The 60,948-nt window shown below is 39.8% G+C and overlaps 1 protein-coding gene across 1 annotated transcript; it reads left to right on the top strand.

Moving 5' to 3' along the window:
• Window positions 1–246: 246 nt before the first annotated feature.
• GCH1 (GTP cyclohydrolase 1) lies at window positions 247–41,573 on the top strand. The gene is made up of 6 exons (XM_063439786.1): window positions 247–952; window positions 14,474–14,583; window positions 18,468–18,523; window positions 27,599–27,630; window positions 30,037–30,121; window positions 41,003–41,573. The coding sequence occupies exons 1-6, from the start codon at window positions 652–654 to the stop codon at window positions 41,127–41,129; spliced, it is 711 nt and encodes a 236-aa protein (XP_063295856.1). The 5' UTR covers window positions 247–651; the 3' UTR covers window positions 41,130–41,573.
• The last annotated feature ends 19,375 nt before the right edge of the window (window positions 41,574–60,948 follow it).

The raw sequence follows: 60,948 nt of genomic DNA, 5'->3' as shown, positions 1-60,948 counted from the left end.
CAGGCTCCACTGCCCCCCCTCTACCACCCCCAGCCCAGGCTCCACTGCCCTCCTCTACCACCCCCAGCCCAGGCTCCACTGCCCCCCCTCTACCACCCCCAGCCCAGGCTCCACTGCCCCCCCTCTACCACCCCCAGCCCAGGCTCCACTGCCCCCCTCTACCACCCCCAGCCCAGGCTCCACTGCCCCCCTCTACCACCCCCAGCCCAGGCTCCACTGCCCCCCTCTACCACCCCTAGCCCAGGCTCCATATTTAAGGCTGGCTGAGTAGTTGCTGTGAACTTGGATTCCCTTCCCTTATACTTTAACTCGTAACTAATCAGCCAGCTTTGCTGAGGTCATAGCTCCTGCAGGCAGAGTATATTGGAAAAGGAAAGTCCACCTGGTGAGACAAACCACTTCCTGATCTCCCTGCTCCCTCTGGGGTCTAGCTCTCTCCCCTCTGGGGTCTATCTCTCTCCTCTCTGGGGTCTATCTCTCTCCTCTCTGGGGTCTATCTCTCTCCTCTCTGGGGTCTAGCTCTCTCTGGGGTCTAGCTCTCTCCTCTCTAGCAGTTCTCTCTGGAGAGGATCAGTTAGTCAGGTTTACATTGTGGGACATTAGAAGACCTCTGGTGCAGGGTCTGAGAAGCCCCCTCCCTCCGTGCCAGCCATGGCAGAGAATGGATCTGTCAAAATAAACGGGTTCAATTCAGAAAAGAAGAACCCAGGAACTGCCCTGAGCCGGGTGGGCAGATCTACAGTCAGCACCCCACCTGTGGACAGCTGGAGAGAGAAGGGGACCCGCAGCGAGGAGGACAATGAGCTGAACCTTCCCACCCTGTCTGCCGCTTACAGCACCATCCTCAGGTCACTGGGAGAGGACCCCAGCAGGCAGGGGCTCCTGAAGACCCCCTGGAGAGCAGCCACAGCCATGCAGTACTTCACCAAAGGCTACCAAGAGACCATATCAGGTAAGTGAATCCCAGGTACTTACAGATACATTGTGCAAAAAGTAATACTGACAATTGTAAACTGCATACCTGAACTTGGGCATCTTATTTAACCAGCTACAGAGTGTGAGCTGGACCCCCCATAGTGTCACCCAATGTCCTCTGGGTTATTTCCACTCCTGGGTCTTCACGTGTGAGGCCACAATAGCTGAAAATATAATGAACTTTCGATTGATTCCAGTTTGTCTAATGTGGCTTCAAGTTTGGGATAATTCTCTCAATACTGAATTGCAATGTTTAAGCTAAAAGTGGTCATTCTCCTTATTGGTTTATAGTCCCAGTGAGGACACTTTAGCTTTTTGTTTTGCAGTTTGGATTTCAATAAAGTGCAATCATTGTTAAATTGTTTAGAATTCCTAAAATTCCCACATTTACACGTTATTTTATCTGTATGTATCCCCATTATATTGTAAAACACTGCTCCATTTGTTGGTCCTATATGCAGGACAATGAAGCCTGTTTTTTTTTTGTTTTGGTTTTTTTAAAGTCGCGGAGCCGTGACGTAGCCGTGTGAGCTTGTTAATAAAGCTGGAGGTGTCATGGAAGCACTCAATCAGTGATTGGTTTCTACATTTAATACACCATATATACCGTCCGTCTAATAAACATAGAACACACTTACTAGAACTGAGCATTCAAACAAACCACTGTTATTTAAGATAAAAACTTATTTTTTATTTATTTATTTTTTTAAAGTAACCACACATATCAGATCTACCTCTGATTTCCATGTACTCGTACAAAGTTACAAACTCCAGCTGCAGATAAGCTAGTGAACTGCAGGGCAGCGAAAAATACTGAGGACGTATTGACTCAATAAACAGAAACTATAGATGTGATAACTCTTGTCCCTGGGTCTCTTGCCCTCTAGTTCGTGGCCATTGGATTCCTTCTGCCGGCATCTACTTTAGGCTTGTAGTTCTGGGCTGGGGGGTTACACGCCACAGTACCCCGATTCCTTGGAGGATAAATAAATAATTGCACGCACAGTAGGCCAGGGTGACACCATGTGCCCAGGAAAGTTGGCAGGTGCTGTTGTTGGACAGCTCTTCTCAATAACATCTGTGAGCAGGAGGGAGGGCAGAGAGTTTATAGATTTTACTAGAATGCACTGTTCAATGAATAAACCCTACTGTTTTATTAGTGAGGGTCCTAACAAAAGTGCATTTCCTGAGAAACGAGCAGCGTTTAATCTGATAAAATGTTCCATTTATATTTAATGAGGTATCGGTGGCGTGACCGCCTTCCATCGCAGTATTTGGTTTTCTCGTTTGCTTTTGAAAACCAGACACGTTAATGAAAAGCTAAGTATTCTTACTATTTATAAAACCCTTATACTCCGCTAAGCTGTATATTCGAGGGTGCAGACTGTGCCTAAGAAAGGATCCGGGGACTCTGCTGTGAAATTAACATTTATAGCACTTTTTACCCTCTTTAATTTAGCAATTTTTATTCACATTTTAAAGATGGAATGGGCCAACAGGGTCCGTGAACCCGGCTCCTTAACCCTTCCCTAGTTGAAGTCCTATTTGGCAAAATGCTCTGACTGTCTGTCATCATTTGACTTCACCAAAACTGGTTCCCAATGGGGCGAGGCTGTCAGTAAATCCACAGAATCACATATTCACTCACGCTGGGAAGGATTGCAGATCTGTGTTTATTCACTCTAAACACATTAGAATGTGTTAAAGGACACTATAGGCACCCACACCCCTTCCTTTCAATGTTCATCTGCTTCTACTGGTTGCCCTGTGTAGTGTGTGAATTCTGGGTTCATGGTGACCGTATCCTGCGTACTGTGTGCATTCTGGGTTCATGGTGACAGTATCCTGCGCACTGTGTGAATTCTGGGTTCATGGTGATAGTATCCTGCGTACTGTGTGAATTATTGGTTCATGGTGATAGTATCCTGCGTACTGTGTGAATTCTGGGTTCATGGTGACAGTATCCTGCGCACTGTGTGAATTCTGGGTTCATGGTGATAGTATCCTGCGTACTGTGTGAATTATTGGTTCATGGTGATAGTATCCTGCGTACTGTGTGAATTCTGGGTTCATGGTGACAGTATCCTGCGCACTGTGTGAATTCTGGGTTCATGGTGATAGTATCCTGCGTACTTTTTGAATTCTGGGTACATGGTGATAGTATCCTGCGTACTGTGTGAATTCTGGGTTCATGGTGACAGTATCCTGCGCACTGTGTGAATTCTGGGTTCATGGTGATAGTATCCTGCGTACTGTGTGAATTATTGGTTCATGGTGATAGTATCCTGCGTACTGTGTGAATTCTGGGTTCATGGTGACAGTATCCTGCGCACTGTGTGAATTCTGGGTTCATGGTGATAGTATCCTGCGTACTGTGTGAATTATTGGTTCATGGTGATAGTATCCTGCGTACTGTGTGAATTCTGGGTTCAATTGGATAAATACTTGCAAAAACATAACATACAGGGATATAATTTCTAATTAGTGGGGTAATAGCTGCTTGATCCAAGGATATATCTGACTGCTATTTTGAGGTAAAGAAGGAATTTTTTCCTAGTTTGTTGTAAAATTGGAAGCGCTTCAGACTGGGTTTTTTGCCTTCTTTTGGATCAACAGCAAAAACATATGTGAGGAATGCTGAACTTGATGGACGCACGTCTCTTTTCAGCTATGTAACTATGTATCCTGCGTATTGTGTGAATTCTGGATTCATGGTTACAGTATCATGCGTACTGTGGGAATTCTGGGTTATGGTGACAGTATCCTGCGTACAGTGTGAATTCTGGGTACATGGTGACCGTATCCTGCGTACTGTGTGAATTCTGGATTCATGGTGACAGTATCCTGCGTACTGTGTGAATTCTGGGTTATGGTGACCGTATCCTGCGTATAGTGTGAATTCTGGGTACATGGTGACAGTATCATGCGTACTGTGTGAATTCTGGGATCATGGTGACCGTATCCTGCGTACTGTGTGAATTCTGGGTTCATGGTGACAGTATCATGCGTACTGTGTGAATTCTGGGTTCGTGGTGACAGTATCATGCGTACTGTGTGAATTCTGGGTTATGGTGACCGTATCCTGCGTATAGTGTGAATTCTGGGTACATGGTGACAGTATCATGCGTACTGTGTGAATTCTGGGATCATGGTGACCGTATCCTGCGTACTGTGTGAATTCTGGGTTCATGGTGACAGTATCATGCGTACTGTGTGAATTCTGGGTTCGTGGTGACAGTATCATGCGTACTGTGTGAATTCTGGGTTCGTGGTGACCGTATCCTGCGTACTGTGTGAATTCTGGGTTATGGTGACAGTATCCTGCGTACTGTGTGAATTCTGGGTACATGGTGACCGTATCCTGCGTACTGTGTGCATTCTGGGTACATGGTGACCGTATCTTGCGTACTGTGGGAATTCTGGGTACATGGTGACGGTATCCTGCGTACTGTGTAAATTCTGGGTACATGGTGATAGTATCCTGCGTAGTGTGTGAATTCTGGGTTATGGTGACCGTATCCTGCGTACTGTGTGAATTCTGGGTTCATGGTGACAGTATCCTGCGTACTGTGTGAATTCTGGGTACATGGTGATAGTATCCTGCGTAGTGTGTGAATTGTGGGTACATGGTGATAGTATCCTGCGCACTGTGTGAATTGTGGGTTCATGGTGATAGTATCCTGCGCACTGTGTGAATTCTGGGTTCATGGTGATAGTATCCTGCGTACTGTGTGAATTCTGGGTTCATGGTGATAGTATCCTGTGCACTGTGTGAATTCTGGGTTCATGGTGATAGAATCCTGCGTACTTTTTGAATTCTGGGTACATGGTGATAGTATCCTGTGCACTGTGTGAATTCTGGGTTCATGGTGATAGAATCCTGCGTACTTTTTGAATTCTGGGTTCATGGTGATAGTATCCTGCGTACTTTTTGAATTCTGGGTTCATAGAAACATAGAAACATAGAAACATAGAATGTGACGGCAGATAAGAACCATTCGGCCCATCTAGTCTGCCCAGTTTTCTAAATACTTTCATTAGTCCCTGGCCTTATCTTATAGTTAGGATAGCCTTATGCCTATCCCACGCATGCTTAAACTCCTTTACTGTGTTAACCTCTACCACTTCAGCTGGAAGGCTATGGTGATAGTATCCTGCATAGTGTGTGAATTCTGGGTTCATGGTGATAGTATCCTGCATAGTGTGTGAATTCTGGGTTCATGGTGATAGTATCCTGCATAGTGTGTGAATTCTGGGTTCATGGTGATAGTATCCTGCGTACTGTGTGAATTCTGGGTTCATGGTGATAGTATCCTGCATACTTTTTGAATTCTGGGTACATGGTGATAGTATCCTGCGTACTGTGTGAATTCTGGGTTCATGGTGATAGTATCCTGTGCACTGTGTGAATTCTGGGTTCATGGTGATAGTATCCTGCGTACTTTTTGAATTCTGGGTTCATGGTGATAGTATCCTGCGTACTTTTTGAATTCTGGGTACATGGTGATAGTATCCTGCGTACTGTGTGAATTCTGGGTTCATGGTGATAGTATCCTGCGTAGTGTGTGAATTCTGGGTTCATGGTGATAGTATCCTGCGTACTTTTTGAATTCTGGGTACATGGTGATAGTATCCTGCGTACTGTGTGAATTCTGGGTTCATGGTGATAGTATCCTGCGTAGTGTGTGAATTCTGGGTTCATGGTGATAGTATCCTGCGCACTGTGTGAATTCTGGGTTCATGGTGATAGTATCCTGCGTACTTTTTGAATTCTGGGTACATGGTGATAGTATCCTGCGTAGTGTGTGAATTCTGGGTACATGGTGATAGTATCCTGCGCACTGTGTGCATTCTGGGTTCATGGTGATCGTATCCTGCGTACTTTTTGAATTCTGGGTACATGGTGATAGTATCCTGCGCACTTTTTGAATTCTGGGTACATGGTGATAGTATCCTGCGTACTGTGTGAATTCTGGGTTCATGGTGATAGTATCCTGTGCACTGTGTGAATTCTGGGTTCATGGTGATAGTATCCTGCGTACTTTTTGAATTCTGGGTTCATGGTGATAGTATCCTGCGTACTTTTTGAATTCTGGGTACATGGTGATAGTATCCTGCGTACTGTGTGAATTCTGGGTTCATGGTGATAGTATCCTGCGTAGTGTGTGAATTCTGGGTTCATGGTGATAGTATCCTGCGTACTTTTTGAATTCTGGGTACATGGTGATAGTATCCTGCGTACTGTGTGAATTCTGGGTTCATGGTGATAGTATCCTGCGTAGTGTGTGAATTCTGGGTTCATGGTGATAGTATCCTGCGCACTGTGTGAATTCTGGGTTCATGGTGATAGTATCCTGCGTACTTTTTGAATTCTGGGTACATGGTGATAGTATCCTGCGTAGTGTGTGAATTCTGGGTACATGGTGATAGTATCCTGCGCACTGTGTGCATTCTGGGTTCATGGTGATCGTATCCTGCGTACTTTTTGAATTCTGGGTACATGGTGATAGTATCCTGCGCACTGTGTGAATTCTGGGTTCATGGTGATAGTATCCTGCGTACTTTTTGAATTCTGGGTTCATGGTGATAGTATCCTGCGTACTTTTTGAATTCTGAGTTCATGGTGATAGTATCCTGCGTACTTTTTGAATTCTGGGTACATGGTGATAGTATCCTGTGCACTGTGTGAATTCTGGGTTCATGGTGATAGTATCCTGCGTACCTTTTGAATTCTGGGTACATGGTGATAGTATCCTGCGTACTGTGTGAATTCTGGGTTCATGGTGATAGTATCCTGTGCACTGTGTGAATTCTGGGTTCATGGTGATAGTATCCTGCGTACCTTTTGAATTCTGGGTACATGGTGATAGCATCCTGCGTACTGTGTGAATTCTGGGTTCATGGTGATAGTATCCTGTGCACTGTGTGAATTCTGGGTTCATGGTGATAGTATCCTGCGTACTTTTTGAATTCTGGGTTCATGGTGATAGCATCCTGCGTACTTTTTGAATTCTGGGTACATGGTGATAGTATCCTGCGTACTGTGTGAATTCTGGGTTCATGGTGACAGTATCCTGTGCACTGTGTGAATTCTGGGTTATGGTGACCGTATTCTGCGTATTGTGTGAATTCTGGGTTCATGGTGATAGTATCCTGCGTACTGTGTGAATTCTGGGTACACGGTGATAGTATCCTGCGTATTGTGTGAATTCTGGATACATGGTGATAGTATCCTGCGTATTGTGTGAATTCTGGGTTCATGGTGATAGTATCCTGCGTACTGTGTGAATTCTGGGTTCATGGTGATAGTATCCTGCGTACTTTTTGAATTCTGGGTTCATGGTGATAGTATCCTGCGTACTTTTTGAATTCTGGGTACATGGTGATAGTATCCTGCGCACTGTGTGAATTCTGGGTTCATGGTGATAGTATCCTGCGCACTGTGTGAATTCTGGGTTCATGGTGATAGTATCCTGCGTACAGTGTGAATTCTGGGTTCATGGTGACAGTATCCTGTGCACTGTGTGAATTCTGGGTTATGGTGACCGTATTCTGCGTATTGTGTGAATTCTGGGTTCATGGTGATAGTATCCTGCGTACTGTGTGAATTCTGGGTACATGGTGATAGTATCCTGCGTACTGTGTGAATTCTGGGTACACGGTGATAGTATCCTGCGTATTGTGTGAATTCTGGGTACATGGTGATAGTATCCTGCGTATTGTGTGAATTCTGGGTACATGGTGATAGTATCCTGCGTATTGTGTGAATTCTGGGTACATGGTGATAGTATCCTGCGTACTGTGTGAATTCTGGGTTCATGGTGATAATATCCTGCGTATTGTGTGAATTCTGGGTACATGGTGATAGTATCCTGCGTATTGTGTGAATTCTGGGTACACGGTGATAGTATCCTGCGTATTGTGTGAATTCTGGGTACATGGTGATAGTATCCTGCGTATTGTGTGAATTCTGGGTACATGGTGATAGTATCCTGCGTACTGTGTGAATTCTGGGTACATGGTGATAGTATCCTGCGTACTGTGTGAATTCTGGGTACATGGTGATAGTATCCTGCGTACTGTGTGAATTCTGGGTTCATGGTGATAGTATCCTGCGTATTGTGTGAATTCTGGGTACATGGTGATAGTATCCTGCGTACTGTGTGAATTCTGGGTTCATGGTGATAGTATCCTGCGTATTGTGTGAATTCTGGGTACACGGTGATAGTATCCTGCGTATTGTGTGAATTCTGGGTACATGGTGATAGTATCCTGCGTATTGTGTGAATTCTGGGTACATGGTGATAGTATCCTGCGTATTGTGTGAATTCTGGGTACATGGTGATAGTATCCTGCGTACTGTGTGAATTCTGGGTACATGGTGATAGTATCCTGCGTACTGTGTGAATTCTGGGTACATGGTGATAGTATCCTGCGTACTGTGTGAATTCTGGGTACATGGTGATAGTATCCTGCGCACTGTGTGAATTCTGGGTACATGGTGACCGTATCCTGCGTACTGTGTGAATTCTGGATTCATGGTGACAGTATCCTGCGTACTGTGTGAATTCTGGGTTATGGTGACCGTATCCTGCGTATAGTGTGAATTCTGGGTACATGGTGACAGTATCATGCGTACTGTGTGAATTCTGGGATCATGGTGACCGTATCCTGCGTACTGTGTGAATTCTGGGTTCATGGTGACAGTATCATGCGTACTGTGTGAATTCTGGGTTCGTGGTGACAGTATCATGCGTACTGTGTGAATTCTGGGTTCGTGGTGACCGTATCCTGCGTACTGTGTGAATTCTGGGTTATGGTGACAGTATCCTGCGTACTGTGTGAATTCTGGGTACATGGTGACCGTATCCTGCGTACTGTGTGCATTCTGGGTACATGGTGACCGTATCTTGCGTACTGTGGGAATTCTGGGTACATGGTGACGGTATCCTGCGTACTGTGTAAATTCTGGGTACATGGTGATAGTATCCTGCGTAGTGTGTGAATTCTGGGTTATGGTGACCGTATCCTGCGTACTGTGTGAATTCTGGGTACATGGTGATAGTATCCTGCGTACTGTGTGAATTCTGGGTACATGGTGATAGTATCCTGCGCACTGTGTGAATTCTGGGTACATGGTGATAGTATCCTGCGTACTGTGTGAATTCTGGGTTCATGGTGATAGTATCCTGCGTATTGTGTGAATTCTGGGTACATGGTGATAGTATCCTGCGTACTGTGTGAATTCTGGGTACATGGTGATAGTATCCTGCGCACTGTGTGAATTCTGGGTACACGGTGATAGTATCCTGCGTATTGTGTGAATTCTGGGTACATGGTGATAGTATCCTGCGCACTGTGTGAATTCTGGGTACATGGTGATAGTATCCTGTGTATTGTGTGAATTCTGGGTTATGGTGACCGTACACCACAAGCACCGCAGACTCCACAACCGCCGTAGCTTAGTTGGGATCTTGCCATCTTCCTCCCACCCGGGACCAACCTCTGCTATCCAGGACCGTGTGGGAAAGACCGCTCCTCCAGGAGAGTTTAGCTGTATAAGAGCTAGTGATATAGCAGTATAGCAGTTCCCCTCCAATCACGAGACCAAGCTACGGATTGAGGGTTAAGCAGGACTCAATTTTAATGGTGTCACAGCTGGCCTTACATGCAAGTCCACATGCAAGGGAACAGGATGAGCATTGTTACAAGCCAATGATAATGCAGTACAGTAGGTGACACTCACACATTACACACAATCCCTCCCCTTAGCCTGGGAGATAATTGAGTCAAGTCCTGTATGTAACTCAATTATCTCCAGGCAGAAAAACACACATTTTTATATATAAAGTATGAAAAGTACCCCAATATACAACATATCCCCAAACCACCCAGATCAGAGCAGGGGTTCAGGAAATTCCTGGAAGTCTTTTTGACCGATCACATGCATGGTTTCATGCCCAAGTGAGTGTATGCTTGGCCCATTGAGATTTCCATTTATTTATTACATTTAGGGGGGAGGTGGAGGGGGGGGGGGGTGGGAGTGTATGCTTGGCCCATTGAGATTTCCATTTATTTATTACATTGAGGGGGAGGGAGAGTGTATACTTGGCCCATTGAGATTTCCATTTATTTATTACATTGAGGGGGAGGGAGAGTGTATACTTGGCCCATTGAGATTTCCATTTATTTATTACATTGAGGGGGAGGGAGAGTGTATACTTGGCCCATTGAGATTTCCATTTATTTATTACATTGAGGGGGAGGGAGAGTGTATACTTGGCCCATTGAGATTTCCATTTATTTATTACATTGAGGGGGAGGGAGAGTGTATACTTGGCCCATTGAGATTTCCATTTATTTATTACATTGAGGGGGAGGGAGAGTGTATACTTGGCCCATTGAGATTTCCATTTATTTATTACATTGAGGGGGAGGGAGAGTGTATACTTGGCCCATTGAGATTTCCATTTATTTATTACATTGGGGGGGGGGGGGGGGGTGGGAGTGTATACTTGGCCCATTGACATTTCCATTTATTTCATGGGGGGCCCATTGGGAGCCCGTGCCTGGCTGATTACTGAATAAGCCTGGGTGGACTTTTCCCTGTTTTGGATTAATTCTGCATGGTAGTGATAAGAGGAGAATCTTCTTTGGTTTTACTTTAACCTCGAGCACGGTGAGTTTTAATCTTTCCAGATCTCTTCATGTCCTGTTACATTAATAACAGAAGGAGCTTTACGATCTGCCAGTTATACAGCGCAGACAGTGGCCGGTATTATTACGTCCGTGTTTGAATGTACAAATTATTGTTCAGAGCAGTGGGAGTTTAATATCCTGCCTGGGGCGGCTGAGCCAGAGTAAGGGAAACGAAAACACAAGATGCATGTAAAGATCAGCACAGTCAGAATGACCAGCGTCACCAGAATCACCCCTATTGAACTCCCCGTCCCCCTCCACCACCTACTAGACAATAAACCGCTAAAAAAAAAAAAACGCTCAACAGACCATAAACAACTCAAAATAAATTCGGGGCTCTTCTACACATATTGTGTGCGCATGGACAAACTGGAGGAAGCTCGTTTCCCATCTCACTAGCATTGCCCCTCCTGACCTCTATCCCACATTCGTATAGACGTGCTTATAGTCCAGTACTTATTAGCTCTCTAAAGCTACGCTGGGCTGTAAGGATACGCTGGGCTGTAAGGATACGCTGGGCTGTAAGGATACGCTGGGCTGTAAGGATACGCTGGGCTGTAAGGATACGCTGGGCTGTAAGGATACGCTGGGCTGTAAGGATACGCTGGGCTGTAGTGGTTATGTTGCTTACAGTGTCCATTTAAACTCAAGCTACCGTTCCTAAATCAATTAACACAGAGCACAGAATGTCCCTTTAATGTCTGTGAAGATGACAGCGTGGCGTGCGAGCGATCCATTTATCATCCATTCATTCCTGTCACTTTGCTCGTTTAATTCTCCTTCGTGAAACGTGTTGTGTGCTCGGCTCGCCAACACCTGGCGTTTATTTGGTTAGACATGAAATGCCCTCTGTTACTAAGTGTATTGTACTAACTAATAACCTCTCATTTAAACATGGTTTTATCTGCCATGTGAGGACAAACAAAACTGGCAGCTTTTATAATTAAAGGGAAACTGTCTAGACAAAATCCAGTCCCTTTTAGCCCATTGTACAGCGCTACAGCACATGTAACCGTGCCCCGAATGCCTTCTATGTGCAGTACTGCCCAAACACACATGTTGGCAAAGCTTGCTAGTAATTGGCACCCCTGCGGTAGGCTGGATGGGCCAGTTACAACCAACCAGTCTTATCCCTTTCAGTCTTTTGATGTAATTCATATTAAAACAAATTTGTGTTCGGGGGAAACTTGTGTTTTCTGTTTGTTTTGTCAGACTTTGCTAATCTGGTGTTTGACACGGGCACAGCTGAACCTTTTCCAGAACGTGTTCGTTCATTAGCTTTTATCCAGCGGGTGAAGATCTTTTCTAACAGATTAATTGTGTCTTTGTGGGAGCTGTGAAGGATGAATGGCCTGTGCTCTCGGAGGCTAGATGGAGCCTGTTACATGGATCAGAGCCTACTTGTTGTAATCAGTGTGTTTGTTCTTCGCTGCAGAATCCCTTTATGGATATTAAAGGGACACGTCACCTTGCTGCAGTGCTTTGTGTGTCAGGATATGCTCATTTTAATTGAGTTTAAAAAAGGTTCGTAATTGTCTCTCTAAGAAATAATTGCAGAAACGCCTGTGCTCCTGCCACTCACGCATGGCCGCTCAGACACCCGGGGAGCAGAGAGTGCCTGCAGTCTACCCAACTAGCCTGATGAATATAAAGCCACGCTCTGCTCAAAATTAGAGGCTTCTCGAAAGAGGCACCTGATTGGTCATTTCCCAGTACAGACTGAAAGTGTGGGCGGGGTTAGAAGAGGAGGGCTTGCAAAGACTGCAGACAAGAGAGCTGCAGCATTTTAGAAGCTGTTTTTATATATATATACCCAGTGATAAATGTCTAAATAAATGCATGAAGGTTTTTATATGGAGTATATCTGCAGTGTCCTAATGCGTTGGCCGGGGGAGTGACCTGGACTCCATGGGGACTGCCATCTGCCAGCCCTCACTGGTTGCAGTTTACACAACCAAAACCCAGTGTAACAAACTGAGCGCTAGTGTGCGTTCCCAAACCCTGGTCTCATGCTCAGACACCAGCTATCTCACCGTTCCCTGCTCCCCATCTCTCCAGCCTCAGGCTTACTGAGAGCTGCTCTGTACTGTAACTGCTGTCATGCACATCCAGTGACAGGCTGCCTGGAGGTCATAGGATTGGAGTCCAGTCGTGTCTGGCCACCATTATTATTAGAGTTTATATGGCACCAACATCTTCTGCAGGGCTGTACAATTCGAGATTGTTATATTCTGTATGTAAATTACTTGATAAGAAAGCCCTGCTCTAAAAAGCTTTATCCATTAGTTTATAATCCAACTTCATGGATCAGGCGTCTGGCAATCGAAGAGTTAAACCAGCACCATGAGGTCACAAAGCAAAAAATTAGAAATGTTTTACGTTTCTACTGACTGATGTTTGTTTTGTAATACTTCATTTTAATTCACGGTGAAATGAAACGACGAACTGCGCTGAGCACGAAGGCTATCATTACCTTAATAAAAGAGGGAATATGACGCAGATTTGCGTTTCCATGGTTACCTGTCCACAGCTGCCAGTAAACCGGAAATGAAAGCGTCTGATTTTCTGCAAGACTAGAGATAGGAGAGGCGCCCGTTATCACTGTCCAGAGGATCGATTCCATGTAACCCCTTCACTTCCAGTACCCAGTGACGAGTAATCTTTCTCTGCACGGACAGCCGTAACGTACCCTGAAATTCAACCTGCCCGATTCCTGCCGTGAAAACCATAAATAAACCTTACCATTAGAGAAATCGTGGGGCTGTCAGGCTGATAAACTACAATTCCCATTATCCACTGTAATACTAAATGGTCAGAGGAAGTGTCCTGGCAGGGTTTGCTAATCTTAGTGTGTGTGTGTATAATATATATATAATATTATATATCTATCCAGCCCAACACACACATATAGAATGAATTGTTACAGCTTGTAAAGCACTCCGGATGCGAGTGTTATGTAAAAAATGTTTAATAAGTACCATGTTCCCAATCGGAGAGAGAAATCATTTAGTACAATAGGATTTACCACCGGTACATACTGAGAACAGAATTCAAGTTTTGCCACCTCTGAGGGTCTGTGAGTCTCTCCTCCAGTGAAATCAGGAACTGGCCGAGCGCTAACGCGGAGTCTACCCTCGTTCCCATAAATGAATGAAATGCTGATGGACACAGAATTGCACAAGCATCGTGTGAACCCTTTGGTTCTAAATTTTTTCTGTATGTCTTATCACTAGGTGAGCGCAATTTAACATATGCTAAAAAAAAAAGCACCCCAACATCTTATAAAACATTTATTTTGAAGCCTAATTTTCTCTTCCTGTTGGAAGATGAAGGCAACTGGGGGTTAAGTTTTATGAAGATTTTATCTTAAACCAAAACAAAATCACAGAAAATTCATTGTGTTTACCGCCTCGATTTGCCCGCCAGGGCTGGTTGGGTTTATTACTGTTAGTTGGAAATTCCATTTGCCCATAAGGCGGCCGACGTATCTGTGTTTCATATCCTCCGGCCCTTGTGAACTGGAATTCCTAGATGAAGAATGTAATGAGAAAATCCAAGTCATGGGAGGATTCTGCAACTTTTTACCTGGGGAACAAGACGATATGTCTCCGTTAATGACCAAATCGCAGAGTTATTTGAGGTGTTCTGTGTTTAACCCCTTAAGGACCAAACTTCTGGAATAAAAGGTAATCATGACGTGTCACACACGTCATGTGTCCTTAAGGGGTTAAATGTCATTGTAATCGTTTTATGTTGTACAGCACGGTAGAATCACTAATTGAGATTTGTCTTGTTCCAGATGTGCTGAATGATGCCATATTTGACGAGGACCACGATGAGATGGTGATTGTAAAAGATATCGACATGTTCTCTATGTGCGAGCATCATTTAGTGCCCTTCATTGGGAAGGTAATATGGTGGAATGATGACGGTGATTTACTTCTAACTCTTTGTATTGGACACAGTAAGAAATGATTGGATAGTTTCATAAAAGGAATATTAAACACAAACTCTGGAAATAGGTCCCCCCCCCCCCCCACCCCCATCAAAAATAATGAACTGGCACATAAACTGCAAATAGGGGTTTATTATGATATAACCTCACAATCTTGAATGTTAAAGGACCACTATAGGGTCAGTAACTCAAACATGTATTCCATGTATGCAGAGGGTGGAGACACTGAATGTCAGTCACTCTGTGCAGCACTGCCCCAGGAAGCACCTCTAGCAGCCATCTGAGGAGTGACCAGTGAAGTTATCACTAGGCTGTAATGTAAACACTGCATTTTCTCTAAAAACACAGTGTTTACTGCAAACAGCCTGAAGGGACTGATTCTACTCACCAGAACAAATACAATAAGCTGTATACTGTGAAATAAGCCGTGAACTATACATTAAGCTGTAGTTGTTCTGTTGTCTATTGTGTCCCTTTAAACATAATCCGTTGGGCAGTAGAGGATATTTTTCTGTGTTGGTGCACCAATGCCAGTTTGTGGTGGTAATTATGTTTACACCCAACCCTCCCTTTTCTTAGGGCATTCTTCCCAATTTTTCCTCGATTTCATTTTTGTTAGATGAGAGCCACAAAAGTTGTAGGACATTTGACACTCAGACAGCGCCCTGGAATGTCTTTTTATCAGTATGAAAGCGTGTAGCGCAGACCGGCACAGTGACAAATTAATAACCTGGAAACCATGCCACGGCCTCTTCAGCGTCTCCTTATTTTAGCCTGAGCCACAACAGGATTTTCAAACAATGTATTTTATTCAGTACGTGTCTTTATATATACGTTAACATTTTAATTGGCCAACCGATTCTGTTATGGGGCAGGATGTTCCTTTGGTAATATTCTGAACAGGTTAAACCTGATTTGTTTTGATAGTGACAAAAAATATATCAAATCACCCACAATTAATTTTATTTCTAATCTGGAGATTGTGGAGAAATTGCAATTGCACATTTCCTGAAGGGTCAGTTTGCTGATTGGCGTGTTTTGCACAATGTTAGGGTTATTTATCTGCGAAAAATGAACGTTAATGTAGAATTTAAGGCCAGAGTAGTTGAATGGAAAGCACAGCTGGCTTAGAGAATTTTTCCAGTTTGTCAGGACGAACCAATGGCCCAACACGCAGAACTAAATCACACACGAACAAAAGCACAAATAGTAACGACATATTACCGGCCTTAGAATGGCTCGATTTAACGTATAAGAATAACCAGTAACCAGCCGAGGTCAGGAATACAGAAAGGAACAAATATGGTAAGAACAAAGCCAAAGGGTCACGGATACCAGAAATACGAAAAGCCAAGATCAATAACCAAACAACCGTAACAGGAACTCGCTCTCGGATAACCAACAGGATGGAAACTACGACAGGTGCAGGTTTGGGTTTAAATAACCTGTAAACCCAGCTATTTGCTAAATTGGGTCCCATGACCCCAGAACGTACGTGCACAGTGAAAAAGCGACACCGCACGTACGTTCACGCCACTAGCAGCAGCCGGCGTCCTTCCCACTGCTGGACCCGACCACTGTACTAAGAGCTGTGCAGAGAGCGAGGCGCTGGAGGCAAGATGAGTAAACCTGTCCCTCCTTCATTGTGACCGCTCCAATCAGACGCGGTCACATTGCGGGGCCGATCGGGTACTGTGACAGTGTGACCTCACTGATCATGTGCGGTCACACTGAGGTTCCGATCGGGTACTGTGACAGTATGACTGCACTGATCAGATGCGGTCACATTGCGGTGCCGATTGGGTACTGTGACAGTATGACTGCACTGATCAGATGCAGTCACATCGCGGTGCTGGTCGGGTACTGTGATGGCGTGACCTCACTGATCAGATGCGGTCACATCACGCTGCCGATCGGGTACTGTGACAGTATGACTGCACTGATCAGATGCAGTCACATCGCGCTGCCGATCGGGTACTGTGATGGCGTGACCTCACTGATCAGATGCGGTCACATCGCGGTGCTGATCGGGTACTGTGATGGCGTGACCTCATTGATCAGATGCGGTCACATCGCGGTGCTGATCGGGTACTGTGATGGCGTGACCTCATTGATCAGATGCGGTTACATCGCGCTGCCGATCGGGTACTGCGAGTGCGTGAGTTCACTGATCAGATGCAGTCACATCGCGGTGCTGGTCGAGTACTGTGATGGCATGACCTCACTGATCAGATGCAGTCACATGGAGGTGCCAATCGGGTACTGTGATGGCGTGACCTCACTGTTCAGATGCGGTCACACTGAGTTGCCAATCAGGTACTGGGACAGTGTGACCTCACTGATCAGGTGCGGTCACATCGCGCTGCTGAACGGGTGCTGTGACAGTATGACTGCACTGATCAGATGCGGTCACATCGCGCTGCCGATCGGGTACTATGATGGCGTGACCTCAGTGATCAGATGTGGTCACATCGCGCTGCCGATCGGGTACTGTGATGGCGTGACCTCACTGATCAGATGCGGTCACATCGCGGTGCTGATCGGGTACTGTGATGGCGTGACCTCATTGATCAGATGCGGTTACATCGCGCTGCCGATCGGGTACTGCGAGTGCGTGAGCTCAGTGATCAGATGTGGTCACATCGCGCTGCCGATCGGGTACTGTGATGGCGTGACCTCACTGATCAGATGGGGTCACATCGCGCTGCTGAACGGGTGCTGTGACAGTATGACTGCACTGATCAGATGCAGTCACATCGCGCTGCCGATCGGGTACTGTGATGGCGTGACCTCAGTGATCAGATGTGGTCACATCGCGCTGCCGATCGGGTACTGTGATGGCGTGACCTCAGTGATCAGATGTGGTCACATCGCGCTGCCGATCGGGTACTGTGATGGCGTGACCTCACTGATCAGATGGGGTCACATCGCGCTGCTGAACGGGTGCTGTGACAGTATGACTGCACTGATCAGATGCGGTCACATCGCGCTGCCGATCGGGTACTATGATGGCGTGACCTCAGTGATCAGATGTGGTCACATCGCGCTGCCGATCGGGTACTGTGATGGCGTGACCTCAGTGATCAGATGTGGTCACATCGCGCTGCCGATCGGGTACTGTGATGGCGTGACCTCACTGATCAGATGTGGTCACATCGCGCTGCCGATCGGGTACTGTGATGGCGTGACCTCAGTGATCAGATGTGGTCACATCGCGCTGCCGATCGGGTACTGTGATGGCGTGACCTCACTGATCAGATGGGGTCACATCGCGCTGCTGAACGGGTGCTGTGACAGTATGACTGCACTGATCAGATGCAGTCACATCGCGCTGCCGATCGGGTACTGTGATGGCGTGACCTCAGTGATCAGATGTGGTCACATCGCGCTGCCGATCGGGTACTGTGATGGCGTGACCTCACTGATCAGATGCGGTCACATCGCGCTGCTGAACGGGTGCTGTGACAGTATGACTGCACTGATCAGATGTGGTCACATCGCGCTGCCGATCGGGTGCTGTGACAGTATGACTGCACTGATCAGATGTGGTCACATCGCGCTGCCGATCGGGTGCTGTGATGGCGTGACCTCACTGATCAGATGCGGTCACATCGCGCTGCCGATCGGGTGCTGTGACGCAGTTCAGTTATTTTACCCTTAAATTTGAACAAATAATCCGCTTTATCCCATCCCCCACACAAGCAAGTTTCAGCTAGTTCTAGCTATTAGTCCAGTCAAGCAGAGTTGGATTAATTTTCCTTTCACTATTAAGGATTGTTTTTAATTACAAGATTTGTAAATCTGCTGAATCTGAAAGATGAATTCTCCTATATTTCAGGTGCACATCGGATATCTGCCAAACAAACAGGTTCTTGGTCTCAGCAAACTTGCGAGGTAAGCGATTTGCATATCAGACTCTTATTTACAGCATCCGCTCATTCGCCATCTGTTTATCAATGGGAGCATTGACACGCGCTAACAGACTGTCTTTTTATATAAAGGTCTGCTTGCTATCGTCCTGCTTCCACTAACACAATCGGAAACACCTTATAAGCCGTCTCCCATACTTAATATTTCATTATCAAAGGGTTTGATTGCATTTACCACCTTCACTGTCTATTACGCTGCAGCTGTGTTATCTGAGAATCCAATAGCAATTATCGCCATTCTGAGATTGTTGGAGCAGTAATTTATATTAATGGTGTTGCATATTGTTAGAGATCAAGGAGAGCTGTAGAATGTTTACAGTTTTGCTATTTAAGTCTAAAATAATCAATTTTCAGAGAAAATGCAGTGTTTACATTACAGCCTAGTGATAACGTCACTGGCCACTCCTCAGATGGCTGTTAGAGATCCTTCCTGGGTCATGGCTGCCTAAAATACATCCAGACATTCAGTGTCTCCTCCCTCTGCATGCAGACACTGAACTTTCCTCATAGAGATTCATTGATTCAATTCATCTCTATGAGGAGATGCTGATTGCTGTGTTTGAATCATGCTGGCTTTGCCCCTGATCTGCCTCCTTGTCAGTCTCAGGCAATCATATGGGGAAGCATTGTGATTGGATCAGGCTACCACTTCTGCTGATGTCAGCAGGCAGTGGGCAAGTCTAAATGAAAAGGGACAAAGCCTGCAGCTCCAGACTTGAATACAAGTAAGATTTTACACTTATTATTGAGGCATGAGGGGCCCAGAGGGTCTAGATGGTGGTTTTACCACTATAGGGTCAGGAATACATGTTTGTGTTCCTGACCCTATAGTGCTCCTCTAATTCTTCTTAAAGGAACACTATAGTCACCAAAACAACTTTAGCTGGATGAAGCAGTTTTGGTGTATATATCATGTCTCTGCAGTCTCACTGTTAAATAGTCTGAAATGTAGGAGTTAAATCACTTTTGTTTCTGTTTATGCATCCCTAGCCACACCTCATCTGGCTGTGACTGACACAGTCTGCATAAAACCAGTGGTTTCATTTTCAATCAGATGTAACTTATTTTAAAAGTTTTTATCTCCTGCTCTGTAAATTGAGCTTTAATTACATACAGGAGGCTCCTGCAGGTTATAGAAAGCTATTAACATAGCAGAAGATAATGAAATTCTAAATTAAACAGAATTTGCAATAAAGGAAGTACAAACATTAGATGACTCTTTACAGGATGTGTTTAGGAAGGCTGTGCAAGTCACATGCAGGGAGGTGTGACAAGGGCTGCATAAACAAAGTGATTTTACTCCTAAATGGCAGAGAATTGAGCAGTGAGACTGCAGGAGCATGATCTATACACCAAAACTACTTAATTCAACTAATTTCTTTGGTAACTAGTGTCCCTTTTAAATCTCAGTTTCAAGATCACGCAAGTGAGAGGTGATATCAAGTTACCTGTATTCAGATGAACATGCAGAGAATCATCGTTCCTCTCTTCTGGGTTTAAGCCACCACCTTGTCCCAGGGCCCTACCAGAAGGATTGTCTACAAACTGGTTTTCTGCAAAGCCATCTAGGGCTGGGCAAATTGTTGATAAACATACCACAGAGGAAATAGCAAGTTGCAGTGTAAATCATCTGGGTGTCCACCATTTTCCCAGCCCTACTCGACAAACAGGTAAACTGTCCTGTGCTATGTCCATGTGAATCCTTCAGCTCTTCATAGCCTTATATGTACAGCCGGAGTCATTTCTCGTGTAATGAGATACCAGGATGGAGCCTGTTGGAGCTGGAATATAAGGTCAGGTCATCCAGTGCAGTAATAAATGCACATTATGGGGGGGGCGGGGCCTGGCAGCCAAAATGGCCAGGCGCAGTTCACACGAGCACCCACAAAGATGAGCAAAATTAAGCGAGTACCGTGCAACCTACCAGAGCTGGCAGCACACAGGGGTCGGGGACCGACTCAGCAGATCGTGAGCAACAATCGACACCGGTCCGGCACCTGTGCACGGCGGAAAACTCATTGCCGGCCTAAAATAGAGTGAGGCCCGAGGGCAGAAGGAAGCGTCCAACTGGAACCGGAGGCGAAATGCAGCACAGCTGGAAAAAGAACCGCGCTTCGCAGAAGCCAGAATTTACGCTCCCACACTGCAAAGCACTGTTAAACCACCCGACCCAAGGGGGTACACCATGAGAAAGGCCTGGCGGGAGGACGTAGACGGGAGGAAGCAATCGAGCCATCACGCCAGCTACACCCTCAGAGCATCAGGAGTAGGGTGAATGACCCGGACTGGACACTAAGAACCGTGAGCGCCATGTTGAGCAGTATATGGTCTCACGTAATGTAATGCTAAACACACACCTTACTGTTAAGCCTATACCGTTTCATCTACTCATACAGCCATTTACATGTAAAGCATAACCGTGTTAAAGCAACCTTATCCATAGTTAGCCAGAAACGCAGGCTGCATAACTAAATGTGCACAGCTTCTGACCCAACCGATAGATACTAAGCAGCAGCTGGTTACTAGCATAATGTTTAGCATGTGCTGGAGGCTAACGTGACACTCTGTCTAACATTGTCTGGCATATAGTAGCGTACTGACCTGCTGCCTACATAGACTAGACGAATCTGTTAAGCCAAAACTAGCTAACCTTACTCTAGCACCTACATTGTTTAGCCAAGCTTGTTATAACTATATATTGTTGATAGGTTTAACTGTCACTAGACATAACTTTTAAAACCTGTTAATTTAATTTACTTTTCTGTTGACTAATGCCACATCATAACCTAGACACCGGCAACGCTAAAGAGGCCACCCCTAATAATGCTACTTACCATACCACTACCCTACAACAGTCAGGCACACTCTTCATCAGGGTATTTTATGTCTACTACTCGCCTTAATCGGCACCACCTGTACATTGAATATAACAATTGTACACGATCCTGCAGCCACAATACTATTTGACTTGGCATTCGCTTTTTGTATTTGTCATATTGCCTGTGACCTTTTATTTAACTTTTTTGCCCTATCTACTAATCTGTTCAATGAAGGCATCTTGTGGTTCGTCTCTCTAGCAATATCAGTCTACTTAGCCTGCCTAAGCTACTCTCTGCAGGACTTCCCAGCCTGTGAAACTTAGATAGTAGCATGTGAAGCTTATATTGATCTATTCAGCATGTGTAGCCAGATACAGCTAACCACTAGCATATCTATTACATAGTAACGTAAGCTTGAACAACTAGCCTGCAATGTTCTCTATCACCATTATAACCTGTCTTACGCCAATCCACTTTCTTATTTTTATTAACAATCAGCCTAGATATAACTCGTTGTTAAGCGTTAAAAATGTAAAAATGTGCAAAGTTTTTTCCACTGCCTAACTAACGTAAACCTTTGTTCAACTCTGCATACTCTGGCTATTGTGGCATGGTGTGCTATATGTGAATTTCCATGCACAAATAAAATAAATAAATGCACATTATGACACAAAGAGACTATATCCCAAATCCCTGCCTCTCCCTATATTCTCAGCATGTTGTGTAATGTGTGGGGAATCATGGGAAATGTAGCCCAGTGAACCTGGAGTGCCTTTATCAGTTATGTTTCTCTAGTGTGCTTGTATAGGACATTATGTATTCCTGGCCTTTTCCTGTTTAGCAAATCATAAAAAAGGATCATTTGCTTTAATTCTCTTAGTGTATCTTTTCCAATTACATTTGACATTTAATCTGACGGCAGTTTGGTGTTCGAGCACCCGCAGCTGGGATTAAGGAAGTCTGTGTGTATTTCGGCAGTGCTGGTCATTTTCACATTTATTGTGTTTGTTCTGCACGGAGTAGGGTTTTGATGGGACAAGTGGGAAATCAGCGGCTAGTGAATGTGAGATTCCTAGCGATTGTGTCGTTTTCCCCTTATATTTATACTGGGCCATACGCTCTCTCTTCACACTGTAACAGAATTTCAGCTTGTTTCACCCACAATCATTGTGTCTTTCCTAAGGTCCCCTCTCCATGCCATGCACAGGTCCTATTCTCCTTTCTGTTTCAGACTCCCCCCCCCCCCCCCCCCTTTAAATGTTGTTCTTTTCCTGCTGTGATCTCTTCCTGTGTTTATAATTCAACACCACAGCTCCAAATCCCTTTTATAGCTTTGGATTACTGTCCCCTTCCCTCTGTTTGAGAGAGTCTCTTGCCGCAGGTATACGGTCCAATCATTTGGTTCTCCGAGAGGGGTGCTGTGCCAGCATTGCTTCTTTCCAAATATAGGCAAAAAAAAAGCATTATTAGCACTTGGCAGATATTCCCTTATAACACAAAATGGGGACAAAGCAATAAATCCAAATCATCTGTAAGTTCGCATTCGCCTGTGCATGCTGTTGTGGCAACACGAGCCTGTTTGTACATCTAAGCACGGCAAAAATGAAGAATGACAAAAAAAACAAATAAATCAATCTAAATCTTTAGAGTCCTAACATTAGTGTATTGTTTATATTTCCAAGGAATAGGGAATTGAATAATAGTTGCACAATAGTCTGTGTATTCAGTGTTTAAATAGATCCAATCCAGGTGTAACTTTGTATCCACCTTAAATTAGAAAAGACACAGACCTGGTGGAACACTGCAAATATTTGATTCTCCCTCAGAAAACCCCTTTGTGGAACTCTTACAGAATATGGTGGTGGAACTTATCTCTAAGAACCAGTATTAGGCACTAGTCGAAATAGATGTATTACCGCTGCGTCGATAGGATATTGCAAACCGATCCTGTGCACTGGAACCGGTGCAGACCTCTGTCTCCTCGGAAGAACGCCCCCTGTGAGTGCCGCTGGACCTGCTTCCAATGTTACCGCCAGGCTCCATCTACGCTTTTCGCCTTTTAGATCGGGCTTTCTCAAGATAGGATGTCTGGCAGAATTGAATTAAAGTCCGTATGGAATTTCTCTTGTAAACGGAAAAAGTCCAAATAATAACGAGGGGGGTATAAAACAATTACAATTCATAAATATCAAACGGCATAGAAAGTATGTATATAAAAGGTTCATTTGGTATACGGTTTTTACACACTTTACATATATTACATTACAAATAACAATCAAAACAACTTGTGTGTCTCAAAAGGAAAAAACTATTATGAGTTCAATGCAATATAGAAATTCCAATAAAATTCTCCTGAATAAAAATACAATATTAAAAATTAAAATTTAAATGAAAACCTTATTTATTCCAGAATTGCATATAAATGAGGATAAAATAATTTGTGATACATAAAAAAAATGTATGATAAAACCTGTATCGCTAAGAAGTCGGAACTTGGGGGAAAAAAAAAAGTTCTAGGATTTTAGTGATCTCAAACTCTGCATTCAATCTAAATGGGGCCCAACGTCTTTAGATTATAGATCCAATATGTCTCTATATACTAGATTTTTTAATGAGATCACCACCTCTCCATGGTACTTTGACCTGTTGGATCCCACAAGAAGTTAGAGAGGCTGGATTGCTATTGTGATGTGTCTTAAATTGGTACGATAGTGTATGTTTTGCAAATAGTCTTTTAACCCCTTAAGGACCAAACTTCTGGAATAAAATGGAATCATGACATGTCACACATGTCATGTGTCCTTAAGGGGTTAATGTTATAGACCTGTTCTCCCAGTCTAGTTTTTAGCATTCTTTAAGTTTGCCCTACGCATTGCAAACCGCAGGTACAACTTCATAAATGAATAATTTGCTTTTAATTACCGGTTGTACATTCTTTGATCTTATATTTTTTGGGTTACTGTAGAATGAAATTCTGTGATTTTCCCCAAATGGTGGACCTACTATTTTACAGATACTGCAGGTACCACATTTATAAAAACCCTGTATGGAAATTCAAGAAATGTTTTTCTGGCGATGGTCTTGTATAGCTATGTACCAGTTTATCTTTCAGTGTAGGTGCCCCTCTAAAGATGTTCTTCAGTTTTGATGGTAATATTAAGGATAATACTTGGTGCTGCTTTAATATATCCCAATGTTTATGAATAGCTTTCTTAACAAAATTAGATTGGGCACTAAAGTTAAAAACTAGGAGACCAGAAAAGTTGGAGGAGGTATTTTCATTGCACTGTGACACCTTTCTCGGGGCAAGGGTATTAGTTCTATGTGTGTGTTCTCCATTGCCTCAGATAGCAGAAGTGGATTATATTCCTCCTCTAAAAATTAAGACTTCACTTTTTCTTTTCTTTTTTAATTCTTTATTTATGTTGACAGAGATAACATGCATGGGTTGTAATTCACAACGATTGACATACACATAGTATACAGGGTACAGTAGTTCATCCAAAGTATAACCATGTGGCGGATGACTGCCTAAGAGTCTCCACCATTACCCCCTTAACGTATGTTTTAGACACTTCAATACTCCCTGGCATAGTGAGCTACGATCTGTCAACTTTAAGTTTGAGGGTTATAAACGAAGAAAAAAAACAAAGAAAAGTAGTAACATATGTAACATGGCTGTTGAACAAGTCCATAAACGATGTAGGAGTGTGCCTGCCGACTGACGGAATCCCTCTGATCCGATAATGTGTTCTGTAAAGGGTTGCTTTGTATGTTAGAGTTAAAGAATCTAGCGTGGGTTTAAGACTTCACTTTTTCTAGTTGTTTATTACATACACCGTGATCTGAACAATTTTTTTTTTTGATCCTTAAAAATTGTCCATAGGGGACGCTTTGTAGCCATGAAGGATAATAGCAGCTTGAGGTCCAAATAAAACTATTCACGCCTACACTTTTAAAAAAAGGTTTGGACTTTAAAATTCCCTTCTCTACATATAAAACCAAATAAAAGAAAATCAACACTGGTATTGCTATATTTCTAAGTCATAGACAAATTAAAGTAATTAGTGTTGATATAAGCTAAAAGATCTGATTCCGTAGCCTCCCAAATAAAAAAAAAGTCATCTATATAACGCCTGTAGAGGACTTGGTTTGCCACCCAGCGATGTCCTTGCCATATGAAGAATTGTTCCCAATAGGACATTAAAATATTGGCATAGCTGGGTGCAAACCTAGTCCCCATCGCATTGCCAGTCGTTTGTAGAAAAATCTCATCTTGATACCAGAAAAAAAATAAAAGATTTGTAGAAAATCAACACACGCCATTAAAAATTCCAATTTTTTCCATTTGCATATTCGTATTATTATAGACCTTGTGTCTGGCTGCTTTTATCCCTAAATTATGTTTGATTATTGTATAGAGTTATGTTACATCACATGTAACAAGCCAGACGTTTTCCTTCCATGTTATTTCTTGCACTGTTCTTAAAAGGTCACCACTATCTTTAAGAGCTGATTTGGTAATTTCACAAATGGTTGGAGTAAAACTTCAATGTATTGAGAGAGATTAGAAGTTAGGGAATTGATTCCCGAAATAATCGTTCTCCTGGAGGGCTGCGTAAGGCTTTTATGAACTTTGGGAAGATAATAGAATACCGTTTTTATTTTAGGGTATAAAACTGACAAAAGCAAATTCTTTTTTTATTTATTTTTAGTTAAAATTCCCATGAACTTCCCATTTTCTAATAATGTAAGGAGTAATTATTTGGTATCTATAGTGGGGTCTTTACGTTTCTATGTGTCTTTATCATTCGGAATTAGTTTACATTCCGTATCATAATCTGTTGTGTTGATTAACACCCTCCAGCTTTGTCTGCAGGGTTTCCAGGTACTGCTTTATTACCCTGTGGTTCTTGTAATGCCTTTTTTCCTGTATAGTTAGATTATATTTTTTGCCAGGAATTCTTTCTGGAATTTTGTCCAGATCCGCCATTAGAGTCAGACAGAAAGCGTTCCTGGGTGCGCTCATCTGATTATTAGGGCAGACAGTGGATTTATTTTGCAAGGCTGTATGCTGGAAATGATTCCTATTAATGACCTTAATTTGGTCTTTAGTCAGCACAGCATTAGATAAATTAAACATTCCTGTCATATCTACCATTCTGGGTTCTCTTCCCTCCTCTACATAATAGTTTTTTTCCTTTTGAGACACACAAGTTGTTTTGATTGTTATTTGTAATGTAATATATGTAAAGTGTGTAAAAACCGTATACCAAATGAACCTTTTATATACATACTTTCTATGCCGTTTGATATTTATGAATTGTAATTGTTTTATACCCCCTCGTTATTATTTGGACTTTTTCCGTTTACAAGAGAAATTCCATACGGACTTTAATTCAATTCTGCCAGACATCCTATCTTGAGAAAGCCCGATCTAAAAGGCGAAAAGCGTAGATGGAGCCTGGCGGTAACATTGGAAGCAGGTCCAGCGGCACTCACAGGGGGCGTTCTTCCGAGGAGACAGAGGTCTGCACCGGTTCCAGTGCACAGGATCGGTTTGCAATATCCTATCGACGCAGCGGTAATACATCTATTTCGACTAGTGCCTAATACTGGTTCTTAGGGATAAGTTCCACCACCATATTCTGTAAGAGTTCCACAAAGGGGTTTTCTGAGGGAGAATCAAATATTTGCAGTGTTCCACCAGGTCTGTGTCTTTTCTAATTTAAGGTGGATACAAAGTTACACCTGGATTGGATCTATTTAAACACTGAATACACAGACTATTGTGCAACTATTATTCAATTCCCTATTCCTTGGAAATCTCCTTTTATTGTATTATTATTATTATTATTCTAATGTTGGGACTCTAACATTTTGGATTTAATGCCTTTTCCCTACTTTGTGTTCTAAGGGAATGTCTGCTAAGCGCTGATACTGCTTTTTTGCCTATATTTAGCTTTGAAACTTGGGACGGTTTTTATTGTATCTAGCGGCTGTCTAGACTTTGTCTTACACTGTTCTAGGTTATTATTTTAACTGATTTTTATTATTCTCTCCAAATATGACGACACCAAGACCCATTTATTAAATCCGACCCCTGGAATTGTATAATAACACTAGGACACCCATCTCCCCCCTGTCCCCCTTTCTTCTTGGCTTTAAAGCAATGAGGCATTATAAGAAATCAGATGACCATTTCTTTGTATTCGTTTCAGGATTGTGGAAATCTACAGCAGACGACTGCAAGGTAAGTACTCCTCCATGATGTAAGTCGACTGATTCTGACATTGAAAGTGCACCCCAGGGCAGATGTATTTTTAGATCAAGGTTCTGCAAGTCCGGTTTCTTTACATATACAAGCTTATCTCCTGTCTCGTTATCAGTGCCAGGTTCAAAGGTACATCTCTCCACAGCTGAGCTCCGGCCGCTGCTTACTTTGACGTAAAATCTTTTGACAGTGGACAGAATGTCTGTATATTAGCTGTCAGCAATGAAAGGCCAAAATGCAAATCAAACACGGTGGAGCCTGCAGTCTTTTTATTCTGTTCTAGATTTTATGCTGGTGATTTTTGGATTATTTGAAATAACAATCACACGCACAAAATAATTATTAACCTTATGTCCAGATATAAAATTTTAATCCGTACTTTTATTAAAAAAAAATCAGATGTCTGTAGAGCAACACTCAAAACTTAATGAAACCTTATATTCTCGTTTTACTCCACTCCTTCACCCCTCCCTCCCCCCCCCCCAAAATAAAACTCCTAAAACATTGAGTTTGTAGACAGGGGAATGATGACCACCGTTTTACTGAATACAATGTTCCAAGTCCCTTAGTGTTAATTAAACAATGTGTCCCCAGCCTCCCGCCCTTTATACATTAATACCTTATTACACAGAAGCCCAGTGCGGATGGCAATCATGCTTCGACATAAAAAAGGAGACATTTTATGGACAACCTACTGTTTGTTTTAAGATTATTATTTTTATTATTCACATGGGTTATACAAGATTAATAAAATAATAATCTTATGTAATCCATGTGAATAAGCAAAAAATTCCCATGGATTTTATATTTTTATTATTCCCATGGATTTTATATTTTTATTATTCCCATGGATTTTATAGGATTACTTTTATTATGGGTCTTCGAGCCATGTTTGTTGTAGTAAACAATTTTGCACAATATTTGACGACTCAGAACTGCTTGTGCCTCAGGTGTGATGTGTACATTGCTGTGTGAGGATAGGCGATCACCTGGAGGAACAGATCGACTACATGGTTTGGTGAACATGTTGGATTGTGTAAAAACAAAAATAGTAATCTCAGAATCAGTGCTAGAACAATCCGAACAATGTAAAAGGTCACATGTCCAAAGCCAGGCATCTCCAAGTTGTGAAATAAGTGCGTGACTTGTTATGACATCGGCATTTTATGGGCCACGCCACTCACTGCTTACCGATATATTTACAGTGTGTATCTGAAAGTTCACTCTAATTTTGTCCTTTCTACATGGTGAGAGGAACACATTTTTTGTATATTTTTATTCCCGTGTCACAATGCAGGATGGTTTATATGGCTCTGGACTCCTGTAGTAAGAGCAAGTGTGTATAATAAATGTGGCACTGCCTAGCTCTGACATCGTGGCCGTTATAGGACTTTAAAGGGACACACTAACAGGGCACTATAGTGGTTATGGTGTCGCTCCTCACCTTTCTGTAGGCAGGAGAGCCAGAACTCCTGGCACCATAACTTTTACAACTTCCAGTAGTTATGGTGTTTGGAGGGCTTTGTAAGGTGTAAATGAGCTAAACAGGTGAGAAGTAGACCCTTGAAACGTCTCCTCTGTTTATTAAGCTGCGTATTAGGGCACGGTGGACTATATACCCTTTATTTCATCTTACACCTGTGGCCCTTAAAGATTTATGCTGACTCTTCTGCAGAATTTACATATAATGCTATATCTGAGGAGAGGGCTGAATACATTTCCAAATTCTCAGCTGTTCCTCTTCGTGCAATATCTCCTGGGAAAATGAGCCGGAGAGACTTTTACTAAAATGATTCCTTACAGCTCTGCCTAACTCAGGCACTTAACCTGGTTTTAGACCGTAATAGACCATAATAGAAACTGCATTTTCAGCTTAGGGTAAGCCCTGAATTGCATCATACTGAATTGTGAATGGTAAGTTATTCTAAGCCGCAGCACTAGAGCCTGGTACCAGATCAGCTGCGTTGGCTTACATTTATCCTTTACACGGAATTCACTATTATTAACAGAGTTCTTTACTAAAGGCAGAGTTGTCTGAATTCAACGTGAATCTTTCAGATACTGGAACCATTCTCCAAGTCTTGGTTTCCAGTTCACTTTTGGTGTAAAATGTAGAATTAACTTTCAGGGTTATTCAAAGTCAAATGTAGGACATGACGTTCCACCCAAGCTGTGCTGTAATGGTGGGATCTCATGAAAGGCTGGTCCCACTTTGAAAACACTTTGATTAATTCAACCACAAACTCTGCAGCGCTATAAGTAGGTGGACATTGAATGAAAAAGTCTTGTATTACTTATTTATAATAGGGAGAAAAATAGCTTAATTATACAGAAAGTAACTGGGTTTATCCTACCATCTCTTGATTTTGTTCCTTCTTTTTGCAGTTCAGGAACGTCTTACGAAACAAATTGCCATAGCAATTACTGAAGCGCTGCAGCCGTCCGGGGTCGGAGTAGTCATAGAAGCCACGTAAGTTGCACTGTTTGTTTATTGTGATGTTCTCATCCATCGTAAGGATATAAAGTATAAAATAATTGTGGAGCTTCGAGCCAACACGATGGACGGAGAGCACACTGTGATAGCTTTACCTTGGCCCTCTGATTTATTTCCCTGAACTAATAACTTTACTTTCATTAGTAAAGACCACAAGAAAAATGACTCCCAGAATTCTCACTTGAATAACCCTGTCTGTATTTTCCTCCATGTGCTATACGGGTTAAATCCTCCTTTGAAAACTTTGAATTGAAAATTAAATTACCAGATTTAGACAGAGCAGGAGAACTATTTTGCCAATGTTGTCTGAACGGAATATTTGGGCAGAGAACAGTTGATTTTTATGAGAACAAAAACAAATAGTTTAAAAAGCAGAATTAGTGGACGGGTAGGTGAGAGTATGTCGGTGTGAGCCCCGTGTGCATACACGCCCTTGCCAGAGGTCTCCAGATAGGTGAGCATTTAGACACCTTAAAGAGGTGGGTTTCCCTGGGCACAATAATCTCCCAGAGATGAGGGGAATGCTGAATAGGGCCCAGGCCCGATGGCTGCTGTACCAACCTCCGCATCAAGCACCAGCAGCAGGTAACTGCACCTAGAACTACAACACACCTTTCATGGAGTCCCCCTGCGATAGCAAGACCGTATACCGAGGCAGAGCGCAGTGCGATGGTGACATGGAAGGGGATGAGATAGAGGGGTGGGCTTAGGAGTACCCTTAAGGGCTCTGTTTTTATTGTTTCTTTGTGTCATGTGCCTGTTTTTATGCTATAATCAGCCGTATTATTTCTTGCAATGTCTGAAATTTCTGCATTACCAAAATGTGTGGATGTAATCCACATCAAAAATAAAGAATTCTAAAAATAAATAAAATAAGCAGAGTTAGAACCCCTTTTCAGAACACTTGGCAAAGTCTTTCCGAATGTGCCAGTTTGAAGCGGTTCTCTAACTTGGCTGTAGGCACGGCTGGGCTGTTTTATCTGCAAGTCTTACCATTTGGATTTGAACTACATGGACAGAGTTTATTGCAGCTCCTGTATCTGCTCCCTTGTGTTCGGATGATGTTAGCTCAGCCTGAAATGCCAATAGCAGAGATCACCATCATACCAAACAAAATACACAGTGCCACGCTATATTAGAAAGTAAGTGCAAATATGGTGAGATCAGAAAATAAATCCTTTAGTTTATATCTTTATAATCTAGTGTGTGCACCTTTATGAAAAACAATGTACACCATGGTGCAAAACCTTAAAACTCCTAATATCAAAATGTCTATAATAGAACACTCACGTGTTGTAGCGACGTTTGGGTCTGTATGGGACCGTGAACACTCCTCTCATTATAGGTGAATTGAAAGAGATATATTTTCCTTCCCAGGCTGCTTCATAGACAAGATGTATAAATGGTGTAATATTTCTTTAAAACCACACAACGTATAAATGAGGTTATTGTACTCACAAGCCTGGAGCCCATCAATTGGCTCAATAAAAGCCCCTAATGGACGGGCACCCGGCAAACTATACCACTGTATAACAGTAGGACATTCAAGCGTGAGTGCAAGGATTCAACTGTTTGTGTATGTGTGTATATATATATATATAATATATAATTTTTTTATTTTTTTTATAATTGTTGTTTTAATAAAGTATAAACTTGTTGTACAGGAACTCCATATTATATATATAATATTTTTATTGAGCCGATTGATGGGCTCCAGGCAATAACTTAATTTATACGTTGTGTGGTTTTAAAGCAATATTACACCATTTATACATCTTTATCAGGAAAAGATCTCTCTTAAAATTTACCTATAATGAGAGGAGTGTTCACGGTCCAATACAGACCCAAACGTCTCTACAACCAGAGCTAGTTTTTTTTTTTCCAGCTCTGGAACATGTGATTGTTCCATTATAGCTATTTTTATATTAGTTTTATTTTATTTTTAAATTCTTTATTTATTGTCAAACAGACAGTATAGCAGTGCAATTATGTGCTTGCTTATATAGTTTCGTTTGTCTGGGTTTTTTTTTTTTTTTTTCTTCAACTTTAACGGTATAACATAACGTACATGTGAGTGTTACAGTTGTAACAATATGTGTACAAAGATGGGTACAAGTGAGGTTTTTTTGTTTCTTCTTTTTTTATTTTGTGGAGTTATTCCTGGTTTGCGTCAGTCTGGCCTCGTTTGAGAATGAGTCGTTCTCTCTTTTAGGGGTGTGGGAGCCCGTTAGTTGTTCGGTGGTGGGGGTGGGCGTCTACTCCCTACCCCTTAGCTCCGTAGTGGAGTCATTCGTTATATTGTTCCCATGGTGCCCATACCCTGTTAAAGGCTGTCATGGTATTGCGGACCTGGGCTGTCATTTTGTCCATTAAATAGTTGTCTTTAACTTTAGCCATAACTAGGGATAAAGGTTGTGTCTCCAGCTGTATCCATTGTTGAGCCAGGGCTCTACGGGCTGCAAGGTATAGCATGTTTAGTAGTCTCTGTTCGTGTCTGTCTAGTCCGTCTGTAGGTCGGGAGAGTAGGCAAGCCCAGGGGTCCGGCGTGAGTCTTTTGTTCAGGATACGGGAGCCCACGGCCACTACCTCCCTCCAGAACAAGGTAACCTTTGGACAGTGCCACCACATGTGAATGTAGGTGCCTTTTTCCCTGCACGTACGCCAGCAGGTGTCTGAGGGGCTGATTTGCATGTGGCATTGCTTGACAGGGGTTGTGTACCACCTAAAGAGTGTTTTGTAAGCTTGCTCTTGTAGGGAGGTGCAGATAGATGTTTTTGTGCATGCTTCCCAAATGTTTTGCCAGTCTATCCCCTCCAGTGTGTCCCCTAGGTCTGCTTCCCATCTGTCTGTTATTGTCCCCCATGTCCCTGACTCTGTGCAGATGTGGCTATAGAGTAGTGAGATGAGTTTCGTTGGCATGGTTTCTTTAAAGCATATGCGTTTGTCGATGTATAGGTGTATGTAGCGTTGTAGCCCTGTGGTTTCTTTTCGGCGTCTAGGGAGAGGGCGAGGGAGGGGGTGTTGGAGTTGGACATGTACCAGATCAGGTCTGCCCCACGGCAGGTGTTTTCGTATAGCTGTCGTCCTGGCATGAAGCCGACCTGATCCGGGTGTACTAGTTTGGTCAAGAGAAGTGTTAATCGTAGAGATAAGATTTTTTGCGAATATTTTTAAGTCCGACTTGATTAGGGATATTAGCCTGTAGTTCGTAGCTAGGGTGGAGTCTTTGTTTGGTTTTGGTAGTAGTATTACATTGGCGGTAGCCATGTCTCGGTCTGGGGTCCCTCCCTGTAGGAAGTGGTTATATAATTTAGTGAGAGGGGGTACTAATTCTTCTTTGAATTTTTTGTAGTAGGTCATGTCGTATCTGTCAGGTCCAGGCTCTTTATTGCCTTGTAGTGTAGAGATTGCCGCTGTAACTTCTTCTTGAGTTATAGGCTCTTGTAGGGTGTCTGCTTCTTCTGTTGTTAACCTTGGTAGGTCTGTGTGTGTCAAGAAGTCGTTGATACTTGTGAGTAATTGGGCCTGTGCTATTTCTTTTTGTGGAGTATGGTCGTAGAGTCTGCGAAAGTAGTCCGTGAATGCTAGGTTGATGTCTCTTGGTGTGTTAACGGAGTTACGGATCATGGTGATGGGTTTGGAATTTTGTCGGGGTCTGAGTGTCCGGGCTAATAGTGTGTCCATCTTATTGGCTTTCTCGTAGAAGAGGCATCGGGATCGTAGGATAGCGTGTGCTGCATCTGCTATTGATAGTTCTCTGACAGAGTGTCTAAGTGCCTGTAGTTCGTTAAATTTGGTTGTGGTGGGGTTGTGTTTGTGTTGGTGTTCTATTCTCCGTAGAGCAGTTTGTAGTTCTAGGAGGCGTTTTGTTTTTGCTATTTTGTTATGGGTGGCTGTTCGGATGAAGTGGCCTCTTAGGACTGATTTGTGGGCTGCCCATATGATCGTTGGATTTACGTCGCCCGTCTCATTGTTGCTAAAATAGTCTGTGATTGTTGCCCGGGTGGCGAGAAGCATCTCCTCATCATTGAGTAGGTTTGCGTTAAGTTTCTAAGTCCAGGTTGTGTGATAGTGTAGTTTCCCTAGTGTGACCGATATGTCGGCGTGGTCAGACCATGTGATGCTGTTGATCTCTGAGTGTATGAGTTCATGCCTGCTCCATTGAGGAGAATGTTATCGATTCTGGAGTACGTGTTGTGTGGTGCTGAGTAGAATGAATAGTCCCTGGTGTCTGGGTGTTGTAGTCTCCACGCATCAAGTAAGCCCGTGTGTTGTAGAAAGGTGTGCATTCATTTGTCTTGGCCTCCCCTGCCCTGTGAGCGTTGCGTGCCTGGTTTGGAGCTTCTGTCGAGGGTCGGGCAAGGGACTGCGTTAAAGTCTCCTCCTACTATTAATATGCCTCCTTGCAGGGTGGCTATCAGGGTTTCCATGGAGCTCCAGAAGACAAGGTCTGGTTCATTGGGGGCGTAAATGTTGACTACATGTATTTTCATGCCGTGTATAGTGCCTGATATGGCTAGGTATCTGCCCTCAGGGTCAGATTGTTGGTGTGCTAGTATGAATGGGCAGGTTTTGTGGATCAGGATGGCTACACCTGCTTTTTTCCTAATTGCTCTGGCCTCATACGTCGTGGAGTATGTGCGGTCTTTTAGTCTGACTAGTGTTGTTCTGTGTAGGTGCGTCTCCTGTATGAGTGCTATATCAGTCTTTTTTGATTTCAGTTCTCTCAGTAGTAGTCTGCGTTTTTGGGGTGTGTTGAGGCCCCTGGAGTTTATGGATAGGATTTTAAGTGTCATGGTGGTGACGTTGTGGTGGCTGTCTCAGATTGTTTGGTCCTCTGTCAGGGTCTGTCTTGGTTCGGGTAGGTTCCTTCCCTGGTTTTACCATTGCGTCTTGCGTAAGTTTAAGGGCAGTAATCTCACTTGTACACTTGTTAAACATTAAAACATAACTATTTACATAATAAAGAAAAACATTCCAAAGTACGTACAGTCTGGTCTTACATTCTGCCAGAGCGAATTGGGGGTGGCTTCTCTTCCCGCAGGTCATATCACTATGGTTCCAGCAGGGTCGAGTGAGTTCCCGGTCCATCATAATGCAAGAGACTCTTTTACAGCTATTGAGAAAGTATATGTATAGCAATTTCACATTTATATCATATATCCCAGGTTTTGCATTTAGGTTAACTTGTGGCGTGCCTAGATAGTGGTGTCGGAGTTGCCGTTATGCTCCTCCATGTTCCCAGTTGTCATGGGGGGGGGGAGAATCAAAACCCAAAAACACCACACCGTGTGCCCCAAGGAGTACAGAGCGTTAATCATCCAACTCATTTTAGGTCTCCGGTTGGTGGCGATAAGTATGAGGAGTGAGGGGCCCTGGTCTCCCTGGTCGGTTTATCTTGGGCTTTTCTGGGATTCAGAGAGTTGTACCCTGGGGGCCACCCATGGCAGGTTGGCTTAGCCTTCTGCCCAGTGTGAGAAGGCCCATGCCATGGGTAGAGAGAGGTACTGAGATTGCGTATCGTTTGCCATGTGGCGTGAGGGGTTGGGTAGTGTGTGCAATCCCCGTCTATTGTGTGTGTGTGTCTGTGGGGGGTGTCGGTGGCGGGCTATCCCCTCTCTCATTCCCTCCCGCAGTAGCCAGAGTCCTCCTCAGGCCCAGTGGTGTGGTCAGTCCCCAAGTTCGTGTGGGGTGTACCTATTTACCAGTCCGGTGGCGTGGTTGTCGAGCTCCGCGGGAGCCAGGTGGTAGCTCATGTGTGTCGGTCCGCTGCTTCGCCCGCTGTCTGCCAGTCTCGGGGGAGTGTTTATATCAGTTTTAACCCCTTAAGGACACATGACATGTGTGACATATTATGATTCCCTTTTATTCCAGAAGTTTGGTCCTTAAGGGGTTAAAGGGACACTATAGTCAGAACAACTACAGCTTATTGCATTTGTTCTGGTGAGTAGAATTATTACCTTCAGGCTTTTTGCTGTAAACACTGTCTTTTCAGAGACAATGCAGTGTTTACATTACAGCCTAGTGATAGCTTCACTGGCCACTCCTCAGATGGCTGTTAGAGATCCTTCCTGGGTCATGGCTGCCTAAAATACATCCAAACATTCAGTATCTCCTCCCTCTGCATGCAGACACTGAACTTTCCTCATAGAGATTCATTGATTCAATTCATCTCTATGAGGAGATGCTGATTGGCCAGGACTGTGTTTGAATCATGCTGGCTCTGCCCCTGATCTGCCTCCTTGTCAGTCTAAGCCAATCCAATGGGGAAGCACTGTGATTGGATCAGGCCACCACTTCTGTTGTTGTCAGCAGACTGCTTGTTTTTCTGAGTCTAACAACATGCAGAGTTACAGCTTCAGGCTTGAATACAAGTAAGATTTTGCTATATTTATGGAGGCATGAGGGGCCCAGGGGGGCTAGATGGTGGTTTTAACACTATAGGGTCAGGAATACATGTTTGTGTTCCTCACCCTATAGTGATCCTTTAAGGTTTTACACTGTAACCGCAGCCGGTTCCCCTATTTACCCCTATAACATCTTAAAGCATATAATTTAGCAAGGCTAACCGCACAGATATCTTAGCCATGATATTATATAGTTAGTGAGAGTTCCTCTATTTAAAATATATAAATAATTAAGAATACAATATAAAATAGGGGTTGTATTGGAAGCAAAGTTTTGTCTTTTTAAATATTTTATTAAATATAAACTTATATAAACATAATAATCCATTACAATAATTTATAGCAGAGTTTATAAGATTAAAGTATATGCTTGCAATATAAGTAAAATATAATAACATACCCACCTCTCAGTCATGGTAACATGGAGCAGCGTCTGTCTCTGAAATCTCTCCTGTGTCCTAATATTAAGACATGTGGCCACGGGCTCTTGGAGGGGCCTGCTGGCCACCCTCTTTCCAAGAGACTATGGAGCCTTTACAAACGTATGTGATTTATGTACTTTGTACTCCAGACAGAGAGACCGACCGTTAGGACCATGTGCACAGTCTGTCAAAACTATGACTTCCATGGAAATCCCGAACCCCTGAACCGATCTGGTGATATTTGGATATGTTGGTCCCCCAGACCGGGGGATGTGGGGGGTTTCCATGTGTTTTGGGGGTACTTTTGGAATATTGTAAAATTAATGTTTTCTGTACCTGGAGATAATTGAGTTGGTACAGTTCCTGACTCAATTATCTCTCAGGCGCAGGGGAGGGATTATCTTATTTTTTTTTGTGGGAGTGTCCTGGACCTGAGTGACAAAGTACACACTGTAATGACATTGGCTTAGAAAAACCCCTTGCACAGAGTACTTCCAAGCACTCCAGACACCATAACCACTGTAGTTCCCACAGCCAGCGTTCCAGCCTGGTTTGGGTCTCTCTGTCCTCCACCCACCCTGGACCCAAGTCAGGGATCCAGCTTCCAGTGGATAGATCTCTCCTACTCCAGAGAGTTTAGCAGGATAGCTCTTACAAGAGCAAGTGTTGTAATCCAAGGGAGTATAATGAGTATAGCAATCCCCAGAGTGAATATAGCTGTCCCCTCCACATATGAGACGAGGCTCTATGTGGAGGGTGAAGAGGAACTGTTTAATGGCAGCCACAACTGGCCTTATATGCAGGTCCCCATGCAAGGGATTTCCGGTTACATATTCCAGGGGCATTCCCTACTAGACCTGAGAGGAGACTGTGACAAAGTACACACTGTAATTACATTGGTTCTCAGGTCCAGGATAATTCCTCCCCTGTGCCTGAGAGATAATTGAGTCAGGAACTGTACCAACTCAATTATCTCCAGGCACAGAATACATAAATTTTAACACCCCGTAAGTTCCACCAAAACACATGGAGAACCCACAAAAGTCACACCCCTGATAGCCCCGATCTGGGGGACCAACATATCCAAAAATCACCCAGATCGGTTCAGGGATTCGGGATTTCCATGGAAGTCATAATTTTGACCGACCATGCACATGGTCCTAAGCTCCAAAACAGTTACAGGGAATTAGGGCTAATGGTCGGTCTCTCTTTCTAGAGTACAAAAGTACATATATCCAGGCACCTCTAGACCACTTCTGCCCTTTGTCTGGGTGCCAACTCCTACTACCCTTAACCCATAAACTGCAATATTTAACTTGCAGGGTTTAGTCCTCCTATCAGACAGCCACTCGATGGACTTCCGTGTTCTAGAACATGAAAAGTGTGTTATACGACGCTGGACGTCCTCACGCATGTGAGAACCTCCAGCGTCGCTAAAATCCCCATAGGAAAGCATTGAATAATGCTTTTCTATGGGGAGGTCTAATGCGCATGCGCGGCCGTTGCCGTGCATGCGCATTAGGTGCCCCCGCCGGCTGACGTTGGCGCTGGACTCTGGCAAAGATACGAGGCCAGAACTTAGTCATTTCACATGGGAACATCTTATCTAGGTCTAGACTAAAACGTAAGGGCGCACATGGCATGGGAAATTCCCTGACGTGGGGATTAAACTAACCTAGGACAAGATGGCGTCCTAAAATCTGAATATGGGTAAGCTGTAATTTATTAAAGAAACATTGTATGAACAACAATATTTTCCATTTCTAACAAATTGTCGGTTTGCAGAATCTCTTAAGACCGCAGGGCGTTCTATGCCGCGTCCTTATTTAGATGGCTCTAAACGCCGCAGGGCGTTCTATGCCGCGTCCTTATTTAGATGGCTCTAAACGCCGCAGGGCATTCTATGCCGTCCTTATTTAGATGGCTCTAAAAGCTGCAGGGCGGCATAGAACGCCCTGCGATCTTATGTACTTACCCGGTCGCCGGCGATCGTGGTATGGAGACTCACCTGGGAGCCCAGGGAGTCCCCCTCCGTCCTCTTCGACCCCCCTGGGCCATGTGATCGCGAGGTCCTTGCGATCACATGGACGGCATAGCCAGTAGGGAGTGCCTGTAATGACAGGTACTCCCCCTGGTGCCTGAAAATAAAATAAGTTTTAATCAGTGTAAAAATAAAAATATATACTTAGATCATATATATATATTTATTATATATATGATCTTATATATGCACACATATACACACATACACTGAGTGTATTTTAATATTAATATATATATATATATATACGTGTGAAATGGATTAATGACACAATTGATTAAGTAATGTCAGGATGCTCTATTATAACAGCTGGCCTTTGATCCTGATTTCTTGTTTCCCCCCCCTGCACTGGATATCCTGTTAACACCTTGTCTTTGTGACTATTGGGAAGTGTTTGTGTAATCAAGTAACACCTTTTGACCAGCTAATGCCAAATGTGCTTTAAGTTCTTTGAAGATGCAATTGACAGGACATGACTGTATTATGTAAAGACAACCCCTTTTGGATGTGTGGAGAATTGTTATAAGATCTGTGTTTTCTCCATTAAAATTAGGAGCAGTACTTTGTCATACACTTGTGTGATGGAGTACTGCCCTCCGAGCTCGTATTTCTGCTGTGTCCATTCCTTGTCTTCATACCTGAGAGAAAACATTGCTGTCTGCTGAATTTAAACCACAACAATGTGTTATTTTGTTCTAACTGTATTTTACAATTTATATATAGATATCAAAATAAATGTAGAACAAAATATATATCACTATATATACAAATAAAAATTATTAAACATTTTTATATATAATCTACATATATATTTATGTAATATTTTTACATAATCAGGTTATTTTATTAATTACAATTTGCAGGACCTGCCTGACAACCCAGGCCAAAAGTATAGGGAATTTAATTTTCTAGCACTATATTTAATCCTGTAACTTTCAAAGACACCATAAAACCTGTACATGGGGGGTACGGTTTTACTCGGGAGACTTCGCTGACCACAAATATTAGTGTTTCGAAACCGTAAAATGTATTACAACGACGATATCGTCAGTGACCGTGACATTTTTTTAATTTTTCACACACAAATGGCACTTACACGGACGATATAATTATTGTGATACGTTTTACTGTTTTGAAACACTAATATTTGTGTTCAGCGAAGTCTCCCGATTACAACAGTACCCCTCATGTACAGGTTTTATGGTGTTTTTAAAAGTTACAGAGTCAAATATAAGGCTTGCGTTTCAGTTTTTTCACATTAAAATTCGCCAGATTGCTTACGTTGCCTTTGAGATCGTATGGTACTCCAGGAATGAAAATTACCCCTATGATGGCATACCATTTGCAATAGTAGACAACCCAAGGTATTGCAAACGGGGTAAGTCCAGTCTTTTGTAGTAGCCACTTAGTCACAAACACTGGCCAAATTGGCGTTCAAATTAGTTTTTTGCATTTTCAAATATTAACACTAACTTTGGCCAGTGTTTCTGACCAAGTGGCTACTAAAAAAGACTGGACATACCCCATTTGCAATACCTTGGGTTGTCTACTTTTGCAAATGGTATTGTAGATTTGGCTGCGGTCTTAAGGGGTTAAAGACTAAGTACACAGTTTACATTTACACGCTTAATTCTAAACATTTGTTATATTTGCATTTGCCCATAACAACACAATTTTCTACTTTGTTTTTCATAAAGGTGCACACACTGGATTATAAAGACATAAGTATGTTAAATGATTTATTTTCTGATACCACCATATTTGCACTTCTCTTCTAATATAGTGCTCCACTGTGTATTGTTTTGTGTGAGGAATTGGACATACAGGGCGGTAGCTGCTGAATATTAATGAATGTATTTAGAGTTATATCTGCACATTGAATATAGTAGTTATTATATTATTGGACACCGCCATCGCGCAGTAAGCCGGCGCTAATGAAAGTGGATTGTTTTACAGTTTTTAATGACTGTGGTTTTCTTTATCACAGGCACATGTGTATGGTAATGCGCGGCGTTCAGAAAATGAATAGCAAAACCGTAACAAGCACCATGTTGGGCGTCTTCAGAGAAGACCCCAAAACCAGAGAAGAGTTCCTAACCCTCATTAAGAACTGAATTGCTGGTGTCGGCTGTAGAGATTGCTGCTCAATAGATCTGTCTGTGTTTACAACCAGTTTTAAGCGTCTGTCATGTAACTGCTTATGTCATACATCCAAACTGGCGTTTCCCAAGATGAAGGATTATAATGAGAATATTTTAAGGGCAATATTTATTTGGCCACAGTTTCATGTGTTCGTGATTGCGGATGAAGGGTGGATGTGTGTAATAGGAATGAAATACAGACCTGATAGAAAACTGGATTGTTTCAGAGCGACCGACCTTCTTTGTGGATTAAATATCAGTCTGTGTCTATAATCAAATTGTTGGACATTAGTTTAATATATTGTGTGCTGTTTATATGTTCTGTGTAACGTGATGTCCGTGAACACGGCCAGCTACATGTTATTGTATAATCTTTATGGAGTAAAATGGGGGCCCCCACGTTCCCCCTTGGACCTGACATGTTTAACGTCTCAATCAATATTTACATTAACTTTACAAGTTTACTGAAGATGCCGTGGTAAAATAATTTAGAGTGTGTGTTCCTAAAACAACCTGGCTTTTATAAAAAAGAATAAATCCTGTACTGTCTGACTTTTTTTTTTAATAAACTGATTCAGGTTCACATTAAATATAAACAAATCAATATAATCTTTTCACGTTAATGCAGTATATCAAGCTTTCTGTATGTTTTGTTTTTTTGTCTGGACTTTACAGAACGGCCCTGATGGTTGGGAAGCGTATCTTTCTTGCAGTGTAAAGCTCTCTTCTGGTACTCAATGGATACATTCTGCAATTGCTTTACATGAAATATATTGACCTGCGCAGTGCAATATGTGTGGGTACTGAATGAAACGTGGAGAATATCTGCATTGCCCAGCAATCTAGCATTGAAAGGTTTACGTGGATTATAGCAGGCGGCCGCTAGGTGCACATTAGACGTACGGCAAGTCTATCTGATTTCTGCATACCAGAGCATGGCCCATGGGGGAAACTGGGCAAGTGCCACCACGTATTGTGGGGCGCAAAACTGAGCATTAATTCAACAGCCTCGGCTATAATTTTACATCTTTAACATAACGCTCTAAACTCATTCTATCCAATGACAGCACTCACATTTATAGGACCAGTTCAGTCTAATACGGCGATGCAGACAGATCTCCCTGTCACAGCAAGGCTCACCAAATTACATCACATGGATATTTATAATTTAGCTAAATTGTCTTTACCTAAAGGTTTCAGCATGTTGGTCTCAATATGTTTTATTCTCCCCTTCTCTACACTACCCACTTCAGTGAATAACCGGGTTATATACGAACACGGGAATTGTAAGTGAAATAGCAGAAATGTAACCGTTTAATTATGCCTGTAGTTTGGCTGCTCTGGTCTTAACTTTGAAATTCACTGTCATTTGTTACTTTACATATAATACTGGGGAATTTAATAATGGGTCATTTATGTAGCAAAACTGTGTTAAAGGGACATTAGTCACTAGAACAACTACAGCTTAATGTAAGATATACGGCTTAATGTAAGATATACGGCTTAATGTACTTGTTCTGGTGAGTGTAATAGCTCCATTCAGGCATTTTTATGTAAACACTGCCTTTTCAGAGAAGGCAGTGTTTACATTGCCCCTAGGGACACCTCCAAGTGGCCTCTCCTCAGATGGACACTGGAGGTGCTTCCTGGGGCAGTGCTGCACACTCTGCATGGAGACGCAGAATTTTCCTCAGAGATACATTGAATGCATCTCTATGAGGAGGTCCTGATTGGCCAAAACGGCACTTGGCCTTTCCCTCGTGCCAATTTTAGCCAATCCAATGCGAATCAGTAATTCTGATGATATCACTAAGGGGGCGGGCTGCAAGGTGCTGGAAATCAGGTGAGTTCTAACCCATTCTGAGGGGGATATGGGGGTGGTAAAGGCACCTAAATGGCGGGTTTTCACTGTAAGGTCAGGAATACATGTTTGTGCTCCTTTAACTGTATTATTGAAGGATAAAGCTATATTGCAGTGTCTTATTAAATGTATAGTATGTGTAGATATGGTAATTACATACAGCGAGGGCTCGTTACGGGTAATAAACCATTTAGGAATGTTCCATTTCTGGATCATTAAAGAGGCTCAGGCACTTAGAAGCGTCACAAGGTTCTACTTCCCTTAAGGACACATGACGTGTGTGACATTTCATTCCAGAAGTTTGGTCCTTAAGGGGTTAATCTGGCCATCATTCTTTAACTCCTGGTGACTTACTCTGCCAGACACACATCGGCCATTGTGGCTGATGGAAATGGCAGCAGAATCTCTCCAATTATATGATACAAGTGGCCACAACGTGTCTTGAGAATCTATTTTAATTCCATTCGTGTTTCCAAAAAAGTCCAACACCTTTAAAAAAACACACACATTTGTCATGAAACTTTATCTTTACAAAAAGCTGAAAGGTGTCAGGGAAACTTTAACTCTGAATCTCTTATTAGTACGTTGGGCACAATGAATAAACGACATTAAACTTGCCAATTGTTTGCGTATCCTCTTGAAGGGGTGATGTACCCTGTCCGTTATCAAATCAGTCAGAATAGTAGGATAAACGCTCCAATTGACCTACAATTCACTAACACCACATTCTGAAATGTCCGTATTACACAGATATTATTAACCCCCACAGGGCCACGCTGTCGGACATGTACGAGCTACAGACACCGTGGAAGATGTGAGGTTTCATGGTGGCACAGGGAGCTCAAGCGATCTCAGTTTTACCAGGAAATGGGCTAATGCTCACGCATGGTCCGACAGGCACATTCTATACAATGGGAAATCCCAGGGTGGGGGCTGGGCTTCTTACATTGCAGCCAGGAGACAAGCTGAAAAATCAGTAAAATAAGATGAATGTTACCCGCTGGGTACAGGCAGACACAGCGCAGACTAAACGAATCTGGTAACGGGGCTCCCAGTCCTCTTTATTTAACCCTTTCTTACAAACCGCATGTCCGATCTTACAATCAAAACTGGAATCTCTGTTTATACTGGAGAGCACACCAATACAGCTACACACAATATACACAATATACAGTATACACACACAATCTATCCATTCTATACAATATAAAGTATACACACACAATCTATCCATTCTATACAATATATAGTATACACACACACAATCTATCCATTCTATACAATATATAGTATACACACACAATCTATCCATTCTATACAATATAAAGTATACACACACACTCTACCCATTCTATACAATATATAGTATACACACACAATCTATCCATTCTATACAATATACAGTATACACACTCTATCCATTCTATACAATATAAAGTACACACACACACAATCTATCCATTCTATACAATATATAGTATACACACACAATCTATCCATTCTATACAATATAAAGTATACACACACACAATCTATCCATTCTATACAATATACAGTATACACACACACTCTACCCATTCTATACAATATATAGTATACACACACAATCTATCCATTCTATACAATATACAGTATACACACACAATCTATCCATTCTATACAATATAAAGTATACACGCACACTCTATCCATTCTATACAATATATAGTATACACACACAATATATCCATTCTATACAATATACAGTATACACACACAATCTATCCCTTCTATACAATATATAGTATATACACACACACAATCTATCCCTTCTATACAATACACACAATCTATCCATTCTATACAATACACACAATCTATCCATTCTATACAATATATAGTATACACACACACAATCTATCCATTCTATACAATATACACACACAATCTATCCATTCTATACAATATACAGTATACACACACACACACAATCTATCCATTCTATACAATATACAGTATACACACACAATCTATCCATTCTATACAATATATAGTATATACACACACAATCTATCCATTCTATACAATACACACACAATCTATCCCTTCTATACAATACACACAATCTATCCATTCTATACAATACACACAATCTATCCATTCTATACAATACACACAATCTATCCATTCTATACAATACACACAATCTATCCATTCTATACAATATATAGTATACACACACACTCTACCCATTCTATACAATATATAGTATACACACACAATCTATCCATTCTATACAATATACAGTATACACACACAATCTATCCATTCTATACAATATACAGTATACACACACACACAATCTATCCATTCTATACAATATACAGTATACACGCACACTCTATCCATTCTATACAATATATAGTATACACACACACAATCTATCCATTCTATACAATATACAGTATACACACACAATCTATCCATTCTATACACTATATATACCGTAGTATACACACACACAATCTATCCCTTCTATACAATATATAGTATATACACACACAATCTATCCATTCTATACAATACACACACAATCTATCCCTTCTATACAATACACACAATCTATCCATTCTATACAATACACACAATCTATCCATTCTATACAATATATAGTATACACACACACACAATCTATCCATTCTATACAATATACAGTATACACACACACTCTACCCATTCTATACAATATATAGTATACACACACAATCTATCCATTCTATACAATATACAGTATACACACACAATCTATCCATTCTATACAATATAAAGTATACACACACACACAATCTATCCATTCTATACAATATACAGTATACACGCACACTCTATCCATTCTATACAATATACAGTATACACACACAATATATCCATTCTATACAATATATAGTATACACACACACAATCTATCCCTTCTATACAATATATAGTATATACACACACACAATCTATCCCTTCTATACAATACACACAATCTATCCATTCTATACAATACACACAATCTATCCATTCTATACAATATATAGTATACACACACACAATCTATCCATTCTATACAATATACAGTATACACACACAATCTATCCATTCTATACAATATACAGTATACACACACACACAATCTATCCATTCTATACAATATACAGTATACACACACAATCTATCCATTCTATACACTATATATACCGTAGTATACACACACACAATCTATCCCTTCTATACAATATATAGTATATACACACACAATCTATCCATTCTATACAATACACACACAATCTATCCCTTCTATACAATATATAGTATATACACACACAATCTATCCATTCTATACAATACACACAATCTATCCATTCTATACAATATACACACAATCTATCCATTCTATACAATATATAGTATACACACACAATCTATCCATTCTATACAATATATAGTATACACACACAATCTATCCATTCTATACAATATACAGTATACACACACAATCTATCCATTCTATACAATACACACACAATCTATCCATTCTATACAATATACACACAATCTATCCCTTCTATACAATATATAGTATATACACACACAATCTACCCCTTCTATACAATACACACAATCTATCCATTCTATACAATACACACAATCTATCCATTCTATACAATATATAGTATACACACACACAATCTATCCATTCTATACAATATACAGTATACACACACAATCTATCCATTCTATACAATATACAGTATACACACACAATCTATCCATTCTATACAATATATAGTATACACACACAATCTATCCATTCTATACAATATATAGTATACACACACAATCTATCCATTCTATACAGTATACAGTATACACACACAATCTATCCATTCTTTACAATATATAGTATATACACACACAATCTATCCATTCTATACAATACACACAATCTATCCATTCTATACAATATATAGTATACACACACAATCTATCCATTCTATACAATACACACACAATCTATCCCTTCTATACAATATATAGTATATACACACACAATCTATCCATTCTATACAATACACACAATCTATCCATTCTATACAATATACACACAATCTATCCATTCTATACAATACACACAATCTATCCATTCTATACAATACACACAATCTATCCATTCTATACAATACACACACAATCTATCCATTCTATACAATATACAGTATACACACACAATCTATCCATTCTATACAATATAAAGTATACACACACACACACAATCTATCCATTCTATACAATATAAAGTATACACACACAATCTATCCATTCTATACAATATATAGTATACACACACAATCTATCCATTCTATACAATATACAGTATACACACACAATCTATCCCTTCTATACAATATATAGTATATACACACACAATCTATCCATTCTATACAATATACACACAATCTATCCATTCTATACAATATACAGTATACACACACAATCTATCCATTCTATACAATACACACACAATCTATCCCTTCTATACAATATATAGTATATACACACACAATCTATCCATTCTATACAATACACACAATCTATCCATTCTATACAATATATAGTATACACACACACACAATCTATCCATTCTATACAATATACAGTATACACACACACAATCTATCCATTCTATACAATATACAGTATACACACACACAATCTATCCATTCTATACAATATACAGTATACACACACAATCTATCCATTCTATACAATATACAGTATACACACACAATCTATCCATTCTATACAATATATAGTATACACACACACAATCTATCCATTCTATACAATATACAGTATACACACACAATCTATCCATTCTATACACTATATATACCGTAGTATACACACACAATCTATCCATTCTATACAATACACACACAATCTATCCATTCTATACAATACACACAATCTATCCATTCTATACAATATATAGTATACACACACACAATCTATCCATTCTATACAATATACAGTATACACACACAATCTATCCATTCTATACAATACACACACAATCTATCCCTTCTATACAATATATAGTATATACACACACAATCTATCCATTCTATACAATACACACAATCTATCCATTCTATACAATATACACACAATCTATCCATTCTATACAATACACACAATCTATCCATTCTATACAATACACACAATCTATCCATTCTATACAATACACACACAATCTATCCATTCTATACAATATACAGTATACACACACAATCTATCCATTCTATACAATATACACACAATCTATCCCTTCTATACAATATATAGTATATACACACACACAATCTACCCCTTCTATACAATACACACAATCTATCCCTTCTATACAATACACACAATCTATCCATTCTATACAATACACACAATCTATCCATTCTATACAATATATAGTATACACACACACAATCTATCCATTCTATACAATATACAGTATACACACACAATCTATCCATTCTATACAATATACAGTATACACACACAATCTATCCATTCTATACAATATATAGTATACACACACACAATCTATCCATTCTATACAATATACAGTATACACACACACAATCTATCCATTCTATACACTATATATACCGTAGTATACACACACACAATCTATCCATTCTATACAATACACACACAATCTATTCCTTCTATACAATATATAGTATATACACACACAATCTATCCATTCTATACAATATAAAGTATACACACACACAATCTATCCATTCTACACAATATACAGTATGCACACACACACAATCTACCCATTCTATACAATATACAGTATACACACACAATCTACCCATTCTATACAATATACAGTATACACACACAATCTATCCATTCTATACAATATACAGTATGCACACACACACTATCCATTCTATACAATATACAGTATACACACACACAATCTATCCATTCTATACAATATAAAGTATACACACACAATATATCCATTCTATACAATATAAAGTATACACACACAATCTATCCATTCTATACAATATAAAGTATATACACACACACAATCTATCCATTTTATACAATATATAGCATACACACACAATCTATCCATTCTATACAATATATACTATACACACACAATCTATACATTCTATACAATATATAGTATACACACACAATCTATCCATTCTATACAATATAAAGTATACACACACACACAATCTACCCATTCTATACAATATAAAGTATACACACACACAATCTATCCATTCTATACAATATAAAGTATACACACACACAATCTATATATTCTATACAATATATAGTATACACACACACAATCTATCCATTCTATACAATATACAGTATACACACACAATCTATCCATTCTATACAATATATAGTATACACACACACAATCTATCCATTCTATACAATATATAGTATACACACACAATCTATCCATTCTATACAATATACAGTATACACACACACAATCTATCCATTCTATACAATATAAAGTATACACACACACACACACACAATCTATCCATTCTATACAATATAAAGTATACACACACACACACACACAATCTATCCATTCTATACAATATAAAGTATACACACACACACAATCTATCCATTCTATACAATATAAAGTATACACACACACAATCTATCCATTCTATACAATATAAAGTATACACACACAATCTATCCATTCTATACAATATATAGTATACACACACACAATCTATCCATTCTATACAATATACAGTATACACACACACAATCTATCCATTCTATACACTATATATACCGTAGTATACACACACACAATCTATCCATTCTATACAATACACACACAATCTATTCCTTCTATACAATATATAGTATATACACACACAATCTATCCATTCTATACAATATAAAGTATACACACACACAATCTATCCATTCTACACAATATACAGTATGCACACACACACAATCTACCCATTCTATACAATATACAGTATACACACACAATCTACCCATTCTATACAATATACAGTATACACACACAATCTATCCATTCTATACAATATACAGTATGCACACACACACTATCCATTCTATACAATATACAGTATACACACACACAATCTATCCATTCTATACAATATAAAGTATACACACACAATATATCCATTCTATACAATATAAAGTATACACACACAATCTATCCATTCTATACAATATAAAGTATATACACACACACAATCTATCCATTTTATACAATATATAGCATACACACACAATCTATCCATTCTATACAATATATACTATACACACACAATCTATACATTCTATACAATATATAGTATACACACACAATCTATCCATTCTATACAATATAAAGTATACACACACACAATCTACCCATTCTATACAATATAAAGTATACACACACACAATCTATCCATTCTATACAATATAAAGTATACACACACACAATCTATATATTCTATACAATATATAGTATACACACACAATCTATCCATTCTATACAATATACAGTATACACACACAATCTATCCATTCTATACAATATATAGTATACACACACACAATCTATCCATTCTATACAATATATAGTATACACACACAATCTATCCATTCTATACAATATACAGTATACACACACACAATCTATCCATTCTATACAATATAAAGTATACACACACACACACAATCTACCCATTCTATACAATATACAGTATACACACATAATCTATCCATTCTATACAATATACAGTATACACACACACAATCTATCCATTCTATACAATATAAAGTATACACACACACACACACACAATCTATCCATTCTATACAATATAAAGTATACACACACACACACACACAATCTATCCATTCTATACAATATAAAGTATACACACACACACAATCTATCCATTCTATACAATATAAAGTATACACACACACAATCTATCCATTCTATACAATATAAAGTACACACACACACACACACACACAATCTATCCATTCTATACAATATAAAGTATACACACACACACAATCAACCCATTCTTTACAATATAAAGTATACACACACACACAATCTATCCATTCTATACAATATAAAGTATGCACACACACAATCTATCCATTCTATACAATATACAGTATACACACACACAATCTATCCATTCTATACAATATAAAGTATACACACACAATCTATCCATTCTATACAATATATAGTATACACACACACAATCTACCCATTCTATACAATATACAGTATACACACACACAATCTATCCATTCTATACAATATACAGTATACACACACACACAATCTATCCATTCTATACAATATACAGTATACACACACACAATCTATCCATTCTATACAATATAAAGTATACACACACACACACACACAATCTATCCATTCTATACAATATGAAGTACACACACACAATCAACCCATTATTTACAATATAAAGTATACACACACACAATCTATCCATTCTATACAATATAAAGTATGCACACACACAATCTATCCATTCTATACAATATACAGTATGCACACACAATATATCCATTCTATACAATATATAGTATACACACACAATCTATCCATTCTATACAATATAAAGTATATACACACACACACAATCTATCCATTCTATACAATATAAAGTATACACACACACACAATCTATCCATTCTATACAATATACAGTATACACACACAATCTATCCATTCTATACAATATACAGTATACACACACACACAATCTATCCATTCTATACAATATACAGTACACACACACACAATCTATCCATTCTATACAATATACAGTACACACACACACAATCTATCCATTCTATACAATATAAAGTATACACACACACAATCTATCCATTCTATACAATATATAGTATACACACACACAATCTACCCATTCTATACAATATACAGTATACACACACAATCTATCCATTCTATACAATATACAGTATACACACACACACAATCTATCCATTCTATACAATATACAGTATACACACACACAATCTATCCATTCTATACAATATACAGTATACACACACACAATCTATCCATTCTATACAATATAAAGTACACACACACACACACACACACAATCTATCCATTCTATACAATATAAAGTATACACACACACACAATCTATCCATTCTATACAATATAAAGTACACACACACACACACACACACACACACACACAATCTATCCATTCTATACAATATAAAGTATACACACACACAATCAACCAACCCATTCTTTACAATATAAAGTGTACACACACACAATCTATCCATTCTATACAATATAAAGTATGCACACACACAATCTATCCATTCTATACAATATACATTATGCACACACAATCTATCCATTCTATACAATATATAGTATACACACACAATCTATCCATTCTATACAATATACAGTATGCACACACAATATATCCATTCTATACAATATATAGTATACACACACAATCTATCCATTCTATACAATATAAAGTATACACACACACACACAATCTATCCATTCTATACAATATATAGTATACACACACAATCTATCCATTCTATACAATATACAGTATACACACACACACAATCTATCCATTCTATACAATATACAGTACACACACACAATCTATCCATTCTATACAATATATAGTATACACACACACAATCTACCCATTCTATACAATATACAGTATACACACACAATCTATCCATTCTATACAATATACAGTATACACACACACACACAATCTATCCATTCTATACAATATACAGTATACACACACACAATCTATCCATTCTATACAATATACAGTATGCACACACAATCTATCCATTCTATACAATATATAGTATACACACACAATCTATCCATTCTATACAATATACAGTATACACACACACACAATCTATCCATTCTATACAATATAAAGTATACACACACACACAATCTATCCATTCTATACAATATACAGTATACACACAATCTATCCATTCTATACAATATAAAGTATACACACACAATCTATCCATTCTATACAATATATAGTATACACACACACAATCTATCCATTCTATACAATATATAGTATACACACACACAATCTATCCATTCTATACAATATAAAGTATACACACACACACTCATACAATCAAGCCATTCTATACAATATATAGTATACACACACATACAATCTAGCCATTCTATACAATATAAAGTATACACACACACACTCATACAATCAAGCCATTCTATACAATATATAGTATACACACACACACACACATGCAATCTAGCCATTCTATACAATATACGGTATGCACACACAATCTATCCATTCTATACAATATAAAGTATACACACACACACACACACAATCTATCCATTCTATACAATATACAGTATACACACACAATCTATCCATTCTATACAATATATAGTATACACACACACAATCTATCCATTCTATACAATATACAGTATACACACACAATCTATCCATTCTATACAATACACACACAATCTATCCCTTCTATACAATATATAGTATATACACACACAATCTATCCATTCTATACAATACACACAATCTATCCATTCTATACAATATACACACAATCTATCCATTCTATACAATATACACACAATCTATCCATTCTATACAATACACACAATCTATCCATTCTATACAATACACACAATCTATCCATTCTATACAATACACACACAATCTATCCATTCTATACAATATACAGTATACACACACAATCTATCCATTCTATACAATATACACACAATCTATCCCTTCTATACAATATATAGTATATACACACACACAATCTACCCCTTCTATACAATACACACAATCTATCCCTTCTATACAATACACACAATCTATCCATTCTATACAATACACACAATCTATCCATTCTATACAATATATAGTATACACACACACAATCTATCCATTCTATACAATATACAGTATACACACACAATCTATCCATTCTATACAATATACAGTATACACACACAATCTATCCATTCTATACAATATATAGTATACACACACACAATCTATCCATTCTATACAATATACAGTATACACACACACAATCTATCCATTCTATACACTATATATACCGTAGTATACACACACACAATCTATCCATTCTATACAATACACACACAATCTATCCCTTCTATACAATATATAGTATATACACACACAATCTATCCATTCTATACAATATAAAGTATACACACACACAATCTATCCATTCTACACAATATACAGTATGCACACACACACAATCTACCCATTCTATACAATATACAGTATACACACACAATCTACCCATTCTATACAATATACAGTATACACACACAATCTATCCATTCTATACAATATACAGTATGCACACACACACTATCCATTCTATACAATATACAGTATACACACACACAATCTATCCATTCTATACAATATAAAGTATACACACACAATATATCCATTCTATACAATATAAAGTATACACACACAATCTATCCATTCTATACAATATAAAGTATATACACACACACAATCTATCCATTTTATACAATATATAGCATACACACACAATCTATCCATTCTATACAATATATACTATACACACACAATCTATACATTCTATACAATATATAGTATACACACACAATCTATCCATTCTATACAATATAAAGTATACACACACACAATCTACCCATTCTATACAATATAAAGTATACACACACACAATCTATCCATTCTATACAATATAAAGTATACACACACACAATCTATCCATTCTATACAATATATAGTATACACACACAATCTATCCATTCTATACAATATATAGTATACACACACACAATCTATCCATTCTATACAATATATAGTATACACACACAATCTATCCATTCTATACAATATACAGTATACACACACACAATCTATCCATTCTATACAATATAAAGTATACACACACACACAATCTACCCATTCTATACAATATACAGTATACACACATAATCTATCCATTCTATACAATATACAGTATACACACACACAATCTATCCATTCTATACAATATAAAGTATACACACACACACACACACAATCTATCCATTCTATACAATATAAAGTATACACACACACACACACACACACAATCTATCCATTCTATACAATATAAAGTATACACACACACACAATCTATCCATTCTATACAATATAAAGTATACACACACACAATCTATCCATTCTATACAATATAAAGTATACACACACACACACACACACACACACACACACACAATCTATCCATTCTATACAATATAAAGTATACACACACACACAATCAACCCATTCTTTACAATATAAAGTATACACACACACACAATCTATCCATTCTATACAATATAAAGTATGCACACACACAATCTATCCATTCTATACAATATACAGTATACACACACACAATCTATCCATTCTATACAATATAAAGTATACACACACAATCTATCCATTCTATACAATATATAGTATACACACACACAATCTACCCATTCTATACAATATACAGTATACACACACACAATCTATCCATTCTATACAATATACAGTATACACACACACACAATCTATCCATTCTATACAATATACAGTATACACACACACAATCTATCCATTCTATACAATATAAAGTATACACACACACACACAATCTATCCATTCTATACAATATAAAGTACACACACACAATCAACCCATTATTTACAATATAAAGTATACACACACACAATCTATCCATTCTATACAATATAAAGTATGCACACACACAATCTATCCATTCTATACAATATACAGTATGCACACACAATATATCCATTCTATACAATATATAGTATACACACACAATCTATCCATTCTATACAATATAAAGTATATACACACACACACAATCTATCCATTCTATACAATATAAAGTATACACACACACACACAATCTATCCATTCTATACAATATACAGTATACACACACAATCTATCCATTCTATACAATATACAGTATACACACACACACAATCTATCCATTCTATACAATATACAGTACACACACACACAATCTATCCATTCTATACAATATACAGTACACACACACACAATCTATCCATTCTATACAATATAAAGTATACACACACACAATCTATCCATTCTATACAATATATAGTATACACACACACAATCTACCCATTCTATACAATATACAGTATACACACACAATCTATCCATTCTATACAATATACAGTATACACACACACACAATCTATCCATTCTATACAATATACAGTATACACACACACAATCTATCCATTCTATACAATATACAGTATACACACACACAATCTATCCATTCTATACAATATAAAGTACACACACACACACACACACACACAATCTATCCATTCTATACAATATAAAGTATACACACACACACAATCTATCCATTCTATACAATATAAAGTACACACACACACACACACACACACAATCTATCCATTCTATACAATATAAAGTATACACACACACAATCAACCAACCCATTCTTTACAATATAAAGTGTACACACACACAATCTATCCATTCTATACAATATAAAGTATGCACACACACAATCTATCCATTCTATACAATATACAGTATGCACACACAATCTATCCATTCTATACAATATATAGTATACACACACAATCTATCCATTCTATACAATATACAGTATGCACACACAATATATCCATTATATACAATATATAGTATACACACACAATCTATCCATTCTATACAATATAAAGTATACACACACACACACAATCTATCCATTCTATACAATATATAGTATACACACACAATCTATCCATTCTATACAATATACAGTATACACACACACACACAATCTATCCATTCTATACAATATACAGTACACACACACAATCTATCCATTCTATACAATATATAGTATACACACACACAATCTACCCATTCTATACAATATACAGTATACACACACAATCTATCCATTCTATACAATATACAGTATACACACACACACACAATCTATCCATTCTATACAATATACAGTATACACACACACAATCTATCCATTCTATACAATATACAGTATGCACACACAATCTATCCATTCTATACAATATATAGTATACACACACAATCTATCCATTCTATACAATATACAGTATACGCACACACACAATCTATCCATTCTATACAATATAAAGTATACACACACACACAACCTATCCATTCTATACAATATACAGTATACACACAATCTATCCATTCTATACAATATAAAGTATACACACACAATCTATCCATTCTATACAATATATAGTATACACACACACAATCTATCCATTCTATACAATATATAGTATACACACACACAATCTATCCATTCTATACAATATAAAGTATACACACACACACTCATACAATCAAGCCATTCTATACAATATATAGTATACACACACATACAATCTAGCCATTCTATACAATATAAAGTATACACACACACACTCATACAATCAAGCCATTCTATACAATATATAGTATACACACACACACACACACATTCAATCTAGCCATTCTATACAATATACGGTATGCACACACAATCTATCCATTCTATACAATATAAAGTATACACACACACACACACACAATCTATCCATTCTATACAATATACAGTATACACACACAATCTATCCATTCTATACAATATATAGTATACACACACACAATCTACCCATTCTATACAATATATAGTATACACACACAATATATCCATTCTATACAATATATAGTATACACACACAATATATCCATTCTATACAATATATAGTATACACACACACAATCTACCCATTCTATAAAATATATAGTATACACACACAATCTATCCATTCTATACAATATATAGTATACACACACACAATCTATCCATTCTATACAATATATAGTATACACACACACAATATATCCATTCTATACAATATACAGTATACACACAATCTATCCATTCTATACAATATAAAGTATACACACACACACTCATACAATCAAGCCATTCTATACAATATATAGTATACACACACACACACACACACACACACATACACAATCTAGCCATTCTATACAATATAGAGTACACACACACACACACACACTCATACAATCTACCCATTCTATACAATATAGAGTATACTCAGTATATTCAAGAGACAGCCTGTGAGGGACATGTAATTATGGGGATCTTGGGCCTTTGGCCATGTGGTAAAGTCGGCTCGTTATATTTTGTAGGCCGGACAGGGAATGTAATAGATCAGGTTTTCTGGAACGACTCAATGAAATAAAACCGTAAACAGGACTTATTTACTAGATATGAAATTATTGACCAGAAATGCTTTAAAAACGTATCTTATATATGCATTCCCCAGCAGATTGTTAAAAACACAACTTATCGAGCACCCAGTTCCATGTCTACATGGTGGATAGAACATTGCTCCCACAGCGCCACCTATGGGATGGCAATGTGATTTCTCAATGACCAGGTGATGGAGCCCTGGCTGTAAGCTGTGATAATAGGACTGGTTGGAGCTGCTCTACGCCTGGCCAAGGCCATACTGCCCTATGACCACCCTTATTGCCCCTTCTATCCTGATAAAGCCCCCCCCCAGTCTTATCGTCAGACAGTCCGGAGGCGCAGGCGACAGACAGGGTAGTGCAGTCTGGGGAATGGCAGCTGGGAGACACGTCCTGAGGGGTGGTCAGTCATACAGTTTGCACCCAGCAGTGACAGCAAATTCCCTAAAACATACTGTGTGTAATTATCATTCAAAGCGGCACTGTCATGGCTGCATCAGTTTTTTTAGAAAATATTTTTAACCCCCTCCTAACTGCAATACATTATATTGTCCACCTAGTCACCCCCAAATGCGCTTCATTTTAACTTTAAAAAAAACAAACACATTTTTTTTTTTTATGTCCAGACCTAGGTCCTGGGCGCCACCATCTTTGTGTCGGTAGATGAAGGCCCTGTGGGACAAGTAACCTGCCTACACTAGATAGCTCTGCAAAATCCCCGCACCTGCCCAGTTAAACACGTGGGCATTCGCTATTGCACGAAATTCGGACGGGAATTTATGGTATTAATTTATTCGTCAGAAAGACAAATGAATAGAAATGTCAAACAAACGAATGAATGAAGACCTCTTTGTTCGTTTAGTTTATTACAAGAAGGGAGCTTTCAGCCTTTTAGTAGATAGCTCCCTAATACTGTGGGAACGAATGGTCAAACTGTATTCATTCTGTGAATTCGCCGGCTCCCTGTCTAAATGGTAGGACGGTCAAACGGCGAATCAAATAACACAAGAACACAGGAGGAAAGGAGAGTATTGTGGGGGCAATGTCTTTGACCACAGGAAATAAAGCGGACTTAGCTCCTCCGCTAGTCAAAGCTGGTCAAGTGTAGGAAACATCCATAAGACAAATAGTCCCTACTTTGTCTTTTGTTTTAAAGAAAACTAGAGCAGACAGGAAGAAATGAAATACAGATTCCGAGAGAGGAAGTGAAGAGGTAGCGATTGGGGGAAGGTAAGTTCGGCATGACTGTATTAATTTCCACAATTACATGGAATTTGAGCGGCATTGCATTTATTGTACCTGATTATAAGATGTTTTCATAGATTATTCCATCTCTCACCGCTCGCCGTACACCTCCTGGCCCGACCATCTTTCTTTACCGAACATTAAAGGCACTGAGGAAAGATTTGGGAAGACTTGAGAAGACCAGCACAATTTAGTTCAAAATAAGTTAAATATGCTCTAATCCGAACATTTTTGTCCAGATTTTGCAGCGAATTCTGCACAATTTTAGTGAATACATCTTGACATTTCTCCTTCATTCCCATCAGCTTAGAAACAGAAATCATATCAGGTGTGGCATTTCATAGGTGTCTTCTGCCCTGTCCCACTACACCGTTCGTCCCATCTCCTCTGTCCCCACCATCCACCTGGGACTCTGTGGCCTTCCTTCAGCGTCTAGCCCTTTACTCGCTGGACCAACACATCTTGTACTCCTGCCCATTCCATCTCTCAGGCCGGTATTTGTGGAAGGATCTAGGTAATTAATCCCACCGTTACGAGAGATTAAGATGCCTACTGGACAGAGGTACTGTAGAAATGTTCTCCATATCTCCATCTAGGTCCAAGATCTGTTGGATAAATCTACCACGAGAGAGAGTATATCAGTATCTCCAAATAAGACTATCCGTAATCAGGTAAAACAAACCCACTGTAACGAGGACTAACAGTCGCCCTCACTAGAACATGGTAGATTTTAGGATTTCCTTCTGTTACAGCAACAAACATCAGACATATCGAAGAGCTGGGGCTTTAAAAGGTGAAGGTGTAAAACAGTTTAAATTTTATAAAGGGGGTAAAATTGAAATTGTAAAGAATGGACATTTTTACCATTGGCGGTGTTGGTTCAGGCTTTGCCTTTTCAGATGTCAGCCGATGGAGAGGAACCTAATGCACATTCACGGCGAGAACATTAGGACTTCCCATATATTAAAGCATTGTATAATGTTTTCCTATGGGGTTTTGGGTGACACTGCAGGTCCTCATGCAATTATCAAAAGCTGCAATAATTACCTAA

Source organism: Pelobates fuscus, chromosome 13, assembly GCF_036172605.1.
Source record: "Pelobates fuscus isolate aPelFus1 chromosome 13, aPelFus1.pri, whole genome shotgun sequence".
Lineage (NCBI taxonomy): Eukaryota > Metazoa > Chordata > Amphibia > Anura > Pelobatidae > Pelobates > Pelobates fuscus.
Note: the sequence above shows the minus strand (reverse complement) of the source record. Positions and strands in the feature narration are given on the sequence as shown.

Coding starts and splice junctions, on each gene's coding strand:
- GCH1 (XM_063439786.1), top strand. CDS start 652: ATGGCAGAGAATGGATCTGTCAAAATAAACGGGTTCAATTCAGAAAAG. Junction 953..14,473: donor CTACCAAGAGACCATATCAG/GTAAGTGAATCC, acceptor GTCTTGTTCCAG/ATGTGCTGAATGATGCCATA. Junction 18,524..27,598: donor GGTCTCAGCAAACTTGCGAG/GTAAGCGATTTG, acceptor TATTCGTTTCAG/GATTGTGGAAATCTACAGCA.